Source organism: Rhinoraja longicauda, chromosome 25 (assembly GCF_053455715.1).
Source record: "Rhinoraja longicauda isolate Sanriku21f chromosome 25, sRhiLon1.1, whole genome shotgun sequence".
Classification (NCBI taxonomy): domain Eukaryota; kingdom Metazoa; phylum Chordata; class Chondrichthyes; order Rajiformes; family Arhynchobatidae; genus Rhinoraja; species Rhinoraja longicauda.
Window position 1 is genome coordinate 1,802,891 of NC_135977.1, and position 61,888 is coordinate 1,864,778.

At 51.5% G+C, this 61,888-nt stretch overlaps 1 protein-coding gene and 1 pseudogene across 3 annotated transcripts; both read right to left on the reverse strand.

Moving 5' to 3' along the window:
• Window positions 1–27,583: 27,583 nt before the first annotated feature.
• Window positions 27,584–55,361, reverse strand: LOC144606041 (polypeptide N-acetylgalactosaminyltransferase 9-like). 2 transcript variants are annotated; one of them, XM_078421827.1, is made up of 7 exons: window positions 55,167–55,361; window positions 50,314–50,431; window positions 43,294–43,479; window positions 41,922–42,059; window positions 41,058–41,153; window positions 29,118–29,285; window positions 27,587–28,027 (listed from the first exon to the last, which is right to left on the reverse strand). In XM_078421827.1, exons 1-7 carry the CDS (start codon window positions 55,223–55,225, stop codon window positions 27,881–27,883), a joined length of 912 nt encoding a protein of 303 aa, XP_078277953.1. In that variant the 5' UTR covers window positions 55,226–55,361; the 3' UTR covers window positions 27,587–27,880. The 2 variants fall into 2 exon arrangements, with proteins under 2 accessions (XP_078277954.1, XP_078277953.1); XM_078421828.1 differs by lacking the exon at window positions 41,058–41,153 and having other exon boundaries at window positions 27,584–28,027.
• A 259-nt stretch (window positions 55,362–55,620) lies between these two features.
• LOC144606046 (polypeptide N-acetylgalactosaminyltransferase 9-like) lies at window positions 55,621–59,962 on the reverse strand (annotated as a pseudogene). The gene is made up of 3 exons (XR_013548910.1): window positions 59,787–59,962; window positions 56,317–56,483; window positions 55,621–55,800 (listed from the first exon to the last, which is right to left on the reverse strand). The product of XR_013548910.1 is annotated as a polypeptide N-acetylgalactosaminyltransferase 9-like (transcript).
• Window positions 59,963–61,888: the final 1,926 nt, after the last annotated feature.

Sequence of the window (61,888 nt, forward strand, 5' to 3'; positions counted from 1 at the left end):
TTAATTCTGAGGCTGTGCCCTCTAATCCTCGACTCTAGTGGAAACATCCTCTCCACATCCACTCCATCCAGGCCGCTCACTATTCTGTACGTTTCAATGAGGTTCCCCCTCATCCATCTAAACTCCAGCGAGTACAGGCCCAGTGCAGACAAACGTTAACCCACTCATTCCTGGGATCGTTCTTGTGAACCTCCTCTGGACCCTCTCCAGAGCCAGCACATCCCTCCTCAGACCAGGAGCCCATATCTGCGGTCTCTCTAACTCCACGGTAAAAGAATGCTTTGTTCTTTCCTTTTACAGATGGTCGTTGGCCTTTTCACTCTCGGATGTAGGGAATTTAAACCATCAAAGAGACAATATACAATGGCATCAACTGCTCAGTTGGGTCGGGGACCCTGGGGACAGGACTTGATGGAATGCCATGCCTACTTTCCCAAGGCGATGGTTTACATCCGTTACACATTCCCCTGCCTCTCATTAGTGTTTTAGTTAAAGATAGACACAAAATGCTGGAGTAACTCAGCGGGACAGGCAACAACTCTGGAGAGAAGGAATGGGTGACGTTTCGGGTCGAGACCCTTCTTCAGGCACGTTTTAGTTTAGTTTAGTTTACAGCGCGGAAACAGGCCCTTCGGCCCACCGAGTCCGCACCGACCAGCGATCCCCGCACACTAACACTATCCTACACACACTAGGGACAAAGTTTTACATTTACACCAAGTTGATTAATCTACAAACCCGCACGTCTTTGGAGTGTGGGAGGAAACCGAAGGTATCGGAGAAAACCCACGCAGGTCACGGGGAGAACGTACAAACTCCGTACAGTCGGGATCAAACCCGGGTCTCGGGCGCAGTGAGGCAGCAGCTCTACCCGCTTCCCTGTGTGGCATCGACAACAAGCAAAGGCCCGAACCGTGAACTCAGAGATTTGTATTGTTCATCACAATGGTCTTGACGACTACCAGAGGTTTTAGTGTGGTTGGTCACTAAATGTAGAACTGAAGAAGGGTCTCCACCCAAAATGTCACCTATCCATGTTCTCCACAGATGCTGCCTGACCCGCTGAGTTATTCCAGCACTCTGTGAAACGTCACCTATCCATGTTCTCCACAGATGCTGCCTGACCCGCTGAGTTATTCCAGCACTCTGTGAAACGTCACCTATCCATGTTCTCCACAGACGCTGCCTGACCTGCTGAGTTACTCCAGCACTCTGTGAAACGTCACCTATCCATGTTCTCCACAGATGCTGCCTGACCTGCTGAGTTACTCCAGCGTTTTGTGTCCATCTTCGTAGAACAGTACAGACCAGGAAGTGGCCGTTCGGCCCAGCATGTCTATGCTGACCATAATGCCACTTTATACCCATCACATCTGCCCTCACGGTCCACATCCAAAGACATACAGGTATGTAGGTTAATTAACTGGGTAAATGTAAAAAAATTTATCCCTAGTGTGTGTAGGATAGTGTTAGTGTGCGGGGATCGCTGGGCGGCACGGACTCGGTGGGCCGAAGGGCCTGTTTCCGTGCTGTATCTCTAAATCTAATAAAGAAATCCCTCCATTCCCTGCTTGCCTCACCCCCGGTCCAAATGCTTCAAACATTGTTATAACTGCTTCACCGCCTCTCTCCATCCACCCAGCATCTCCCATCTCCCCTCCTCTCTTTTTTTTGCAATCTCTCTTTGTCTCTCCGCTCTGCACCTCTCGTTTTGTTCCTCCTCTTTGTCTCTCACACTCTAAGAAATGTTCTTTTTATTCTACATTCACACATCGTAGCCATTGGTTGAGCGGGAGCACATGGCCGCTGGCTGGGTGAGGTCACGTGGGGCGCGGGGCGGTGACGTCACCTTGTCCCGTATTCGGGAGTGAGGAAGTTGGCAACCCTACTAATACGGGACAAACTAATCTAGCCTGAAATACGGGATGTCCCGGCTAATACGGGACAGTTGGCAACTCTAGCTGGGACCAACAGATTCCTGTACCCAGAAAGTGATGTTGCCACCAACATGATGAAAGACTGGGCTTGTGTTCACTGGAATTTAGAAGGATGAGAGGGGATCTTATAGAAACATACAAAAGATTCTTAGAGGATCGGACAGGCTAGAAGCAGGAAAAATGTTCCCAACGTTGGGGGGAGTCCAGAACCAGGGGCCACAGTTTAAGAATAAGGGGTCGGCCATTTAGGACTGAGATGAGGAAAAACCTTTTCCACCCAGAGAGTTGTGAATCTGTGGAATTCTCTGCCACAGAGGGCAGTGGAGGCCGATTCACTGGATGTTTTCAAGAGAGAGTTAGATTTAGCTCTTAGGGCTAACGGAATCAAGGGATATGGGGGAGAAAGCAGGAACGGGGCACTGATTGTGGATGATCAGCCGTGATCATATTGAATGGCGGTGCTGGCTCGAAGGGCCGAAGGGCCGAACGGCCTCCTCCTGCACCTCTGTTTCTATGTTTCTATCACGTACGCCGGGCTGCCTGGGGCTCACGGTTCCACCGCTACAGCACGACGGACTCCTGCCCTGATTGTGAGAGACAGAGCAAGTAATTCCATCAGTGACCCGTCAGCATCAATAACATCACGTAGATCTCAGTCACACTTAGCTCCCCGCCCCACAGCCCACATCTGCTTTCACAGCTCGTGCCATGATCCATCAGCCTGTCCAAGCATCCCACACACAACATAGCTCTCTCTCTCCCCCTCTACCTCACTCTGTCTGTCTGTCTCTCTCCCTCCCTCCCTCCTCTCTCTCTCTTTTTCTGTCTCTGTCTCTCTCTTTGACTCTCTCTCTCTCTCTCTCTCTCTCTCTCTCTCTCTCTCTCTCTCTCTCTCTCTCTCTCTCTCTCTCTCTCTCTCTCTCTCTCTCTCTCTCTCTCTCTCTCTCTCTCTCTCTTTCTCCATCTGTCTCTTTCTTTCTCTCCCTCTGTCTCTCTGTCCCTCTCTCTTTGTCTCCCTGTCTCTGTCAGTCTCTCTCTCTCTCTCTCTCTCTCTCTCTCTCTCTCTCTCTCTCTCTCTCTCTCTCTCTCTCTCTCTCTCTCTCTCTCTCTCTCTCTCTCTCTCTCTCTCTCTCTCTCTCTCTCTCTCTCTCTCTCTCTCTCTCTCTCCTCTCTCTCTCTCTCTCTCTCTCTCTCTCTCTCTCTCTCTCTCTCTCTCTCTCTCTCTCTCTCTCTCTCTCTCTCTCTCTCTCTCTCTCTCTCTCTCAGTTTAGAGATACAGCGCGGAAACAGGCCCTTCGGCCCACCGGGTCCGCGCCGCCCAGCGATCCCCGCACAATAACACTATCCCACACACACTCGGGACAATTTACATTTAGGGCGGGCACGGTGGCACAGCGGTAGAGTTGCCGCCTTACAGCGAATGCAGCGCCGGAGACTCGGGTTCGATCCCCACTACGGGTGCTGTCTGTACGGAGTTTGTACGTTCTCCCCGTAACCTGCGTGGGTTTTCTCCGGGTGCTCCGGTTTCCTCCCACACTCCAGGTATGTAGGTTAATTGGCTCGGTAAGTGTAAAATTGTCCCTAGTGTGTGTAGGATAGTGTTAGCGTGCGGGGATCGCTGGGCGGCCGAAAGGGCCTGTTTCCGCACTGTGTCTCTTAAACTAAACTAATCCAAGCCAATTAACAGCGCGGAAACAGGCCCTTCGGCCCACCGAGCCCGTACCGACCAATGATCCCCGCACATTAACGCAATCCTACACACACTAGTGACAATTTTACATTTATACAGTTTTACCAAGCCAATTTTACATTTCCTGCCTTTTAGCCTGCAGATGCTGGTTTAAACCGAAGACAGACACAAAATGCCGGAGTAACTCAGCGGGACAGGCAGCATCTCTGGAGAGAAGGAATGGGTGACGTTTTGGGTCGAGACCCTTGTTCAGACTGGGAGTCAGAGGAGCAGGACTCCCCCAGCCTTGCCCCTCTCCATGCTGGTCACATTTGTCCTTGGCAAGGCCGCCAGGCAGTGGCGGGGAGCATTCTCGGGGGACTAGGGCACAGTGTGTGTGTGTGACAGCGATCCTGGCTGACTAATGAGCTGGTGACTGCTCCCCAAGCAGGCACCAGGGCTAGCACAAGCTGCCAGCAATTAGCTCCCAATTATAACCATCTTTCAACATGCAAGTGATTGAGATTTCACCTTGCTGCCTCTCTGCCTCTCTGCACGGTTTAATGTGTTCCCAGTCTTCATCTTCAACCAATAAAACTGAGCAAAACGTCTCCAAAGACCAGCCAGGGAAAGAATATTTTATCTGCCCTGCACTAACAAAGCTCTGTGCTCGGCCTGATTAGCGTTTTATTCACACTGTCTGAAGAACAGTGTTCGTGGCTTCAGGTAGATCACATCACAAACCCACACTCATAGAGACGTACAGCATGGAAACAGGCCCTTCAGCCCAACTCGTCCATGCCCAGCACAATGTCCCATCTAAGTTAGAATCAAAGAACTGCAGATGCTGGCTCATTCCAAAGATAGGTGCAGAGTGCTGGAGTAACTCAGCGGGTCAGGCAGCATCTGTGGAGAGCATGGATAGGTGACGTTTCACAGAGTGCTGGAGTAACTCAGCGGGTCAGGCAGCATCTGTGGAGAGCATGGATAGGTGACGTTTCACAGAGTGCTGGAGTAACTCAGCGGGTCAGGCAGCATCTGTGGAGAACATGGATAGGTGACGTTTCACAGAGTGCTGGAGTAACTCAGTGGGTCAGGCAGCATCTCTGGAGAACATGGAGAGGTGATGTCTCGGGATGGGGCCCATCTTCAGACTCCAGGCAACTTGAAACCTCACCCACCCATGTTCTCCAGAGATGCTGCCTGACCCGCTGAGTTACTCCAGCACTCTGTGAAACGTCACCTATCCATGTTCTCCACAGATGCTACCTGACCCGCTGAGTTACTCCAGCACTCTGTGAAACGTCACCCATCCATGTTCTCCACAGATGCTGCCTGACCCGTTGAGTTATTAATCGATCGATGGATCGATTATAATCATGTGTTGTCTTTCCGCTGACTGGTTAGCACGCAACCAAAGCTTTTCACTGTTCCTGAGGTCACGTGACAATAAACTAAATTGAACTGAACTTCTGGAAGGGTTTAGAGGGAAATGGGCCAAACGTGGGTAGGTTGGGACTAGCTTTGATGGGGCATGTTGGTCGGCATGGGCAAGTTGGGCCGAAGGGCCTGTTTCCGTGCTGTTTGACTTTATGCCTCTAAACTACCTGAGCATTTTTAACCAATTTTTCCACCCAGTTACGTTCTGCTATAATTGTCTCCACTTATTAACAAAAGAAAATCAAAACGATTATGAAATTAAACTGCTGTTGAACTCCTTGTTAGACAAATGTAACAAAGGGGTCGGACGTTAGAGAGAGCTCTAGGGGCTAGCGGAATCAAGGGATACGGGGAGAAGGCAGGCACGGGTTACTGATTGTGGATGATCAGCCGTGATCACAATGAATGGCGGTGCGTACAGGCTCGAAGGGCCAAATGCCCTATTTTCTATGTTTTTATTTTCTATGTCTATGGTTTTTTTAACTGGGAGAATTTGGCAGAGATCGGAGGTTAATAACCAGTGTTAATATAACTCTTCACAACAGTGTTGTCACTGGAGACTGAAACCTTCATTAACAACAGATAAAAATGACTGCCCTGCCACAATGAACCACGACATAATGTCCCTTAAAATAATGCTCCTGCGCTATTAAGCCTCTATCTCTACATTTTAATTTCATCTTGATGTTAATAATAAAACAAGCTCGTTTTGCAGTGAGGTGATGCTCAAATGCAAAGCTCATGAAGCTGATCCATCGTGAACGTCTGTATTAAAGACAGTTCCACAATCTCAATGGGAATCGGAATGATGGAGTCACAAGGTCATAAGTGATAGGAGCAGAATTCGGCCATTCGGCCCATCAAGTCTACTCCGCCATTCAATCATGGCTGATCTATCTCTCCCTCCTAACCCCATTCTCCTGCCTTCTAAATGCAAAATGGCGGCACTGCCCTAGCAGCTGCCGCTCACCTGCGGTCCATTTGTCTTTGTGTTTTTGTTGTTTTTTTTGTCTTAATTGTAGTTGTGATGTGGTGTTTTTGTGTTTGTGTACTATGTGTGTATGTGGGGGGGAGGGGGAAACTAACACTGTAAATATGTGTCCCTTCCGAACGGAGACCCGACCTTTGTTTTCTGGGCCGTGTCTCCGTTCCTGCTGCGGCCTACCATCGGCCCAACTCCTGGAGCTGTCAGCCTCCATCGGACTTACCATCCAAGTCCGTGGATCGGACTTACCATCACCGGAGCCGGCCGTCTTCGGAGGCTGCGGGAGCGGCTGCGACTCGCCTTAGGTTCGGGCCGCGTGGATTCCGACATCGGGAGCTCCGGCAGCGGCAGCGTGTTCGCCCACCCCGGATCGCGGGGCTTGGGGCGCGGACATTTCACCGTCCGGCGCGGCCTAAGATGGCCGCGGGATATTTCTCTGCTGGGCGGGGGTTTCAATGTCGGGAGCCACGACCGCCCCGACGTGCAGCAACAGCGGCAGCGACAGCGTGTTCGCCCGCCCCGGATCGGACTTATCATCAGCGGAGCCGGCCGTCTTCGGAGGCTGCGGGAGCGGCTGTGACGCGACGCGCCTTGGGCTCGGCCCGCTGTGGACCGTCCGGTGCGGCCTGCAACCACAACAACCTGGCTGCGGGCGAGGACAGCAGGAGAAGGGAAAGACATTGTGGCCTTCCATCACAGTGAGGAGAGAGAGGACTGGAGGAGACTCACTGTGATGGATGTTTCTTTGATGGATGTTTCTTTTTTGTGTGTTTTTGGGGTTGGGTGGTTTGAGTGCCTGTTTGATGCTTTTATTGTTGGACTGTGTTTTTGGGGGTTTTGGGGTGTGTGATTTGAATGCCTATTTAATGCTTCTATTGTTGGACTGTGTTTTGGGGGTTTTTTGGGGTTGGGTAATTTGGGTGCCTGTTTAGTGCTTTTATTGTTGGACTGTGGGTGATTGAATTAACATTTTGTTCAAGATGGCCGCGCCGTTGTGTTTGGCTGCCTGCCACTGTATGTTTCTTTTTTTCCTAGTCAGATGTGCAGCACTTTGGTCAACGTGGGTTGTTTTTAAATGTGCTATACAAATAAATTGACTTGACTTGACTTGACTTCTCCCCATAACCCCCGACACCCGTACTAATCAACTTTCTCACTCCCAAATAAGGACAAAGGGTGACGTCACCGCCCCGCGCCTCACGTGACCTCACCCAGCCAGCGGCCACGTGCTCCCGCTCCGCCAATGGCAGCCGCCCATGCCGGGAGACGGGTTGCAGCGCAACCTCCATTAGGTGGCACCCGGGCCTCCGGGCCTACACTGACCTGGCTAACAGCGGCACCCGGCCTACAGTGTCCAGGCCAACAGGTTCCGGGCCTATAGTGTCCAGGCCTACAGTGTCCAGGCCTACAGTGTCCGGGCCTGTAGTGTCCGGGTCTCCAGTGTCCGGGCCTACACTGTCCAGGCCACCAGCGGCCCCCGGGCCTACAGTGTCCAGGCCTACAGTGTCCGGGTCTATAGTGTCCGGGTCTACAGTGTCCGGGCCTATAGTGTCCGGGTCTACAGTGTCCGGGCCTATAGTGTCCGGGTCTACAGTGTCTGGGCCTACACTGTCTGGGCCTACAGTGTCTGGGCCTACAGTGTCCGGGCCTACAGTGTCCGGGCCTATAGTGTCCGGGCCTACAGTGTCCGGGTCTATAGTGTCCGGGTCTACAGTGTCCGGGCCTATAGTGTCCGGGTCTACAGTGTCCGGGCCTATAGTGTCCGGGTCTACAGTGTCTGGGCCTACACTGTCTGGGCCTACAGTGTCTGGGCCTACAGTGTCCGGGCCTACAGTGTCCGGGCCTACAGTGTCCGGGCCTACAGTGTCCGGGTCTATAGTGTCCGGGTCTACAGTGTCCGGGTCTACAGTGTCCGGGCCTATAGTGTCCGGGTCTACAGTGTCCGGGCCTATAGTGTCCGGGTCTACAGTGTCTGGGCCTACACTGTCTGGGCCTACAGTGTCTGGGCCTACAGTGTCCGGGCCTACAGTGTCCGGGCCTATAGTGTCCGGGCCTACAGTGTCCGGGCCTATAGTGTCCGGGCCTATAGTGTCCGGGTCTACAGTGTCCGGGCCTACAGTGTCCGGGTCTACAGTGTCCGGGCCTACAGTGTCCGGGTCTACAGTGTCCGGGCCTACAGTGTCCGGGTCTACAGTGTCCGGGCCTACAGTGTCCGGGCCTACAGTGTCCGGGCCTACAGTGTCCGGGCCTACAGTGTCTGGGCCTACAGTGTCCGGGCCTACAGTGTCCGGGCCTATAGTGTCCGGGCCTACAGTGTCCGGGCCTATAGTGTCCGGGACTACAGTGTCTGGGCCTATAGTGTCCGGGCCTACACTGTCTGGGCCTACACTGTCTGGGCCTAGTGTCCGGGCCTACACTGTCTGGGCCTACACTGTCTGGGCCTAGTGTCTGGGCCTACACTGTCTGGGCCTACAGCGCCCCCCCGGGCCTAATACAGGACAAGGGCGGTCTAGTACGGGACAAAACAATTTAGCCCAATATACGGGATGTCCCGGCTAATACGGGACCGTTGGCAATCCTAACCTCGGATGCTGTCTGTGTATGTGGAGTTTGCACCTTCTCCCTGTGACTGCGTGGGTTTCTCCGGGTGCTCTGGTTTCCTCCCACATCGCAAAGCCGTGCGGGTTTGTTGGTTAATCGGCCCCTCTGTAAATGGCCCTCTAGTATGCAGGGAGTGGATGAGAAAGTGGGATAACAGGGAACTAGTGTCAAAGGGTCGGCATGGACCCAGCGGGCCGAAGGGCCTGTTTCTGTTCTGTGGATTTAGCTCTTAGGGCTAAGGGAATCAAGAGATGTGGGGGAAAAGCGGGAACAGGGTACTGATTCTGGATGATCAACCATGATCATATTGAAATAGGAAAATAACTGCAGATGCTGGTTCAAATCGAAGGTATCACAAAATGCTGGAGTAACTCAGCGGATCAGGCAACATCTCAGGAGAGAAGGAATGGGTGACGTTTCGGGTCGAGCCCCTTCTTCAGATTGAAGAAATGTCACCCTTTCCTTCTCTCCTGAGATGCTGCCTGACCCGCTGAGTTACTCCAGCACTCTGTGAAACGTCACCTATCCATGTTCTCCACAGATGCTGCCTGACCCGCTGAGTTACTCCAGCACTCTGTGAAACGTCACCAATCCATGTTCTCCACAGATGCTGCCTGACCCGCTGAGTTACTCCAGCATTTTGATGATCATATTGAATGGCGTTGCTGGCTCGGAGAGCCGAATGTCCTACTCCTGCACCTATTATCTATGTTTCTATGTTTCTATGTAATTAAAAATCGCCCCGGCAACTTTGAAATAATATGTAATTGATCCTGTGAGCCAGTCCTGGGGACAATGCAGGATATTCAGCTCAATGGATTAAGCCCAAGGCTTCAAGTTAAGATGCACAACTCCTGAAATTGCCAGGCAAAAGATCGCAAGGATTTATTATTTGCAATGGGAATCAATCACCCAATTTTAATTTCAGGCAAGGATGGGGATATAAGGTTTCAAAGCACTGATAGGTTTTCTGCCTCATTAAATTGCTGGCTGGATTTATCTTTGGAAGTGATATTGTGTTTCACACCCTGGTGCGGGCGGCAATAGTTGGAAACCTTGCTGTTATCATCACCGATAGATAAGTGGCTGTGACACGCTCCCCATCACTCTCCCGTACCGATGCTAACCCACACTAATGGCACACATCCAGCATCCTGAAGCTCGCCCAGCATCTCCCTGACAACATGAGGCTCGCTGGTATTCATAATCCTCCAGTCACAGAGTCACACAGCACGGACACAGGCCCTTCGGCTTCGGCCCAACTCGCCCGTGCCGACCAACAAGCCTACAGAAGAAGTGATATGAGCAGAATCAGGCCATTCGGCCCATCAAGTCTGCTCCGCCATTCAATCATGGCTGATCTAACTCCCCCTCCTAACCCCATTCTCCTGCCTTCTCCCCATAACCCCTGACACCTAGTGCCACCTGCCCATGTTTGGGCCATATCCCTCTAAGCCTTTCCCATCTACGTACCTGTCCAAATGTCTTTTATATGTCACAGAGTGCTGGAGTAGCTCTGTACATGTCACCTATCCATGTTCTCCACAGATGCTGCCTGACCCGCTGAGTTACTCCAGCACTCTGTGAAACGTCACCTATCCATGTTCTCCACAGATGCTGCCTGACCCGCTGAGTTACTCCAGCACTCTGTGAAACGTCACCTATCCATGTTCTCCACAGATGCTGCCTGACCCGCTGAGTTACTCCAGCACTCTGTGAAACGTCACCTATCCATGTTCTCCACAGATGCTGCCTGACCCGCTGAGTTACTCCAGCACTCTGTGAAACGTCACCTATCCATGTTCTCCACAGATGCTGCCTGACCCGCTGAGTTACTCCAGCACTCTGTGAAACATCACCTATCCATGTCCCGTGGGGATTGCTGTGTTGGGTGTGAGGACTGGTGTGGTGACAGGTGAGGACCAGCAGAACTCTATGGTGGATCCAACCAATACAAGGTTTCACACTTGAGAGACTTTGGCAAGCTGTAACAAGCAATCCAGTAAAGGATATTTGAAAAGTCATCCTTTTGAATGTTTTTTAATGTGGGAGAATTTTCCACTCGTAAATGTTCTCTGTAAATTAATCCCATCGAGTTGTGCACTTAACTTTATCGTATCTTTCCACAAAGGAGTTATAAATTAGTCAACGCTGAGTGTGTTTTGTTAAATGCTTATTTTACATTTTTAATGAACCTGTGTCTCTCGGGTGAACATGAGCGGGCTGGGCTGGCCATTACAATCCGCCCAACCTACCCTCCGTTTGTTTTGAAGCAGTAATGGTTGATGACGTCTCTCTGGTATTTTCCGTTTGAAAGTGGTGTTTGTGTTTTATCTTCCTTAATGTCTGCACCGTAAAGTTGCAGTAACATAAACTTTACCACTGGCGGCTCGGTGGTGCAACGGGTAGAGCTGCTGCCTCACGGCGCCAGAGACCAAGGTTCCATCCTGACCACGGGCGCTGTCTGTACGGAGTTTGCACGCTCTCCCCGTGGGTTTTCTCCGGGTGCTCCGGTTTCCTCCCACACTCTAAAGACGTGCGGGTTTGTAGGTTAATTGGCTTCTGTAAAATTGTTATTTGTCCCTCGTGTGGGAGTGTGCGGGGAGATTACCGGTTGGCACGGACTCGGTGGGCCGAAGGGCCTGTTTCCACACTGTCGAACGTGGGGGAATCGAGGACCAGAGGACATAGGTTCGAAGTGAAAAGGGAATAGGAATCTGAGGGGTAACTTTTTCACATAAAGGGTGGTGGGTGTATGGAACAAGCTGCCAGAGGAGGTAGTTGAGGCTGGGACTATTGCATCTTTGGACAGGTACATGGATAGGACAGGTTTGGAGGGATATGGACCAAGAGCAGGCAGGTGGGGCTAGTGTAGCTGGGACATGTTGGCTGGTGTGGGCAAGTTGGGCTGAAGGGCTTGTTTCCACACTGTATCACTCTATGATCGAGGACTCTATGAGTCTTTGACTCTGTGACACTGTGGGCCGCTGCTGATCGGTCTAATGTTCTGCATCCATGTTGGGCACTGCTGCAGGCAGCCATCTGTTTAATGTTAATGAGTTAGCGCGTCAATTAAAGTAAGGGAGGTTGAGAATTTCACAGCATCATTCGAGGATTTGCACCTCATTAGATCGTCTGTACGCTGCAGGGTCCAGACGCCACAGTAGGATTTCTGCTGCACTGATCCACGACTGGAGATTTAAGAGAGAGTTTCCCCCTCAGGCTGAGTCCCACTCTGAGCACAAAACCCTCTCTGATGGAGAACAGGTGAAAGGACTAATCCCAATGCCCCCTCCCACTCCCACTCCCTGCTCCCCCTCGCCAACTTATCAGATGCTTCATATTCCGAAGAAGGGACCCGACCCGGAACGTCACCTGGTCCCTGTGAAGATAGCCACAAAATGGTGGAGTAGAAACATAGACAATAGGTGCAGGAGGAGGCCATTCGGCCCTTCGAGCCAGCACCGCCATTCATGATGATCATGGCTGATCATCCACAATCAGTACCCCAATCTCAGCGGGACAGGCAGCATCTCTGGTTTAGGTTTGCAGGTCGGCCAGCATTTTGTGTCTTGTTTCTCATGGGGGAGACTGTGGAGAAAGTGGGGTAACATCAAAGTAATGATGGCCGGCAGGGACTTGGTGGGCCGAAGGGCCTGTTTCCATGTTGTTTTACTAAACTAAACTAAACTAAAACTAAACACTACACCAAACTAATCTAAATTAAACTAAACTAACCTGGTTCTGGGGAATTTAAAAAGTGCGGCACGGTGGTGCAGCGGGTAGTGCTGCTGCCTCACAGCGCCGGAGACCCGGGTTCGATCCCGACTACGGGCGCTGTCTGTACGGAGTTTGTACGTTCTCCCCGTGACCTGCGTGGGTTTTCTCCGGGTGCTCCGGTCTCCTCCCACACTCCAAAGACATGCATTAGTTTGTAGGTTAATTGGCTTTGGTGTAAATTGTCCCTAGTGTGTGTGGGATATTGTTAGTGTGCGGGGGGATCGCTGGGCGGTGCGGACTCGGTGGGCCGAAGGGCCTGTTTCCGCGCTGTATCTCTAAACTAAACTAAATTAAAATAAACTATATTATGTGGGAATTCTGTGAGCGATCACCGATAGCCAGCTGTGATGTTCTGAATCTCAGTGTCCATGTGCTGCCTCTTACTAGAATGGGTCGACTGGGCTTGTATTCACTGGAATTTAGAAGGATGAGAGGGGATCTTATAGAAGCATTTAAAATTCATAAGAGATCGGACAGGCTCGATGCAGGGAAACATGTTCCCGATGTTGGGGGAGTCCAGAACCAGGGGCCACAGTTTCAGAATAAGGGGTCGGCCATTTAGGACTGAGATGAGGAAACACTTTTTCACCCAGAGAGTTGTGAATCTGTGGAATTCTCTGCCACAGAGGGCAGTGGAGGCCGATTCACTGGATGTTTTCAAGAGAGAGTTAGATTTAGCTCTTCGGGCTAACGGAATCAAGGTGTATGGGGAGAAAGCAGGAGCGGGATACTGATTGTGGATGATCAGCCACGATCATATTGAATGGCCGTATTTATTCACAAAATGCTGGAGTAACTCAGCAGGTCAGGCAGCATCTCGGGAGAGAAGGAATGGGTGACGTTTCGGGTCGAGGCCCTTCTTCAGACTGATGCTGGCTCGAAGGGCCGAATGGCCTCCTCCTGCACCTATTTTCTATGTTTCTAATAGGGCAATAGAACAGGAATAAAACAGTGATCCTGCACTTTGTGTCTTTTTTTTAAACCAGCATCTGCAGTTCCTTGTTTCTGGAGTGGTCCAACACTGGCACCTGCTGGTGGGAGACACGCACTGCAGTGGCTGGGACAGCCAGAGTTGGTGATGTGAATCACACTGCCCTCTCCTCCCTACACCAACAGGGACCGGCTCTTCGCACACGGACTGTCCGATAGATCAGCTGGGCAGAGGGAAGCTCAGGAAACCCGTGCTTCAGGGAGATGCTGGAACAGGCTCGATAGGCCGAACGGCCTCCTTCTACGTTGTGGGATCATAAAATCACGAGATCCTAAGTGATAGGAGCAGAATTAGGCCATTCGGCCCATCTTGTCTACTCCGCCATTCAATCATGGCTGATCTATCTCTCCCTCCTAACCCCATTCTCCTGCCTTCTCCCCATAACCCCTGACACCCGCACTGATCAAGAATCTATCTATCTCTGCCTTAAATATATTCATTGACTTGTGGTCTCCACAGCCGTGTGTGGCAAAGAATCCCACAGATTTACCACCCTCTGACTAAAGAAATTCCCTCTCATCTCCTTCCTAAAGGAACGTCCTTTAATCCTGAGGCTGTGCCCTCTGGTCCTAGACTCTCCCACTAGTGGAAACATCCTCTCCACATCCACTCTATCCAGGCCGCTCACGTTTCAATGAGGTCCCCCCTCATCCTTCTAAACTCCAGTGAGTACAGGCCCAGTGCCCACAAACGTTCATCATAGGTTAACCCACTCATTCCTGGGATCGTTCTTGTAAACCTCCTCTGGACCCTCTCCAGAGCCGGCACATCCCTCCTCAGATATGGGGCCCAAAATTGCTCACAATATTCCAAATGTGGCCTGGCCAGCACCTTATACAGCCTCAGCATCACATCCCTGTTTTTGTATTCTAGCCCTCTTGAAGTAAATGCTAGCATTGCGTTTGCTTTCTTTGCTACCGATTCGACTTGCAGATTAACGTTTTGGGAATCCTGCACCAGCTCCCAAGTCCCTTTGCACCTCCGATTTCTGGATTCTCTTCCCATTTAGCAAATAGTCTGCGCCTTTATTCCTACGACCAAAATGCATGACTCCACACTTTGCCACGCTGTATTCCACCTGCCACTTCTCTGCCCACTCTCCCAACCAGTCCAAGTCCTTCTGCAGAGTCCCTGCTGTCTCTAAACTACCTGCCCCTCCGCCTACTTTCGTATCATCTGCAAACTTGGCCACAAAGCCTTCAATCCCCTCATCCAAATCATTGATATACAACGTGATGAGCAGTGGCCCCTGCACCGAGCCCTGCGGAACTCCGCTAGTCACTGGCAGCCAGCCAGATAAAGCCCCCTTTACTGCCCCTCTTTGTCTTCTGCCATCCCGCCAGCCTGCTGTCCATGCCAGTATCTGCCCTATGATACCCTAGGCTCTCATCTTCCTTAACACGGTGGCGCAGCGGTAAAGTTGCTGCCTTACAGCGAATGCAGCGCCGGAGACTCAGGTTCGATCCTGACTACGGGCGCCGTCTGTACGGAGTTTGTACGTTCTCCCCGTGACCTGCGTGGGTTTTCTCCGAGATCTTCGGTTTCCTCCCACGCTCCAAAGACGTGCAGGTTTGTAGGTTAATTGGCTGGGCAAATGTGTAAAAAAAAATTGTCCCTAGTGGGTGTAGGATAGTGTTGATGTGCGGGGATCGCTGGTCGGCACGGACCCGGTGGGCCGAAGGGCCTGTTTCTGCGCTGTATCTCTAAAATCTAAAAAAAAATCTTAACAGCCTCACGTGTCGCACCTTATCAAAGGCTTTCTGAAAATCTCAGTAAACAACATCCACCCACTCTCCTTTGTCTGGCTTGCTCTTTATTTCTTCAAAGAATTCCAGCAAATTTGTCAAGCAAGACCTCCCCTTCACAAAGCCATGCTGACCTCCGCCTGTTTCATCGTGAAGCTCTCAGTACTCCGTAACCTCATCCTTTATAATGGACTCTAAAATCTTACCAACCACCGAAGTCAGACTAACCGGCCTAGAGTTGCCACTATCCTGCCTTGCTCTCTCCTTGTGCAGCGGGCTAATATTGGCAATGTCCCAATCATCTGGGACCACTCCTGACTCGAGTGATTCCTGAAATATCACTGTCAATGCCTCCACAATCTCTAAAGCCAGCCACCTCTATCAGACCCCTGGGGTGCAGTCCATCCGGCCCAGGTGACTTATCCACCTTCAGCACCTCCAGCTTCTCCAGCAACTTCTCCCTGGTAATAGCCACTCCACTAACTTCCAAGAATAAGGGGTCGGCCATTTAGAACGGAGATGAGGAAAATCTTTTTCAGTCAGAGAGTTGTGAATCTGTGGAATTCTCTGCCTCAGAAGGCAGTGGAGGCCAATTCTCTGAATGCATTCAAGAGAGAGCTAGATAGAGCTGTTAAGGATAGCAGAGTCAGGGGGTATGAGGAGAAGGCAGGAACGGGGTACTGATTGAGAATGATCAGCCATGATCACATTGAATGGCGGTGCTGGCTCGAAGGGCCAAATGGCCTCCTCCTGCACCTATTGTCTATTGTCTATTGATCATGGCTGATCATCTCCCCATGTAATTTGTGGAATTCTCTGCCGCTGAGGGCAGTGGAGGCCAATTCACTGAATGAATTTAAGAGAGAGTTAGATAGAGCTCTAGGGGCTAGTGGAATCAAGGGATATGGGGAGAAGGCAGGCTGATTGTGGATGATCAGCCATGAACACAATGAATGGCGGTGCTGCCTCGAAGGGCCGAATGGCCTCCTCCCGCACCTATTTTCTATGTTTCTATGTTTCTACCCCTTGATTCCATTAGCGCTAAGAGCTAAATCTAACTCTCTCTTGAGGTTTTTAGATGAGGGAGTGGAGGGATATGGATCACGTGCGGGCGGAGGGGGTTAGTGTAACTTGGCATCATGTTCAGCATGGACTTTGTGGGCCGAAGGGCCTGTTCCTGTTCTTTCCTCTCTAACAGAATGCCCCAGGTTTTTGTGTGGAGTGAAGTCGCAGTTCTCCCTCACTGCCACAAGACGGCGAAGTTGCTTCACTTTGCAAAGTCTGCAGATTAATTTTAATTAAAGATATAAAATATGACAAACCTGACAAACAATATGACAGACAATAGGGCTCCAACCAAGCAGCGTGGAGACATTGTTCACCAGCAAACACTCTCTGTATTTTACATGTAGTTATGCTGACACAAACAGCCGGAGTAAAATTCAGAGTGATACAGTGTGGAAACAGGCCCTTCGGCCCAACCTGCCCACACTGGCCCACATGTCCCAGCTACACTAGAGCGTGTGAGCTACAGGGAGAGGTTGAGCAGGCTGGGTCCCCATTCCCTGGAGCACAGGAGGATGAGGGGTGATCTTTTAGAGGTGTACAACATCATGAGAGGAATAGATCGGGCAGATGCATAGTCTCTTGCCCAGAGTAGGGGAATTGAGGACCAGAGGACATAGGTTTAAGGTGAAAGGGAAAAAAATTAATAGGAATCTGAAGGGTAACTTTTTCATACAAAGAGTGGTGGGTGTATGGAGCAAGCTGCCAGAGGAGGTAGTTGAGGCTGGGATTATTCCAACATTCAATAAACACTAGGACAGGTACATGGATAGGACAGGTTTAGAGGGATATGGACCAAACGCAGGCAGGTGGGACTAGTGTAGATGGGACATGTTGGCCAGTGTGGGCAAGTTGGGCCGAAGGGCCTGTTTCCACACTGTATCACTCTATGACTGTGGCCTATTCTGTGTGTTAGATAGCGGCTGTGAAAATGTGCTGTTGTCAGGCCAGGGGGAGAAAGCGAGGGGGAACAATAGTAAACGACACTAAACCAGGATTCTGTGCAGGCAGATAAGAGTGGGTCTTGGCCTCATGTTCGGCACAGGCACTGTGGGCCGAAGGGCCTGCTCTTGTACTATACTGTTAGTTTAGTTTAGAGATACAGCGCGGAAACAGGCCCTTCGGCCCACTGAGTCCGCACCGACCAGCGATCCCCGCACATTAACACTATCCTACACACACTAGGGACAAATCTTTACATTTACACCAAGCCAATTAACCTACAAACCCGCACGTCTTTGGAGTGAGGGAGGAAACCGAAGATCTGTGAATCTGTGGAATTCTCTGCCTCAGAAGGCAGTGGAGGCCAATTCTCTGAATGCATTCAAGAGAGAGCTAGATAGAGCTCTTAAGGATAGCGGAGTCAGGGGGTATGGGGAGAAGGCAGGAACGGGGTACTGATTGAGAATGATCAGCCATGATCACATTGAATGGCGGTGCGTACAGGCTCGAAGGGCCGAATGGCCTCCTCCTGCACCTATTGTCTATTGTCTCTCTTTCTCTCTTTTCTGTTTTCCCCCTTTTTCTCTCTCTCTCTCTCTCTCTCTCTCTCTCTCTCTCGCTCTCTCTCTCTCTCTCTCTTCTGCTTGTGAAGATTAATTGCCTTGTTTTGAAATGGGGCAATCAGCAGTTTTGATAATGATATAAGTGGCTTGTGATTGCAGTTTGCAAGTCAAGGTCACATCGTGCAGGAGAGGGCAGCACTGAAACATCACTCACTCGGGAAAAGCCTTCACCAATCTGATGTCAGCGTTATGTACAAACCCATCACTACCAATCCCCCCTCTCACTGTGTTAGTACGGTTGCCAACTTCCTCACTCCCAAATACGGGACAAGGCGACGTCACCCTTTGTCCCGTATCTGGGAGTGAGGAAGTTGGCAACCCTACTAACACGGGACAAGGGCGGTCCCGTACGGGACAGACTGATTCAGCCCAAAATACGGGATGTCCCGTCTAACACGGGACAGTTGGCGACCCTATCCTCTGCCAACCTAGAGGTTAATGGCAGGACTGTCATACGATGAAAGAATGGGTCAACTGGGCTTGCATTCACTGGAATTTGGGATGAGAGGGGATCTTGTAGAAACATATAACATTCTTAAGGGGTTGGACAGGGTAGTTGCAGGAAAAATGGAATCAAGGGATTTGGGGAGAAAGCAGGAACGGGGAACTGATTCTGGATGATCAGCCATGATCACATTGAATGGCGGTGCTGGCTCGAAGGGCAGAATGGCCTACCCCTGCACCTGTTTTCTATATTTCTAAAGGGCGGCACGGTGGTGCAGTGGGTAGAGCTGCTGCCTCACAGCGCCAGAGACCCGGGTTCGATCCTGACTACGGGTGCTGTCTGTACGGAGTTTGTACGTTCTCCCCGTGACCTGCGTGGGTTTTCTCCAAGATCTTCGGTTTCCTCCCACACTCCAATGATGGGCGGCACGGTGGCGCAGCGGTAGAGTTGCTGCTTTACAGCGAATGCAGCGCCGGAGACTCGGGTTCAATCCTGACTACGGGTGCTGCACTGTAAGGAGTTTGTACGTTCTCCCCGTGACCTGCGTGGGTTTACTCCGAGATCTTCGGTTTCCTCCCACACTCCAAAGACGTACAGGTATGTAGGTTAATTGGCTGGGTAAATGTAAAAATTGTCCCTAGTGGGTATGGGATAGTGTTAATGTACGGGGACCACTGGGCGGCACGGACTTGGAGGGCCGAAAAGGCCTGTTTCCGGCTGTATGTATATGATATGATATGATATGTGCAGGTTTGTAGGTTAATTGGCTTGGTGTAAATGTAAAAAATCGTCCCTAGTGTGTGTAGGATAGCGTTAGCGTGCGGGGATCACTGGTCGGCGATGGACTCGGTGGGCCGAAGGACCTGTTTCCACGCTGTATCTCTAAACGAAACTAAACTAAAGTAGTTCAGGAAACCTGAAGAAGGGTCTCGACCCGAAACGTCACCCATTCCTTCTCTCCAGAGATGCTGCCTGACCTGCTGAGTTACTCCAGCACTTTCTGTCTGTCTTCGATGCAGTTCTTTCCTACATATTGGAAGGATTTCAGTTCAGTTTAGTCTAGTTTATTGTCATGTGTACCGAGGTAGATTTTTTTTTAGATTTAGATTTTTAGATTTAGAGATACAACGCGGAAACAGGCCCTTCGGCCCACCGGGTCCGTGCCGCCCAGCGATCCCCGCACACTAACACTATCCTACACACACTAGGGACAATTTTTAAAAACATTTGCCCAGCCAATTAACCTACATATCTGTACGTCTTTGAAGTGTGGGAGGAAACCAAAGATCTCGGAGAAAACCCACACAGGTCACGGGGAGAACGTACAAACTCCGTACAGACGGCGCCCGTAGTCAGGATCGAACCTGAGTCTCCGGCGCTGCATTCGCTGTAAGGCAGCAACTCTACCGCTGCGCCACCGTGCCGCCCAGTGAGGTACAGTGAAAAGCTTTTGTTGCGTGCTAGCCAGTCAGCAGAAAGTCAATACATGATTACAATCGAGCCGTCCACAGTGGACAGATACAGGATAAAGGGCAGGAGAACTGCAGATGCTGGTTGAAATCGAAGGTATTTATTTCACAAAATGCTGGAGTAACTCAGCGGGTCAGGCAGCATCTCAGGAGAGAGGGAATGGGTGACGTTTCGGGTCGAGACCCTTCTTCAGCGGATCAGGCAGCATCTCGGGAAGTCTGAAGAAGGGTCTTGACCCGAAACGTCACCCATTCCTTCTCTGCCGAGATGCTGCCTGACCCGCTGAGTTACTCCAGCATTTTGTGATGAACAGGATAAAGGGAACAGATGTCAGAGTGTGGAGCGATGGTAATATGTGTCTGTGGATTTGCTGGTGTGGCTGGCACGCACATGGCCTCCAGGGCTGGCTGGCGTCTTGGAATCCAAAATATCATTGAACTGGAAATGGTGCAGGGAACATTTACGAGGATGTTGCCAGAACTCGAGGGCCTGAGCTACAGGGGGAGGTTGGACAGGCTGGGTCTCTATTCCTTGGAGCGCAGGAGGATGAGGGGTGATCTTATAGAGGTGTACAAGATCATGAGGAGATTAAGTGGGGCGCTGACACCAACATGTCTCACGTTTGGGGCGGCACGCTGGTGCAGCGGGTAGAGCTGCTGCCTCACAGAGCCGGAGACCCGGGTTCCATCCTGACTACGGGCGCTGTCTGTACGGAGTTTGCACGTTCTGCCCGTGACCCGCATGGGTTTTCTCCGGGTGCTCCGGTTTCCTCCCACACTCCAGACACGTGCAGGTTTGTGGCATTAATCGGCTCTCTGTAAGTTGCTCCGGTCGGTGTGTGTGTATCGCTGGTCGGCGCGGACTCAGACTGATGAAGGCGTGAGTTCAGGTTGGTGCCTCTGTGAGGCCATGTTGTGAGTGAGGTATCGACCATCGCTGAGTAATGTGTGATTGGAAGCACTTCCCATTGACCAAGGTTAGCTCGATCACTCTGCTTAGCCACATTAGCACATTGACTGCGTTAATTATGGGTATTGACATCTGCTTTCAATCAAGCACTTCACAGCTCCTGAGATGGAATGAGCAGAGAGACCTGATAGAAGGTTATAAAATGAAGAGGGAATTGGCCACCAGGAGCCCTTCAACAAACTTGGATTATTTTCTCAGAAACAATCATAGAAACATAGAAAACAGGTGCAGGAGGAGGCCATTCGGCCCTTCGAGCCAGCACCACCATTCATTGCGATCACGGCTGATCACCCACAATCAGTAACCCGTTCCTGCCTTCCCCCCATACCCCTTGATTAATAATAATAATAATAATACTATATTCCTTTATTCGTTCCACACCGGGGAAATTTACAGTGTTACAGCAGCAAAGTGGACCGCAAGAGATCATTCATTATAAATAAAAGATACATAAATTGTCCTCAGTTTTCCGTGTGTTAACTGTTACTGTTGACTGGTCTGCTGGGAGCAGTGCTGGTTGTGCAGTCTCACAGCAGCGGGAAGGAAGGGCCTCCTATATCTCTCCTTCACGCATTTGGGGTGACGGAGTCTGTCACTGAAGGAGCTACTCAGTGCAGTGAGTGTCCTGCATGGGGTGGGAGTCGTTGTCCAGCAGCGATGTTAACTTTGCCATCATCCTCCTCTCTCCCACCACCTGCACTGTGTCGAGGGGGCAACCCAGGACAGAGCTGGCCTTCCTGACCAGCTTATCGAGTCTCTTCCCCTTCTGCCGCAGAGATGCTGCTGCTCCAGCAGACCACTCCATAGAAAATGGCCGATGCAACCACCGTGTTGTAGAAGGTCCTTAGCAGTGCCCCCTGCACTCCAAAGGACCTGAGTCTCCTCAGCAGATAAAGTCTGCTCTGGCCCTTTCTGTATAGCGCATCGGTGTTTTCAGTCCGGTCCAGTTTATTGTTGAGGTAGACACCCAGGTACTTATAAGAGTCCACCCTCTCGATGTCCATTCCCTGGATGTTCACCGGTGTCGGGGGGACCTGGCTGTGTCTGCGGAAATCTACCACCATCTCCCTGGTTTTCCCCGCTAGCCCCTAGAGCTCTATCTAACTCTCTTTTAAATTCATCCGGTGATTTGGCCTCCACTGCCCTCTGTGGTAGAGAATTCCACAGATTCACAACTGTCTGGGTGAAAAAGTTTTTTCTCACCTCAGTTTTAAATGGCCTCCCCTTTATTCTTAGACTGTGTGTGTGGCCCCTGGTTCTGGACTCGCCCAACATTGGGAACATTTTTCCTGCATCTAGCTTGTCCAGTCAATAGAGGTTGAGTCTGGTCTGATAGATGTACATAAAATCATGAAGGGCGGCACGGTGGCACGGCACGGTGACACGGCGGTAGAGTTGCTGCCTCACAGCGCCGGAGACCCATGTTTGATCCCAACTACGGGTGCTTTTATACAGAGTTTGTACGTTCTCCCCGTGACCTGCGTGGGTTTTCTCCGAGATCTTCGGTTTCCTCCCACACTCCAAAGCCGTGCAGGTTTGTAGGTTAATTGGCTTGGTAGAAGTGTAAATTGTCCCTAGTGTGTGTGTGGGATAGTGTGAGTGTGCAGGGATCACTGGTTGGTGCGGACTCGTTGGGCCGAAGGGCCTTGCTTTTCCCCTCTCCCTGCGTCCCTGCCCCCATCCTAGTTTCACCGTCCTCCTGATTAAGTTATACTGATTGTTCACCTCCTTCCCCATAGCCACCAATGAACCGTCCTCCATTCCCTAGATCAGCGCCTGCTTTGATCCCTCGTTTTCACACCTCACCCTTCACGATTGCTAGCCTAAAAATGGACCTGTTTCCGCACTGTATCTCTAAACTAAACTAAAGGTCTGAAGAAGGGTCTCGACCTCAAATGTCACCCATTCCTTCTCTCCCGAGATGCTGCCTGTCCCGCTGAGTTACTCCAGCGTTTTGTGTCTGCCTTCGATGTTAACCAGCATCTGCACATATAAATATCAACCCTTCCTTTCACCCTTGACTGAGGAGAGAGGGCCGTCCACTCTGACACGCGCCCCAGTAGTTTTCAGTCATTAGATGTCAGCCATGCCATAAATACACCACGCACTGTGGTGAGCACACACACATCCTGGTGTGGAGATGAATGATCATCCCCCAGGGAACACCTTCATCGTGAAGATGCTTGTATCTTCAAAAAACACCGGGGATTGAGAGAGGGAGGTTGCAGCCAGATTTTCATATACTTGAACATTCCTTTCATCCCGATGCCTTAGTCATTGAGTGATACAGTGTGGAAACAGGCCCTTCGGCCCAACCTGTCCACACCGGCCAACATGTCCCAGCTACACTAGTCCCACCTGCCTGCTCTTGGTCCATATCCCTCCAAACCTGTCCTATCCAAGGTAGACACAAAACGATGGAGTAATTCGGCAGAACAGGCAGTATCTCTGGCGAGAAGGAATGGGTGACGTTTCGGGTCGAGACCCTTCTTCAGACCTATCTATGTACCTGGCTAACTGTTTCTTAAACGTTGGGATATGTTGAAAGACTGGAGCGACTAGGCTTGTATAAACTGGAATTTAGAAGGATGAGAGGAGATCTTATCATATCATATCATATCATCATATCATATATCTACAGCCGGAAACAGGCCTTTTCGGCCCTCCAAGTCCGTGCCGCCCAGCGATCCCCGCACATTAACACTATCCTACACCCACTAGGGACAATTTTTACATTTACCCAGCCAATTAACCTACATACCTGTACGTCTTTGGAGTGTGGGAGGAAACCGAAGATCTCGGAGAAAACCCACGCAGGTCACGGGGAGAACGTACAAACTCCTTACAGTGCAGCACCCGTAGTCAGGATCGAACCTGTGTCTCCGGCGCTGCATTCGCTGTAAAGCAGCAACTCTACCGCTGCGCTACCGTATAAGATTATTAAGGGGTTGGACACGTTAGAGGCAGGAAACATGTTCCCAATGTTGGGGGAGTCCAGAACAAGGGGCCACAGTTTAAGAATAAGGGGTAGGCCATTTAGAACTGAGATGAGGAAAAACTTTTTCAGTCAGAGAGTTGTGAATCTGTGGAATTCTCTGCCTCAGAAGGCAGTGGAGGCCAATTCTCTGAATGCATTCAAGAGAGAGCTAGATAGTGCTCTTAAGGATAGCGGAGTCAGGGGGTATGGGGAGAAGGCAGGAACGGGGTACTGATTGAGAATGATCAGCCATGATCACATTGAATGGCGGTGCTTGCTCGAAGGGCTGAATGGCCTCCTCCTGCACCTATTGTCTATTGATAGTCCCAGCCTCAGCTACCTCCTCTGGCAGCTGGTTCCGTGCACCCACCACCCTCTGTGTGAAAACGTTGCCCCTCCTGGTGCTAATGTTGTGTGGCCGAGCTGCCGTGGCGAGCTGGCGTTGGTGAGATGTGGGTGTCTTTGGGCCTAGTCAGCCACTCACACCCACTCTGTCTCCACACAAAGTGCCGTTCAATCCGTCCCTTTCATCACGACCTTGTCTTTTGAGCGTCACTTCTATCGAGCTCATCCCCAGATCTGAATTAGCTACTCAAAGACATCAAAGCCTTGGTTGCAGCAACGTTTTCTCAGCAAAACAACACTGGGAAATGTGTAGGAAGGAACTGCAGGTGCTGGTTTAAACCGAAGATAGAGATAAAATGCTGGAGTAACTCAACGGGGTCAGGCAGCATCTCTGGAGTAAAGGAATAGGTGACGTTTCGGGTCGAGACCCAAAATGTTTCTTGCTTCTGGTGAAATGCACAAGTACTCTGTGTTGTCAACATAGATCATGGCACTGTACAACCCAGGAACAGGCCCTTCGGCCCACAATGTCCGTACTGAACACGACGCCAAGTTAAAATAATCCCCCCTGCCCGCACGTGATCCATATCCCTCCACTCCCTGCATATCCGCGCGCCTGTCTAAAAGCCTCTTCAACACCACTATGGTATCTGCCTTCATCCCCACCCGCCTCTGTGTAAAACACCTGCCCCACACATCTGCTTTAAACTTTGCCCCTCTCACCTTAAAGCTGTGCCCTCTAGTCTGTGACATCTCCACCCTGGGGTGAAGGTTCTGACTGTCTACCCTGTCTACGCTGCTCAGAATTTTATAAACCTCTATCAGGTCTCCCCTCGACCTGTAGCTCATAGCCTTGGAGTGCAGGAGGATGAGGGGCGATCTTATAGAGGTGTAAAAGATCATGAGAGGAATAGATCGGGTAGATGCCCAGTCTTTTACCCAGAGTTGGGGAAATCAAGAACCAGAGGGCATAGGTTTAAGTCCAGAGGGAAAAATGTAATAAGGGAGGTGGGGATGGGGGGGATTTAATAAGAACACAAGGGGCAACTTTGTTCACGCAGAGGGTGGTGGGTGTATGGAACGAGCTGCCGGAGGAGATAGTTGAGGCAGGGACTATCGCAACACATGAAACATTTGGACAGGTACATGGATAGGACAGGTTTAGAGGGATATGGGCCAAATGCGGGCAGGTGGGACTAGTGTAGATGGGGCATGTGGTGGCAGATTATGATATTGCTGTTTTGGAGTTGTTTAGGATGGACACATGGATATGCAGGGAACGGAAGGACAGGGATCATGGTTGCTGATTGACATGCAGGCAGAGGAGATCAGTTGAACTTGGCATCATATTCGGTATGGATATTGTGGGCCGAAGGGCCTGTTCCTGTGCTGTCTATGTTCTATAGGGAGATACCAGGGTCAGCACGGGCATTGTGGGCCGAAGGGCCTGTTCCTGTCCTGTGCTGTCTGTTCTATAGGGAGATACCAGGGTCAGCACGGACATTGTGGGCCGAAGGGCCTGTTCCTGTGCTGTGCTGTCTGTTCTATAGGGAGATACCAGGGTCAGCAAGACATTGTGGGCCGAAGGGCCTGTTCCTGTATTCTAAGATCCAAAGAGTCACGTCTCTCGGAAGTGACCGCGTTTTCGTTAGATGGCCGAAACTCTCGCGGGGCGGGTGCACACGGATAGAGAACCTCACATCTCTCGTAGGGGAGGGATTAGCTGTCTGACGAAGGGTCTGGACCCAAAACGTCATCCATTCCTTCTCTCCAGAGATGCTGCCTGTCCCGCTGAGTTACTCCAGCGTTTTGTGTCAACCTTCCAATTTCTATATCCAGTATTCTGACTGTTGAAGGTCAACGTGCCGAAAGCCTTCTTTGACCACACTGTCTACCTGTGACACCACTTTGAAGGAACCTCTCTCTGTACCAGCTCTCCAACTTCCATGACTTCAACTGGTTGCGGCACTCTTAGCAATTACTTATTTAATTAACTCAGCGATGTTAGCAATACGATTTTGCCTTCATGTCCCTCGATAACCAACTGTGAAGTTTACCCACGTAAGCACCAAAATGCAACTTCCTCCCACACTGCTGATTCCAGCGTTAAGTCTTAATTATTCCCCAAGTCTCTTGACAAAACAGACCAAGGAAAGCATGTTGTTCCAAAGCATAATTAAGGTCCAGTCTAACTCCCTCTCCTCCCCTCTCCCATCAGGCAAGAGGTACAGAAGTGTGAAAACGCACACCTCCAGATTCAGGGGCAGTTTCTTCCCGGGCAACTGAACCGTCCTCTCACCAACTAGAGAGCAGTCCTGACCTCCCATCTACCTCATTGGAGACTCTCATCGGACTTTACCTTGCACTAAACGTTATTCCCTTTATCCTGTCCACTGTGGACGGCTCGATTGTAATCATGTGTTGTCTTTCCACTGACTGGTTAGCACGCAACATAAAAGCTTTTCACTGTACCTCGGTACACGGGACAATAAACAAATGAGACTCCAACCATCCAATCCAATGTCACTTTGGGATGGGGAACCATTGTCACCAACACTTTGCTGTGAAAAGATTGCAAAAGGAAATTAAAAGAACATTATTTTTTGTCGTTATGGTTCATTGTTCAGATCCTTTTGACATCGCACACTTTCCACAAGATATTATCTAAATTATGTAGGAACACAAATGGAGTAATGCTGATGGCAGGCCGTTTCACACAGCCCGTTTCATGTGCTCCACTTACTAACAGAACACTCAGAGCTCGGCGCATAACATAATCACATTACATTTGTTCCAATGAGATTGTTAATAATTTAATATCATACCGGGGGGGGGGGGGGGGGGGGGGGGAATCAAGGAATATTTTCAAGGCTGGAGTTTAAACCTACGATCAATTCTCAGTCATATAACCGTAGGGAGATGCAGCGTGGAAACAGGCCCTTCAACCCACTCAGTCCGTGCCAGCCAACATGCCCCATCTACACCAGTCCCACCTGCCCGCGTTTGGCCCATACCCCTCCAAACCTATCCTATCCATGTACTTGTCAAAATGCTTCTTACATGTTTCTTAGAGCGGCACGGTGGCGCAACGGTAGAGTTGATGCCTTACAAGGAATGCAACGCCAGAGACCCGGGTTCCATCCCGACCACGGGCGCTGTCTGTACGGAGTTTGTACGTTCTCCCCGTTTTCTCCGAGATCTTCGGTTTCCTCCCACACTCCAAAGACGTGCAGGTTTGTAGATTATTTGGCTTGTTAAATCTAAACAATTGTCCCTAATGTGTGTAGGATAGTGTTAATGTGCGGGGATCGCTGGTCGGCGCGGACCCGGTGGGCCGAAAGGGCCTGTTTCCTCGCTGTATCTCTAAACTAAAAGTTGGGATAGTCCCAGCCTCATCTACCTCCTCTGGCAGCTCGTTCCATACACCCACCACCCTGCGTGTGAAAAGGTTGCCCCTCAGGTTCCTATTAAACCTTTCCCCACTCACCTTAAACCCATGTCCTCTGGTTCTTGATTCCCCCACCCGTGTTGAATCCTCTTCAAAGGCGTTCGGACACTACTCTTGAAAGTCCTGGCCTGCACCTCTTCCAAAATCATTACATCAAAATCGAACCTGTTAAATGTTTTTCTGACTTTATTACTTACAATGTTCTGTCCGGATACAACAGGTCATGCTAACGAGACAGGTTTACAGGCAGCAAGTTCAGATGTGTGTGTGGAAAAGGCTCATCACTACTGTCCCAGTAAACTCCTTGCAGATCTGGTTAACGCTACTTTGGCCAGAGTTCCCCAAGGCGGAGGGTGGAGTAAGCTCTCCCAGAACCAGGGTCTCCTCTGGGCTGTTGGTGGGCTGCAGGACAAAGGTGGGCAAGGCAAGGTCGTCCGTCCGCCAGCCTTCAGTGCCTGCCCTGTTTGAACCAGTTCCTTATCAGCCACTTCTGTCCAGAGCACGTCTGCAAGGACAGTCTCAGGTCGAAGTTGGCATCCTTCACCATCTCCACCTCCAGGCAGCGGCCCGTGTCCCGGTTAATGATCGGCCCGTTCTGCGAGAGAGAGACGTCCACCTTAGTTGAGAGACAGCGCGGGAAACAGGCCCTTCGGCCCATCTCCCTGGAGTTTAGAAGGATGAGGGGGGGGGGGGAACCTAACTGAAACTTACCGACTAATGAAAGGCCTGGATAGAGTGGGTGTGGAGAGGATGTTTCCACTAGTGGGAGAGTCTAGGACCAGAGGGCACAGCCTCAGAATTAAAGGACGTCCCTTTAGGAAGGAGATGAGGAGGAACTTCTTTAGTCAGAGGGTGGTGAATCTGTGGGATTCTGTGCCACAGACGGCTGTGGAGGCCACAAGTCAATGGAGATATTTAAGGCAGAGATAGATAGATTGTTGATCAGTGCGGGTGTCAGGGGTTATGGGGAGAAGGCAGGAGAATGGGGTTAGGACGGAGAGATAGATCAGCCATGATTGGATGATGGAATGGACTCCATGGGCCGAATGGCGCCATTGTCAGGTTCGGGAGCCTTATTGAGGATGGGGAGGTAGTTGTTTGAAATTGGAGAATATTTGTTTTACCTGTATTAGGGTGGTGGGTTTTGTCTTTAATTATTTCGTAGTGTAAGTAGTATCGTAAAAACTTCAATAAATCTATTTTTGGTTATTAAATAAAAAGAAAAGGAAAGGAAAGGTTGCTAGGTGACGAAGCCGGTAACGGTTGCCATGTCGGTTGCCAGGGAACGGTTGCAGGGGAACGGTTGCCATGCCGGTTGCCAGGGAATGGTTGCCGGGGAACGGTTGCCATGCCGGTTGCCGGGTAATGGTTGCCAGGGAACGGATGCCGGGTAACGGTTCCCATGCCGGTTAGCGGTTGCCATGCTAGTTGCCAGGGAACGGTTCCCGGGGAATGGTTGCCAGGGAACGGTTGCCGGGTAACGGTTGCCGGGTAACGGATGCCATGCCGGTTGCCGGGTAACGGTTGCTGGGTAATGGTTGCCGGGTAACGGTTGCCATGCCGGTTGCCGGGTAACGGTTGCTGGGTAATGGTTGCTGGATAATGGTTGCCGGGTAACGGTTGCCGGGTAACGGTTGCCATGCCGGTTGCCACGCGGGTCCCGGTGGTGGGAGGCCTGGGCCTACCTGTGTGAAGTCCCAGAGCCTCTGTCCGGGCCTGTCCACGTCCTCGCACTTCCTCAGCCTGGGGCTCCGGCCCTTGCCGTCGTCCACCACGCACTTGGTGTCGGGCAGGAAGCGCGTCGACCCCAGGGGGCCCAGTTGCAGCAGCCCCTCGGTTGTGTAGCGGACCAACTAGGGGGCACAAGACAGCCCTGGCGTTAACCCCCACAGCTCCCCGCTCCAGGAGACGGACTCCCACCCCCCCAGACATGGCCGACAACGTGTCTGACCTACACCTAACCAGAGCCCAACAGAGCTAAAGGATACACCGCTGAAACAGGCCCTTCGGCCCATCTCACTGGAGGGGGACCTCACTGAAACCTGCCGGCTAATGTGCTTTTAGACAGGCACGTGGATATGTGGGGAATGGAGGGGTATGGATCACATGCGGGAAGAGGGGAGCAGTTCATCTTGGCATCACGTTTGCTGCAGACTTTGTGGGGTTTTTTCTGTTTATTTAGCAGTCTGATAAATCAGCAATCTGTGGAAATATTTTAAAGGTCAGCGGCTGTTTTGTTATTAGATTCTCGCTGCGCCCATCTAAAGTTTAGCAGCAACCTTCCTCTTTATAATTGCAGGCAGCAGTTGGTCTTTAGTTAATTAAAACTGGATCCATTTCCGCTCTCGATGCTGCGGTTTAAATAGAGCGCTGAGGGGCAGCGTGTCTGAACTCTTCTCTCTGGCGTATACTACAAGTTCTAGCCTCTCAGCTCTGACCAATAATCAATCCCATGGGAAGAATTTCAAAAGTTTCAAAACTTTGCTTCATAATCTCCCCGATCAAAACGTTGGCGGATTTAGCCCTTCAGGTTTAGTTTAGTTTAGTTTAGAGATACAGTGTGTGAACAGGCCCTTTGACCCACCGAGTCCACGCCGACCGGCGATCGCCCTGTACACTAGCACTACCCTACACACGAGGGACAGCTTACAGAAGCCAATTAATCTACAAAACTGGAGAAAACTCCACACAGATCAAACCCAGGTCTCTGGCACGGTTCTGTGCTATCTGACTTTCTCATCCACTCCCTACACACTAAGCCAATTAACCGACAAACCTGCACGTCATTGGGGTGTGGGGGGAAACCGGAGCACCCGGAGAAAACCCACTCGGGTCACGAGGAGAACGTGTAAACACCACACACAGACAGCGCCCTTGGTCAGGGTCTCTGCCGCAGTGAGGCAGAGGATCAACCCTGAGGGAAGCATATTGTTAGTTGATTTGTTTATTTTTTTGTGTGTACGTATGTGCGTGTGTGTGTATGTATATGATCTATATATATGTGCATTTGTCAGTATGTGTATATATTTACACACACACTGAACATTTTTTTCCCCATATCCCACACATTCCCCAATCCTCTCGTTTATCAGAAACATAGAAAATAGGTGCAAGGGGAGGCCGTTTGGCCCTTCGAGCCAGCACCGCCATTCAATATGATCATGGCTGATCATCCACAATCAGTACCCCGTTCCTGCTTTCTCCCCATATCTCTTGATTCCCTTCGCCCTAAGAGCTAAATCTAACTCTCTCTTGAAAATATCCAGTGAATTGGCCTCCACTGCGGCAGAGAATTCCACAGATTCATAACTCTCTGGATGAAAAAGTTTTCATCCAGAGAGTCTCACCTCAGTTTTAAATGGCCTTTATTTTTAGATTATGCAGTCCCTGGTTCTGGACTCCCCCAACATTGGGAGCATTTTTCCTGCATCTAGCTTGTCCAGTTCTTTTATAATTTTATACATTTCTATAAGATCCCCTCTCATCCTTCTAAACTCCAGTGAATACAAGACCAGTCTTTCCAATTTTTCCACAAATGACAGTCCCGCCATCCCGGGGATTAACCTGGTGAACCTACACTGCACTGCCTCAATAGCAAGGACGCCCTTCCTCAAATTAGGAGACAAAAACTGCACACAATACTCCAGATGCGGTCTCACCAGGGCCCTGTACAACTGCACACAATACTCCAGGTGTGGTCTCACCAGGGCCCTGTACAACTGCACACAGTACTCCAGGTGTGGTCTCACCAGGGCCCTGTACAACTGCACACAATACTCCAGATGTGGTCTCACCAGGGCCCTGTGCAACTGCACGCAATACTCCAGATGTGGTCTCACCAGGGCCCTGTACAACTGCACACAATACTCCAGGTGTGGTCTCACCAGGGCCCTGTACAACTGCACACAATACTCCAGATGCGGTCTCACCAGGGCCCTGTGTAACTGCAGAAGGACCTCTTCACTCCTATATGCAAATCTTCAATATTATATTGATTACAGTGCACTATGTTTCCATATTGTGTTGTGTTGCTGCAAGTACGAATGTCGTCGTTCTGTCTGGGACACGTGACAATGAAACACTGTTGCCTCTCCAGTGGGCATTTCGTTGTGGTGCAGTGCGTGGGGAGTGGGGCACAGTTCATTCCGGTCAACAATAGCTTCATAAATTAAAGACTTAAACCCCCACATCAGAGCAGCAAGGCCTCGCCGATCAAATATTCATGAGGCAGAGAGTGTTGTGTGCCGGTGACGAGCTGCCGTGGCCTTGGTTTAACAGGTCAATGCCTGCAACAAGGTCACAGTCCATCAGCTTGTCAGCAGACAGGCAGGTCGTGCTGCAACCCGCAGAGCTGGCAGCTGAATTATTCCCCACACAGCCAATTTGGTATTCCAGTTTCACGTCATTAAACCTTTTACGGGCACAATAACAAGCTTTAGTTTTAGTTTTTAGCCGGAACTCGGCCCTTCGGCCTACCGAGCCCGTGCCGACCAGCGATCACCCTATACACTAGAACTATCACTAGAACTAACACTAGAACTAACACTAGAACTAACACTAGAACTATCACTAGAACTAACACTAGAACTAACACTAACACTAGAATTAACACTGACACTAGAACTAACACTAGAACTAACACTGACACTAGAACTAACACTGACACTAGAACTAACACTAGAACTAACACTAGAACTAACATTAGAACTAACACTAGAACTAACACTAGAATTAACACTAACACTAACACTAGAACTAACACTAACACTAGAACTAACACTAGAACTATCACTCGAACTAACACTAGAACTAACACTAGAACTAACACTAGAACTAACACTAACACTAGAATTAACACTGACACTAGAACTAACACTAGAACTAACACTGACACTAGAACTAACATTAGAACTAACACTAGAACACTAGAACTAACACTAGAACACTAGAATTAACACTAACACTAGAACTAACACTGACACTAGAACTAACACTAACACTAGAACTAACACTAACACTAGAACTAACACTGACACTAGAACTAACACTAGAACAAACACTAACACTAACACTAGAACTAACACACACTAGAACTAACACTAACACTAGAACTAACACTAACACTAGAACTAACACTAACACTAACACTAGAACTAACACTAACACTAGAACTAACACTAACACTAACATTAGAACTAACACTAACACTAACACTAGAACTATCACTAGAACTAACATTAACACTAGAACTAACACTGACACTAGAACTAACACTAGAACTAACACTAACACTAGAACTAACACTAACCCTAGAACTAACACTAACACTAGAACTAACACTAACACTAGAACTAACACTAGAACTAACACTAACACTAGAACTAACACTAACACTAACACTAGAACTAACACTAACACTAGAACTAACACTAACACTAACACTAGAACTAACACTAACACTAACACTAGAACTAACACTAACACTAACGCTAGAACTAACACTAACACTAACACTAGAACTAACACTAACACTAGAACTAACACTAACACTAACACACACACTCACACACACATGAGGGGCAATTTTGCAGAGGGCCAATTAACCTACAAACCTGGATAGACACAAAATGCTGGAGTAACTCAGCGGGTCAGGCAGCATCTCGGGAGAGAAGGAACAGGTGACGTTTCGGGTCGAGACCCTTCTTCAGACAGAAGAATGGAAGGGAGGTTGGTTTGTGTGTGCGATGGTCTGGGCTGCGTCCACAACTCTCTGCAATTTCTTGCGGCCTTGGACGGAGCTGTTCCCAAACCAAGCTGTGATGCATCGCGATAGAATGCTTTCTGCGGCGCGTCTGTAGAAGTTGGTGAGAGTTGTTGGGGAGAGTTGCCAAACTTCCTAAGCCTTCTGATGAAGTAGAGGCGCTGGTGTGCTGTCAGCATGGGTGGTCCAGGAGAAGTTGTTGGTGATGTTGACTCCGAGGAATATGAGGTTTTCAACCATCTCTACTTTGTGCGGTCAATGTAACTGGGTAGGTGCACGGCTTCACACCCTGATGTCCATCGCCATCTCCTTTGTCTTGCGGACATTGAGGGAAAGGTTGTTGTCTCGACACCAGGACACGAGGTTCTCCATCTCCATCCTGTACTCCGTCTCATCGTTACGTGATATCCGGCCCACAGCGGGCGGTGTCTTGTAATCATGTGCTGTCTTCTCGCTGACTGGATTGCGCACAACCAAGTCTTTCCACTGTACCTCGGTACACGTGATAATAAACTAAACCACTCTGCGGCACGGTGGCGCAGCGATAGAGTTGCTGCCCTACAGCGAATGCAGCGCCGGAGACCTGGGTTCGATCCCGACTATGGGCGCTGTCTGTACGGAGTTTGTACGTTCTCCCCGTGACCTGCGTGGGTTTTCTCCAAGATCTTCGGTCTCCTCCCACACTCCAAAGACGTGCGGGTTTGTAGGTTAATTGGCTCGGTAAATGTAAAAATTGTCCCTCGTGGTGTAGGATAGTGTTAGCGTGCGGGGATCGCTGGTCGGTGCAGACCCGGTGGGCCGTAAGGGCCTGTTTCCACGCTGTATCTCTAAACTAAAGGACACCGTGCCGCTGTGACGCTACTTTGACAGGGGGACATTTTACGGTAGAGTTTGAAATGCCATCAGTAATGGCCTCAATCATATGAATGAACTGCCATGAATTATTCCATAACTGGGGAAACTCGTAACAGCCGAGGATGAATAATTTAAAGTTTCAATTTTTTTCCCTTCATATTACGATGAATCAATTATCCATTAAGTAATTTAAGAAGAAGATCCCGAACAATCTTCCAATCTCAGCACCCAAACATCAACCCTGCAGTGACGGTCAGACCATAAATTCAATTTGCCGATGGAGATTTCAAGTACCTTAATCATCGTTTTCATTGCAATCTCATGTATTAAATATTAAATACTAAATAAAACCTTCATGACTGTTTAATAAACACTGTGGCAAGTTCTGGGCATTTTTGTTGGGAATCATTTGCACTGAAGACTTAATGAAGTTTGATTGGTTGTTTACGGCCTCCTACAGTGGTATAAAACGTTGGATAACCTACAATAAAACAGCACCAGCCTCTAATGCTGGTAATCCCTAAAGTAAAAACATAGCCAGAAATCCCCCTTCTTCAGGGAAGAGAAGGTCACATTTTGAGTGCTCCGGTTTCCTCCCACACTTCAAAGACATGCAGGTTTGGAGGTTGTGTAGGAAAGAAAAACTGCAGATGCTAGTTTATATCGAAGGTAGAAACAAAAATGCTGGAGTAACTCAGTGGATCAGGCAGCATCTCTGGAGAGAAGGAATGGGTGACGTTTCAGGTCAAGACCCTTCTTCAGACTAATCTCTAAACTAAACTAAAAGGAATTTCACTGCATGGTACACCTGGCAATGAGGTAGCATTTTATATTTAGAACGGTTGAAAGCAGGAGATAAAGAAAGGCGGTTTACTTTAGTTTAGAGATACAGCGCGGAAACAGGCCCTTTCGGCCCACTGGGTCCGCGCCGACCAGCGATCCCCGCACACTAACACTATCCTAAACACACTAGGGACAATTTTTACATTTTACCAAGCCAATTAACCTACAAACCTGAGATCTGGGAGAACGTACAAACTCCGTACAGACGGCGCCCGTAGTCGGGATCGAACCGGGTCTCTGGCGCTGGAAGGCAGCAGCTGTACCCGCTGTGCCACAGTGCCACCCATGAGGGTCAAGTTGTTTTTACACAGAGGGGGGTGGGGGTGGAGGTAGATACCATAGTGGTGTTTGAGGCCTTTGGACAGGCGCGTGGATATGCAGGGAGTCGATGATGTGCGGGCTGATAGGAGTTTGTCTTGGCATCATGTTCAGCACAGACATCGTGGGCCGAAGGGCCTGTTCCTGCATTGTACTGTTCCGTGTTCTGTGTTCTGGGTGGTGTGCGACCAGGAGGGGAATCTGTGGGTGGTGGTGCCCCTGTTGGGGGGAGAGGCGGTGGGTTTGGGGGGGGGGGGGTGCTGTCAGAGTAGCCTGGTCCACCAACCACACCACAGCCACCGCTCACGTTCATAAGGCATAGAGATGCAACGTGTAAACAGGCCCTTCGGCCCACCGAGCCCAAGCCAACCAATGTGCCCTGCCACCATCCTACACACGAGGGACAATTTTGTACCAAAGTTAATTAACCTACAAACCTGCACGTCTTTGGAGTGTGGGAGGAAACCGAAGGTCTCGGAGAAAACCCACGCAGGTCACGGGGAGAACGTACAAACTCCGTACAGACAGCGCCCGTAGTCGGGATGGAACCCGGGTCTCTGGCGCTGTGAGGCAGCAGCTCTACCCGCTGTGCCACCGCAACGCCCTCAGATCTCAGCATTGTAGAGCATCAGTTCCACAGACAAAGTCCAATGTCCGCAATGGGGTAGAGGTGAATCGGACAGTACCCTAGCTTATGGAAGGGCCGTTCAGAAGCTTGATCACAGAGGGGAAGAAGCTGTTGCTGAGCCTGGTGGTGCGCTGTGAGGCAGCAACTTCATCGCTGCTCCACCGTGCCGCCCGTAATTGTAACCTTTACCATGGAGACTGTGAGTTAAGGCTGTGTGATTCAGTCCTGGGCTGGACTCAAACCCTTCACTTGGAACTGGGCGGCACGGTGGCGCAGCGGTAGAGTTGCTGCCTTGCAGCGAATGCAGCGCCAGAGACCCGGGTTCCATCCCGACTACGGGCGCCGTATGTACGGAGTTTGCACGTTCTCCCCGTGACCTGCGTGGGTATTCTCCGGGCGCTCCGGTTTCCTCCCACACGCCAAAGACGTGCAGGTTTGTAGGTTAATTTGCTCGGTAAAATGTAAAAATTGTCCCTAGTGTGTGTAGGATAATGTTAGTGTGCGGGGATCGCTGGGCGGCACGGACCCGGTGGGCCGAAGGGCCTGTTTCCGTGCTGTATCTCTAAAGTAAACTCTACTGACTTAGGATGGAGAGGTGGGAGAGGCAGAGACTTGAACACAGACTGCCAGTTCAGTAATCCGGCAAACACTGTAATGTTATCCCTGGGTTATTAGAGATATGCGGTGGAGCATATGTTGAAAGTATTTTAATCTTTATTCATAAAGCAATTTATTTTTCTTCAAAAAGATGATGATTTAAATCTGGCTTTGCTTCACGTGATCGCTCCTCAGCAACTCGCGGCTGAGAGTGGATTTCTTCCAGGATTATGTCTGCCTGCTCACAGTCAGAGAGAGACTCTCTTGAATCTGTGCCTCAAAAGTGAATCCCATCCCCTCTGATTTCAAATTCCACTCCGATGGCGCAGTGGTAGAGTTGCCGCCTTACAGCGAATGCAGCGCCGGAGACCCGGGTTCCATCCCGACTACGGGCGCTGTCTGTACGGAGTTTGTACGTTCTCCCCGTGATCTGCGTGGGTTTTCTCCGGGTGCTCCGGTTTCCTCCCACACTCCAAAGACGTGCAGGTTTGTAGGTTAATTGGCTTGGTGTAAATGTAAAAAAATTGTCCCAAGTATGTGTGTGTGTGTGTGTGTGTGTGTGTGTGTGTGTGTGTGTGTGTGTACGTGTGTGTGTGCGCGCGTGTGGGATAGTGTTAATGAGCGGGGATCGCTGGTCGGTGCGGACCTGAATGGCCGAAGGGCCAGTTTTCGCGCTGTATCTCTAAACTAAACATCTCCTTTAATCTTGCCCCTCTCACCTTAAAGGTATGCCCTCAAGACTTTGACATCTCCATCATAGAAACATAGAAACTAGGTGCAGGAGGAGGCCCCTTGGAACCAGCACCACCATTCATTGTGATCATGGCTGATCATCCACAATCAGTAACCTGTGCCTGCCTTCTCCCCACATCCCCTGATTCTGCTAGCCCCTAGAGCTCTCTCTGGGGGAAAGGATCGACTGCCTTCTCACTTATGTAATGAAACATTCAAGTGCTGTCCTTCGATTAGTTTTGCTGCTGGAGGTAAAGCCTGCTGTGAAAGACCAATGCACAGATTACATTGTGCGAAGCACTTTAATATAATCTCACCATCAGTACCAACAGGCTTTGTCACCGACTTTAACCCCCACAGGCACAGTGCGCATCCAAGGTAATGACTTTAATGGATTACATCAGGAACATGCTTATCATATATTAATATCTGAACCTGACATCACAGCTGTGAAGTGCTCTCTCTCTCTCTCTCTCTCTCTCTCTCTCTCTCTCCTTGCAGGTTGACTTGACTTCCATTATCCAATGTTCCCCTTGCCCCTTGTATTGCCAGGTGCTGCCAATCCAATGTTTTAATATTTCAGACTTTTTGGAAAATATTCTGTGTCCTTACTTACATTAGGTTAGATTAGAGATACAGTGTGTAAACAGGCCATGACGCCAAGTTACAATGATTCCCTCTGCTCGCACGTGATCCATATCCCTCCACTCCATGCATCTCCACGCGCCTGTCTAAAAGCCTCTTCACCACCACTATGGTATCTGCCTCCACCCCCACCCCTGGCAGCGCGTTCCAGGCCCCCACCCCCCCTCTGTGTAAAACACCTGCCCCCCACATCTGCTTTAAACTTTGCCCCTCTCACCTTAAAGATGTGCCCTCTAGTCTGTGACATCTCCACCCTGGGGTGAAGGTTCTGACTGTCTACCCTATCTCTACCTCTCATCATTTTTTTTTTTTTTAACTTTTACACTGGGATTCAGTACAAAGTACTCCAGAGATTTGTTGGCACTGTTCTGATCTGACTACCTTTTACTTTCCAGATTTTCTTAGTCACAGGAGTACAGCACCGAAACAGGCTCTTCGGCCCACAAAGTCCATGCCAACCTTTCTGCCCATCTATCCTAATACCACTTGCCCACATTGGAGCCTATATCCTTCTATGCCTTGCGTACTCAAGGGCCTGTCTAAAGGCTTCTTAAATATAGTGATCACATCTGATTCTGTCATCTTCTTTGACAGTCAGCTGAGTTGAGTTTAGAGATACAGTGCGGAAACAGGCCCTTCGGCCCACCGAGTCCGTGCCGACCAGCGATCCCCGCACACTAACGCTATCCTACACACACTAGGGACAATTTACATTTATACCAAGTCAATTAACCGGCAAACCTGCACGTCTTTGGAGTGTGGGAGGAAACCAAAGATATCGGAGAAAACCCACGCAGGTCACGGGGAGAACGTACAAACTCCGTACAGACAGCACCCGTAGTCGGGATGGAACCCGGGTCTCTGGCGCTGTAAGCGCTGTAAAGCAGCAACTCTACCGCTGCGCCACCGTGCCACCCTGTAAATTCATACTAATACCTGGATAGGACAGGTTTGGAGGGATATGGACCAAATGCAGGCAGGTGGGACATGTTGGCCGGTGTGGGCAAGTTGGGCCAAAGGGCCTGTTTCCACACTGTATCACTCTATGATTCCATAACATTGGTACATAGTTTAGATTTAGATTTAGAGATACAGCACAGAAATAGGCCCTTCAGCCCACCGGGTCCATGCCGCCCAGCGATCCCAGCACATTAACACTATCCTACACACACTAGGAACAATTTTTACATTTGCCCAGCCAATTAACCTACATACCTGTACGTCTTTGGAGTGTGGGAGGAAACCGAAGATCTCGGAGAAAACCCACGCAGGTCACGGGGAGAACGTACAAACTCCGCACAGATGGCGCCCGTAGTCAGGATCAAACCTGAGTCTCCGGCGCTGCATTCGCTGTAAGGCAGCAACTCTACCGCTGCACCACCGTACCCTAGTAGTACCGACACGGTGGGCCGAAGGGCCTGTTCCCCTGCTGTTCTAGTCCTTACTGAATTGTAGAGGAGGCAAACTATTGTTCTCTCCTTACGCTTAATAAATAAAAGGACGCTTGAATTGTGAAGACACTTGTTCAATATTGGAAGTCGATGTAATATTCTGCAGCAAATCACCGAGATGGCTACTTGAGATTCCCCTCACAGCGGCTAATCAGGCCCTGGAATAATGAGCGACGTGCTTGCCAGGATGTCTCTGCACCAAGGGTGATTCTTCACATGGCTCGATGAAATTGATTTAACAAATCAAGGATAAAGCTCAAAATATGTTTGAAAGCAGACAAGGCTTTTGGAAATTGATTTTGGCAAAGTGTCTTTATTTTAATTCCGGATTGGTTAAATGTTTTTGGTGTGCAGACAGACATGGGTGCTGGATATTATTCCCAAGTGTCGGAGTTATCTCCAGAGAGAAGCCACAGTGTATACAGCAGGGGAACAGGCCCTTCGGCCCAACTCATCCATGCCAACCCACATGCCCCATCTACACTAGCCCCACCTGCCCACGTCTAAACCTTTCCTATCCATGTACCTGTCCAAATGTCTTTTAAACACTGTGATAATACCTTCCTCCACTACCCTCTGCATCGTTCCACACACCCACTACCCTCTGTGTGAAAAGGTTGCCCCTCAGGTTCCTATTAAATCTTTCGCCTCTCACTTTAAACCTGTGTCCTCTGGTTCTTGATTCCACCACTCTGGGCAAAAGACTGTGTGCATTCACTTTATCTTTTCCCCCTCATGACCTTATACACGGTGGCGCAGCGGGTAGAGCTGCTGCCTCACAGCGCCGGAGACCCGGGTTCAATCCTGACTACGGGTGCCGTGTGTATGGAGTTTGTACGTTCTCCCCGTGACCCGCGTGGGTTTTCTCCGAGATCTCTGGTTTCCTCCCACACTCCAACGACGTGCAGGTTTGTAGGTTAATTGGCTTGGCATAAGTGTAAATTGTTCCTAGCGGGTGTAGGATAGTGTCAGTGTGCGGGGATCGCTGGTCGGCGCGGACTCGGTGGGCTGAAGGGCCCGTTTCCGCGCTGTATCACTAAATTAATCCTCATCCTCCTGCGCTCCAGGGAGTAAAGTCCCAGCCTGCCCGACCTCTCCCTGTAGCTCAGGCCCTCGAGTCCCGGCAACATCCTCGTAAAGATGAAGCACGACAGGGCCTGGAATCTTCCGAGCACATCAATATTTAATGCCCAATCTACTCGTTTCATTCCTGGCATGCATTTAAATATTTTAGAAGGATTTTACTGACAGTGATCGCTTTATTCATCCAGTGTTAGTGTTAGATGCAAAGTAGGCTTGTATACACTGGAATTTAGAAGGATGAGAGGAGATCTTATTGAAACATATAAGATTATTAAGGGGTTGGACACGTTAGAGGCAGGAAACATGTTCCCAATGTTGGGGGAGTCCAGAACCAGGGGCCACAGTTTAAGAATAAGGGGTAGGCCATTTAGAACTGAGATGAGGAAAAACGTTTTCAGTCAGAGAGTTGTGAATCTGTGGAATTCTCTGCCTCAGAAGGCAGTGGGGGCCAATTCTCTGAATGCATTCAAGAGAGAGCTAGATAGAGCTGTTAAGGATAGCGGAGTCAGGGGGTATGGGGGGAAGGCAGGAACGGGGTACTGATTGAGAATGATCAGCCGTGAGCATTTTGAATGGCGGTGCTGGCTCGAAGGGCCGAATGGCCTCCTCCTGCACCTATTTTCTATGTTTCAAAGACCACATGGAAACTGAGCTGGTATCTCAGTGTTTGCTTCTAACAAGGGGGGAGGGGGCAGAAGCACGGTGGTCCTACCTGAGAGGTCATCCCGTGACAGGGGTAGAGGATGGCCAGGTCATCTTCCTCCTGACCCTGGTCCAGGCAGTATCCGCTCACCTTGCTGTTCCGCACCTGTGGCATTGAACAGTGGGCAACTTACTGAAGGCCCAGTGAGACAGTGAAAGGCCCGGGACAGGGTGGATGTGGAGAGGATGTGTCCACTGGCCAGAGAGTCCAGGACCAGAGGGCACAGCCTCAGAGTTAACCGATGCTCCTCAAGTCTACTCCGCCACTCAATCATGGCCGATCTATCTCTCCCTCCTAACCCCATTCTCCTGCCTTCTCCCCATAACCCCTGACACCCGCACTGATCAACAATCTATCTATCTCTGCCTTAAACATATCCACTGACTTGTGGCCTCCACAGCCGTCTGTGGCAAAGAATCCCACAGATTCACCACCCTCTGACTAAAGAAATCCACCCACATCTCCTTCCTAAAGGAACGTCCTTTAATTCTGAGGCTGTGCCCTCTGGTCCTAGACTCTCCCACTAGTGGAAACATCCTCTCCACATCCACTCTATCCAGGCCGCTCACTATTCATTAAAGTTCCAATGAGGTCCCCCCCTCATTCCTGTAGACTCCAGTGAGTACAGGCCCGGTGCGGTCGGGCGCGGTGCGGTCGGTTGCTGGTCGGGCCCGGTGCGGTTGGGTGCGGTCGGGCCCAGTGCGGTCGGGCCCGGTGCGGTCGGGCGCGGTGCGGTCGGGCGCTGGTCGGGCCCGGTGCGGTCAGGCGCGGTGCGGTCGGGCGCTGGTCGGGCGCGGTGCGGTCGGGCGCGGTGCGGTCGGGCGCGGTGCAGTCGGGTGCGGTCGGGCGCTGGCCGCGTGGTAACCGGCTCACCTCCCCATAGGTGATGGTGTTGTTGTAGACCCTCATCTCAGGGTAGACGTTGTCTCGGTACCACTTGAAACTCCGGCAGTTCAGTCTCTTACGCAGGGCCACGCGCTCCGACACGTTCCCAAAGTCAACGCCCGGGTTCTGGAGAGGGCCAACGCCAAGGGTTAACGGAGCCCGGAGCACCCCCGAGGCCATTCCCTCTGCTCCCCCCACCACCCGGTCTAGCCCATCCCCACACCACCCGGTCTAGCCCATCCCCCAACCCGGTCTAGCCCATCCCCCCCCCTCACCATCCAGTCTAGCCCATCCCCCCACCACCCGGTCTAGCCCATCCCCCCACCACCCAGTCTAGCCCATCCCCCCACCACCCGGTCTAGCCCATCCCCCCAACCCGGTCTAGCCCATCCCCCCATCCCCTCGCCGATGGTCTAAAGCGTGAAAGCTCCTGCCACCAGATTCAGGGGCAGTTTCCTCCCCGCTGCTATTGGACCACTGAACGCCCCTCCCATACGCTGGGGTGTAGTCCCGATCTTCCAACCAACCTCATTGTGGATCTTGCACTTTTTTTTATAAAGTCTGCACTTTCTCTGTCTAATGCTGTAACTATATTCTGCACTCTGGTGTTTTCTCTTTGCACTCAGTAATGCTCGTGTGTCAGGCGTGATTGCTCTCATTCTGAATTTAATCAGAGATCGTACTTATGGATGACAATAATCTTACTGATCTGTACGCAAAATTAGAATTCCTTTGTGCACATTGGTCAAGAAGCTAATCTGGGCAAGAGACTCTGTGCGTCTACCCGATCTATTCCCCTCATGATCTTGTACACCTCTATAAGATCACCCCTCATCCTCCTGCGCTCCAAGGAATAGAGTCCCAGCCTGCTCAACCTCTCCCTGTAGCTCACACCCTCTAGTCCTGGCAACATCCTCGTCAATCTCCTCTGTACCCTTCCCAACTTTACAACATCTTTGTTTTAACATGGTGCCTAGAACTGAACACAATACTCTAAATGTAACTGCAACATGACCGCCCAACTTCTATACTCAAGACGTTTTAGTTTAGTTTAATGATACAGCGCGGAAACAGGCCCTTCGGCCCACTGAGTCTGCACCGACCAGCGATCCCCGCACACTAACACTATCCTACACACACACACTAGGGACAGTTTCACATTTGCACCAAGCCAATTAACCTACAAACCTGCACGTCTTTGGAGTGTGGGAGGAATCCGAAGATCTCGGAGAAAACCCACGCAGGTCACGGGGAGAACGTGCAAACTCCGTGTGTACAGCACCCGTAATCGGGATGGAACCCGGGTCTCCGGCGCTGTGAGGAAGCAGCTCTACCCGCTGCGCCGCGCTTCTAGACTCACGTTCATGGGAATATTCCAAGCCATGTAGACGTGGGACTTGAAGTCATCCATCCACACCTCGGCCGCCCGCAGTGCGTTACGCTTGGCGTAGTAATCGATGTCGTTGTTGTACGGCTTCTTGGTGCGCTCGATGTGGGCGACCCGTGAGCAGGGCAGCACCTCCATACTCCCTCCGCACTGCCACACCTGCGGGGAGAAACATGGAGAGTAGTTGCAGGAGGAGGCCATTCAGCCCTTCCAGCCAGCATCGCCATCCAACATGATCACGGCTGATCATCCACAATCAGTACCCCGTTCCTGCTTTCTCCCCATACATCCTTCCTCAGATATTAGGCTGAGAATCGCTCACAGTACTCCAAACACGGCAGGCAGGCATGGCGGGTTATAGTCTAGCTTTAGTTTTAGAGATACAGGTTCTCCAGCCCACCGAGTCCACGCCGACAGACGACCACTCGTACACTAGTTCCATCCCGCACATTAGCGGCAACTTACAGACGGCCAATTAACCTACAAACACGCACGTCTCTGGGATGTGGGAGGAAACCGGAGCACCCAGAGAAAACCCACGTGATCATAGGGAGAACGTGCAAACTCCACACAGGCAGCACCCATAGTCAGGATCAAATCTGGGTCTCTGGCGCCGTGAGGCAGCAACTCTACCGCTGCACCACCGTGCTGCCCTTGATGAAGAAGGGTTATGGCACACTGGCCTTCATTAGGCAGAGAATTGAGTACAATAGCTGGACACAAGGAATTGCAGATGCTGGTTACCAAAAAAGCACACAAAGTGCTGGAGTAACTCAGCGGGTCAGGTAACATCTGTGGAGAACATGGACAGGTGGCGTTTCGGGTCAGGGCCCTGCTCCTCAGATGCTGGTTTACAAAAAATAACACAAAGTTCTTAAGTAACTTTGTTATTTTGGAGGTGTTTTGAGTTCGTTGGATGCTTTCAAGAGAGAGCTGGATAGAGCTCTTAAGGATAGCGGAGTGAGGGGGTATGGGGAGAAGGCAGGAACGGGGTACTGATTGAGAGTGATCAGCCATGATCGCATTGAATGGCGGTGCCGGCTCGAAGGGCTGAATGGCCTCCTCCTGCACCTATTGTCTATTGTCTATTGTCTATTGTCTGAAGAAGAGTCCCGACCCAAAATGTCAGCTATGAATGACCTCCACAGATGCTGCCTGACCCGCTGAGTTACCCCAGCACTCTGTGAAACGTCACCTATCCATGTTCTCCACAGATGCTGCCTGACCCGCTGGGTTACTCCAGTACCCTGTGACCTTTTTGTGCATTAACCAGCATCTGCAGTTCCTTGTGTGTAGGGTTTGGGTGGAGAGCAGACAGACAGCGGGTTAGAGTTTGGCGGTAAACTGCTCGTGAGCTGAAGAGGAGAGGTAGCTGTCAGCTCCAGTGTGAAACAACAAGGACAGATGACAGGCTGAACGAGATGAGACATTCATTGAATAGCAAACCTGTCCACCTGTGAATGCAGCACTGTGCTGAACTATCCACAGTAATTAAGAGTCAAGAATGTTTAAACATAATTAGCACTGAGCCCAGAACAAGGCGATTCTTACAAACTGCAGCCTGGCAGACACAATAGTTTTAGTTTTTAGACGGAAAAAGGGCTTGTTTCCACCCTCTATCTCTAAAACCAAACTAAACTAAACTATTGAGGGCGTGCAGCGTAGGTTTACTAGGTTAATTCCCGGAATGGCTGGACTGTCGTATGTTGAAAGACTGGAGCGACTGGGCTTGTATACTCTGGAAGTTAGAAGGATGAGAGGGGGATCTTACTGAAACATACAAGATTATTAAAGGGTTGGACACGCTAGAGGCAGGAAACATGTTCCCGATGTTGGGGGAGTCCCAAACCAGGGGCCACAGTTTAAGAATAAGGGGTAGGCCATTTAGAACGAAGATGAGGAAAAACTTTTTCAGTCAGAGAGTTGTGAATCTGTGGGATTCTCTGCCTCAGAAGGCAGTGGAGGCCAATTCTCTGGATGCTTTCAAGAGAGAGTTAGATAGAGCTCTTAATGATAGCGGAGTCAGGGGGTATGGGGAGAAGGCAGGAACGGGGTACTGATTGTACATGTCCAGCCATGATCACGGTGAATGGCGGTGCTGGCTCAAAGGGCCGAATGGCCTCCTCCTGCACCTATTGCCTATTGTCTATAAACCTGGCACATCTCCTCAATGTGAAGCTTTCTTATTGATCATTTAGTGATAGAAGGTACTTTACTATTGACCTATGTCCTCTGGTCCTTGATTCCCCTACTCTGGGCAAGAGACTCTGTGCATCTACCCGATCTTTTCCTCTCATGATGTTGTCCACCTCTATAAGATCGGCCCTCATCCTCCTGCGCTCCATGGAATAGAGACCCAGCCTGCCCCAACCTCTCCCTGTAGCTCACACCCTCTAGACCTGACAACATCCTCGTCAATCTTCTCTGAACCCTTTTCCAGCTTGACAACATCTTTCCCATAACGTGGTGCACAGAACTCAACACAATACTCTAAATGCAGTTTCACCAATGCCTTGTACAACTGCAACGTGACCTCCCGACATCTATACTCAATACTCTGGCTGATGAAGGCCAATGTGCCAAAGGCCTTTTTGACCGCCCGGTCTACCTGCAACTCCACCATCAGGGAACCATGCACCTGCACATCTTTCAACCAGGTCAATTTATTTTGCTCCTCACAGCTCCTGTCACGACTATTCCATTGCTCAGTGATGATTACTTCTCACACTTAGCTTTGGGCAGGATCCTGGTGATTTAAACTTCTCAGGCTTCCAATTGCCAGCATTTATTTCCACTTCATTATTTCAACTGTCAATTTATTTTCCAAGCTAACACTTTGCACACTGGTTTATTAAAATTCCTTCTCTGAAATTTTGGATGGTGAATTCCTAAAGAGTCTCTCACCCTCCCTGTCGTTATCTGGTGCAGCAACTTTGTGACACAGAGGTGCCGCTGAAAGTACAAGTAAAGAGAAATAAATTTGTAGGAACAAGGAACTGCAGATGCCGGTTTAAACCCAAGACTGACACAAAAAGCTGGAGTAACTCAGCGTGTCAGGCAGCATCTCTGAAGAGAAGGAATGGGTGACGTTTCAGGTCAAGACCCATCTTCAGACTGAGAGTCAGGGTTGAGGGAAATGAGAGATACAGACGGTGAAATAGAGAGATTAAAGAACAAATGAATGAAAGATGTGCAAAAATGGTAACGATGATAAAGGAAACGGGCCGTTGTTAACTGTGGGCTAGGTGAAAACGAGTTACAGGCAACGAGACTCAACAAGACGACTTTGAAGCTGGTAAGACTTGGGTGGGGGAGGGACGGAGAGAGAGGGGATGAAAGGGTTACTTGAAGTTAGAGGTTGGTAAATCTCATATTAAGAAAAACGTTTAGGAAAATAACTGCAGATTCTGGTTCAAATTGAAGGTGTCACAAAATGCTGGAGTAACTCAGCGGGTCAGGCAGCATCTCAGGAGATAAGGAATGGGTGACGTTTAGGGGTTGAGACCCTTCTTCAGTCTGAAGAAACGTCACCCATTCGTTCTCTCCTGAGATGCTGCCTGACCCGCTGAGTTACTCCAGCACTCTGTGAAACGTCACCTATCCATGTTCTCCACAGATGCTGCCTGACCCGCTGAGTTACTCCAGCACTCTGTGAAACGTCACCTATCCATGTTCTCCACAGATGCTGCCTGACCCTCTGAGTTACTCCAGCACTCTGTGAAACGTCACCTATCCATGTTCTCCACAGATGCTGCCTGACCCGCTGAGTTACTCCAGCATTTTGTGTCTAACTTCCATATTAAGAAAAAAGATTGGCCAATCTGATTGAGCAAGGGCCTTATTAAAGCAATTTCCACAACCGAATAACTAATTTAATAAAAAAGGAAATGTAATCGCAGCAGCAGCAGCTGTGCCAAGCAGGTCTGCCTGACTAAAGAGATTATATCAGAACACCAATTAACTCTTCATGTTTCTCTATCAATCAGTAAAACAGATGCAAATATTTAATTAGCACAAACCAAATTACATTTTGGTCATTTAAAAAAAAAAAAATAGATTTGCCCTGGAATGTTTAGAGCAGCTCTCCAATAACCTAGCACTGAAACAGGCCCTTCGGCCCAACTCATCCATGCTGACCAAGATGGCCGATCTAAGCCATTTTTGGCCCACATCCCTCCAAACCTGTCCTATCCATGTACCTGTACGAATGTCTTTTAAAGGTTGTAATTGAACCTGCCTCAGTTTAGTTTAGTCTGAAGAAGGGTCTCGACCCGAAACATCACCCATTCCTTCTCTCCCGAGATGCTGCCTGACCCGCTGAGTTACTCCAGACTGAAGAAGGGTCTCGACCCGAAACGTCACCCATTCCTTCTCTCCCGAGATGCTGCCTGAACTGCTGAGTTACTCCAGCATTTTGTGAATAAATACCTTCGATTTGTACCAGCATCTGCCGTTATTTTCTTATACCACTATGTTCCTTCCTACACATGGCGTCATGCTTCGCTGAGCTTGTGTCAAGACATCTCGGCTCTTTTTCTAAGCCTTAAGAGGATTCTGATTCGGCAAATAGTCGCCCATCGCCAACCTTCCTGTAAAGGGGCGATCAATGTAAAGCATGCGGAACCAGGACCAGAGGAGGTAGTTGACAAGAACAACAGATCTAGAAGACATCTAGATAGGCACATGTGTGGAAGGTACTGCAGAAAATGATAGACACATGCCAGCGATCCCCGCGCACTAACACTATCCTACACACAGCAGGGACAATTTACATTGATACCACGCCAATTAACCTACAAACCCGCACGTCTTTGGAGTGTGGGAGGAAACCGAAGATCTCGGAGAAAACATTCGCGGGTCACGGGGAGAACGTACAAACTCCGTACAGACAGCACCCGTAGTCGGGATCGAACCCGGGTCTCCGGCGCTGTGAGGCAGCAGCTCTACCCGCTGCACCGCCGTGCCGCAACAAAGGATGCATTTCTTTGTGTTGGAAAATAACTGCAGATGCTGATATAAATGAAAGACTGGAGCGACTAGGCTTGTATACACTGGAATTTAGAAGGATGAGAGGAGATCTTATAGAAACGTATAAGATTATTAAGGGGTTGGACACGTTAGAGGCAGCAAACATGTTCCCAATGTTGGGGGAGTCCAGAACCAGGGGCCACAGTTTAAGAATAAGGGGTAGGCCATTTAGAACGGAGATGAGGAAAAACATTTTCAGTCAGAGAGTTGTGAATCTGTGGAATTCTCTGCCTCAGAAGGCAGTGGAGGCCAATTCTCTGAATGCATTCAAGAGAGAGCTAGATAGAGCTCTTAAGGATAGCGGAGTCAGGGGGTATGGGGAGAAGGCAGGAACGGGGTACTGATTGAGAATGATCAGCCATGATCACATTGAATGGTGGTGCTGGCTCGAAGGGCCGAATGGCCTCCTCCTGCACCTATTGTCTATTGGGTCAGGCAGCATCTCTGGAGAGAAGGAATGGGTGACGTTTCGGGTCGAGACCCTTCTTCAGACGGAGGGTCTGTATTTCTTTGTATTGACCTTCTGAAGCACGAGACCACGAGCCCAGGCAACACAGGCACTAGTCCCCGCATGGCGACACGCTGGAAGAGCTCAGGGCTGCCGCGAGAGACGCCCACATGCTTATTTGATCTCTGCCGCTGTGCCTGCTTCTGAAAGGAATTTAATGACAGCGCGGTATCTGCCCTGAACACCAGCCACTGCCGACAGGGATCAATGCTCTCTCAAAGATGAAAGTATTTAAATCTATACTTTCCATTAATGTTTTTTTCGAGGACGGTTGCTGCACTGAATCTTAAAGTCTGTGGAATCCTGACTGGGGGAGGGGAACAACCGGGAGAGTTTGGATCGAATCCCACCCCAGGCCAGAGAGGGTCTCGGTGTCGTACAGGGTGGAAACAGGACCCTCAGCCCAACTTGCCCATGCCAGCCCCACCTACACTAGTCCCACCCGCCCGCGTTTAGCTCACAAGATAGACACAAGATGCTGGTGTAACTCAGCGGGTCAGCCAGCAACTCTGCAGAAAAGGAACAGGTGACGTTTTGGGTCGAGACCCTCTTCAGACCTACAATGTCACCCATTCCTTTTCTCCAGAGATGCCGCCTGACCCGCTGAGTTACTCCAGCTTTTTGTCTATCATTGGCTTAAACCAGCATCTGTAGTTCCGTCCTACACATTTTGAGTTTGGTCTATTGTCACTCGTGGCAAGATACAGTGAAGGGCGTTTGGCCCATGTCCCTCCAAACCTGTCCTATCCATGCACCTGTCCAAATGTCTTTTAAATATTGTTATAGTCCCTGCCTCCACTACCTCCTCCAGCAGCTCGTTCCATACACCCACCACCCTCTGTGTGTAAACGTTGCCCCTCAGGTTCCTATTAAATCTTTCCCCCCCCTAACCTTAAACCCGTGTCCCCCACTTAAACCCAGGCTGACACACCAGGAATGAGCAAGTGCTGTTTGCTGAAGTGAGATGTCTTTCTGTTGAAAGGCTTCCCATGTTTTTAGAAGATCCCCTCTCATCCCTCTTATATTCACTGGAATTTAGAAGGATGAGAGGAGATCTTATAGAAGCAATTACATTTCTTACAGGATTGGACAGGCTGGATGCAGGAAAAAAATGGTCCCAATGTTGGGGGAGTACAGAACCAGGGGTCACGGTGGATAGGTGACGTTTCACAGAGTGCTGGAGTAACTCAGCGGGTCAGGCAGCATCTGTGGAGAACATGGATAGGTGACGTTTCAGGTCGAGACCCTTCTTCAGACTTGATCTTTAGTAGTGTCTAGGTTTGCAAGGAAGCGTTTGTTGATGGCGTGTAACTGGTGTAGTTGGGGTCCACTGTGAAAAAGGGTCTCGACCCGACACATCACCTATCCATGTTCTCCACAGATGCTGCCTGACCCGCTGAGTTACTCCAGCACTACGTGTACCTGTGGTGAAGGGATCACGTGAACACAGTACTCACCCTCATGCCCAGCTCAATGTTCTCGCCGCCATAGATCTCCATCCCCGGGTCAAGGAGGCCAATCTCACCAAAATACTCCCGGTCCACCACGAACGAGCAGCCAATCATCGCCGGCGTCCTGTCATGCACAGAGAGAGGGTAGAAAACAGCACACAGGCTCAGTCCCCGGCCCACTGGACAGAACTAGGGCCCACTGGGCAGAACTGGGGCCCACTGGGCGGAACTGGGGCCCACTGGGCAGAACTGGGGCCCACTGGGCAGAACTGGGGCCCACTGGGGAGAACAGGGGCCCACTGGGCAGAACTGGGGCCCACTGGGGAGAACTGGGGCCCACTGGGCAGAGCTGGGGCCCACATGGGAGAACAGGGGCCCACTGGGCAGAACTGGGGCTCACTGGGGAGAACAGGGGCCCACTGGGCAGAACTGGGGCCCACTGGGGAGAACTGGGGCCTACTGGGGAGAACAGGGGCCCACTGGGCAGAACTGGGGCCCACGGAGCAGAACTGGGGCCCACTGGGGAGAACAGGGGCCCACTGGGCAGAACTGGGGCCCACTGGGGAGAACAGGGGCCCACTGGGGAGAACAGGGGCCCACTGGGGAGAACAGGGGCCCACTGGGCTGAACTAGGGCCCACTGGGGAGAACAGGGGCCCACTGGGGAGAACAGGGGCCCACTGGGCTGAACTAGGGCCCACTCGGGACAACTAGGGGCCCACTGGGTAGAACAAGGGTTACCACTGGTTAGTGCAATGGTGACCACTGGTTAGTACAAGGGTGACCACTGGTTAGTGCGAGGTCTTACCCCAAAGTAAACCTCAGACACAAGTTGTGTGCAAGCTGTAAGCTGTGAACACGGAGTGTGGGACTTGCACATGCGTGTGCCTGTCTGAAGGCCTCGTAAACACCACTATCATATCTGCCTCCACCACCACGCCCGGCACAATTTAACCAAAGCCAATTAACCCACAAACCCCGCACGTCCTTGGAGTGTGGGGGGAAACCGGAGCACCCGGAGAAAACCCACGCGGGTCACGGGGAGAACGTACAAACTCCGTACAGACAGCGCCCGTGATGGAACCCGGGTCTCCGGCGCTGTGAGGCAGCAGCTCTACCCGCTGCTCACCCCCAACCTGTGTTAGATTTGTGTTTGAGCCCACAGTGTTCGGAAGCCCAGTCTGTCCAGTCTTTCCTCATATGAAAGTCCTGCCATCCCAGAGATCAATCTGGTGAACCTTCTCTGTACTCCCTCTAAGGCTAGAATGTCTTTCCTCAGATTAGGAGACCAAAACTGTACGCAATACTCCAGGTGTGGTCTCACCAATGCCCTGTACAACTGCAGCAGAACCTCCCTGCTCCTATACTCAAATCCTCTTGCTATGAATGCTAACATACCATTCGCTTTCTTGCCACAGAAGGTAGTTGAGGCCAGTTCATTGGCTATATTTAAGAGGGAGTTAGATGTGGCCCTTGTGGCTAAAGGGATCAGGGGGTATGGAGAGAAGGCAGGTACGGGATACTGAGTTGGATGATCAGCCATGATCATATTGAATGGCGGTGCGTACAGGGTCGAAGGGCCGAATGGCCTACTCCTGCACCTATTTTCTATGTTTCTATGAAGTATAAAGGATAACTATTATCTGCAAGGAGCTGAGTTAATGATTCAGCACAGCACGTTAGGCAGCGGCGTGGAGAAGGAGTGGGAATGTTGTTCAGTTTTGTGTTGTGTGTGTTGTCGAGAGACAATCTACACGGGGCATTTTTAATCTGCTTTGATCTTTAAATGAAGCGTTGAGTTGGGGGGGTTGGGGGGGGGGGGGGGGGGGAGGGGGGAATGGCACGACAAGGCTCCCCTTCTCAGCGTTCGCTGTGGTAATCCCCAGACTTTGCACATCGCCACCCCTTTCATTTCTCTGTCTGCGCTTTGTGGAGAATATCATACGCCAATGCTTCTGATGTGATTTAAATTTCATTCATGGGGAAAGATGTGTGGAGGAGATTAATGAAGATGCCCCCAGCCATGGGGTGGCGGGACTGACGTACGAGGAGAGAACGGGTCGACTGGGCTTGTACTCGCTGGAATCTAGAAGGACGAGAGGGGATCTTATAGAAACACGTCCAATTCTGAAGGGATTGGACAGGCTAGATGCAGGGAAAATGTTCCTGATGTTGGGGGAGTCCAGAACCAGGGGCCACACACAGCTTTAAGAATAACGGGTGGGCCATTTAGGACTGAGACGAGGAAAAACTTTCTCGCCCAGAGGTTTCCGGGCACACACATTTCAGAGGATCTCACGTGGTCCAGTAACACCACTACAGACAATAGACAATAGGTGCAGGAGTAGGCCATTCGGCCCTTCGAACCACTGCTCTGGTCGAGAAAGCACAGCAACGGCTGTTGTTCCTGAGGATGCTGCAAACTGGTGACCATTCTACCGCTGCACCACAGAGAGCATCCTAACACCCACAGAGTGCTGGAGAAACTCAGCGGGTCAGGCAGCATCTCTGGAGAACATGGATAGGTGATGTTTCACAGAGTGCTGGAGTAACTCAGCGGGTCAGGCAGCATCTCTGGAGAACATGGATAGGTGACGTTTCACAGAGTGTTGGAGTAACTCAGCGGGTCAGGCAGCATCTGTGGAGAACACGGATAGGTGACGTTTCACAGAGTGTTGGAGTAACTCAGCGGGTCAGGCAGCATCTGTGGAGAACACGGATAGGTGACGTTTCACAGAGTGCTGGAGTAACTCAGCGGGCCCTAACATACTGCATCTATGTGCGGTATCTCAGCTGCACAGCGGCGGATCGGAGAGCCCTTCAGTGGGTCATCTCCAGAGCGCAGAGGATCGCTGGGATACAGCTCTCCATGGAGGACGTCTACAACGCACGCCAGCGTCTGCAAGGACTCCACACAACCACGCCACCATCTGTTAGATCCCCTTCCATCCGGCAGGCGTTACAAGGCCTTCGTCCCCTGCACCTCCAGACTGAGAGACTGCCTTATCCCTAGAGCTGTAACTGCCAAGCGCCCCCCATAATCTGTTTCTGCGCCCGTAATCATCTAGTACAACCGACTTCATCACAACACAGCGACAGATGCTGTCATTTGTAACCTCAGTGTACAAGGACAATAGACAATAGGTGCAGGAGGAGGCCATTCGGCCCTTTGAGCCTGTACGCACCGCCATTCAATGTGATCATGGCTGATCATTCTCAATCAGTACCCCGTTCCTGCCTTCTCCCCATACCCCCTGACTCCTCTATCCTTAAGAGCTCTATCCAGCTCTCTCTTGAATGCATTCAGAGAATTGGCCTCCACTGCCTTCTGAGGCAGAGAATTCCACCTATTAGGTGGAACTATTTGTACTTTCACCTTTTTTATTACCTTATTTATTTATTTCTACGCCCTCGATACGGAGGTTGCAATCTTCATCTCGTTGATCTTGTACAATGACTATAAAGATATATTATTATTATTGTTATTATTGTGGATCTGTGGGATTCTCTGCCACAGAAGGCAGTGGAGGCCAATTCACTGGATGTTTTCAAGAGAGAGTTGGATTTAGCTCTTAGGGCTAACGGAATCAAGGGGTACGGGGAGAAAGCAGGAACGGGGAACTGATTGTGGACGATCAACAACGATCATACTGAATGGCGGTGCTGGCTCGAAGGGCCGAATGGCCTCTTCCTGCACCTATTTTCTATGTTTCGATGTAACGATCAGGAAAGGTTGGGGAATCAAAGAACCGCAGACGCTGGTTAGTACTCGAGAGGACATGAGATGAATAAAATGGGTAGAGTCTCTTGCCCAGAGTAGGGGAATCGAGGACCAGAGGGCATGGGTTTAAGGTGAAGGGGAAAAGATTTAACAGGAAAGTGAAGGGTAACTTTTTCACCCTGGGCGCTGTCTGTATGGAGATTGCACGTTCTCCCCGTGACCGGCGTGGGTTTTCTCCGGGTGCTCCGGTTTCCTCCCACACTCCAAAGACGTGTAGATTTGCAGGTTAATTGGCTTGGTATAATTGTAAATTGTCCCTGGTGTGTGTAGGATAGTGTTAGTGTGCGGGGATCGCTGGTCGGCGCGGACACGGTGGGCCGAAGGGCCTGTTTCCATGCTGTATCTCTAAACCATAATCATGAGGCCATTCAACCCAATGAGTGGCTTTCCAATTAATCCCACTTCCTGGTCGACACAAGGAACTGCAGGTGCTGGTTTAAAATAAAATAGACACAGAGTGCTGGAGTAACTCAGCAGGTCGGGCAGCATCTGTGGAGAACATGGATAGGTGACGTTTTGGGTTGGGATCTGTCTTCAGACCGAGGGAGGGTCTATTTGGTGCTTTATCTTTTTATTTATTGTATCTTCCCTGTGCTTTTGCCCAGTTACACCCACTCCAGGATGCATTAATACCCCCAAAGACCCTGCTCCCACACAGACACACACACACACACACACACGTGCACACACGCGCACACACACTCGTGCACACACGCGCACACACACTCACACTCGTGCACACACACACACACAGAGACACGACACGTACACGCACACAGACACGCACACAGGCAGACACACACGCAGACACAAGCATACACGCACAGACAAAAACTCTCACACACACATGCACACAGACACACACACACATGCACACAGACACACACACACGCAGACACACACAGACACATACGGACACACACGCAGACACACACACACATGCACACAGACACACACACACATGCACGCAGACACACACAGACACATACGGACACACGCACAGACACACCATGCACACAGACACACACACCCCCCTCGCCAGTTGCCCCCTCCCTCGCCCCCTGCCCCCCAGTGCTGACCGTATGGGTGCGGCCTGGTCATCCTGCTGTAGCCAGGCGTGGGGGGGCAGGATGTACATGCACCACAGTCCCCCAGGTTGTATCCGTGAGCAGCGCTGGCGTATTGCTGCACCTCAAACGTGTTGTACTTGATGTTGTCGATGGCCGGCAGCACGACACGGCTGCGGTCCTCACTGATCCTGGTCAGGACAGGCTGCACCCCTGCAACACAGCGCAGAGCGGTCAGTGCAGAGCGGTCAGTGCAGAGTGGTCAGTGCAGCAGTCAACACAGTGCAGTGGTCAGGGCAGAGCGGTCAGTGCAGAGCGGTCAGTGCAGTGCAGCAGGGGGAGGGGGAGGGGAGGTGGAGGGGGGAGGGGAGTTGGAGGAGGGAAGGTGGAGGGGGAGGGGGAGGGGAGGTGGAGGGAAGGTGGAGGGGGGAGGGGAGGTGGAGGGGGGAGGGGTGAGGCCGGCCACTCACCAGCCGACGTTGAACTCCACGTGAGCATCGAAGAAGCCGATGACGGGGGCGCTGGCTGCCCGCCACCCCTGCAGCCTGCGCACGGATCAGCCCCTCCCGCCTAGCGTTACGCACGATCTTCACCAGCCCGGGGTAGCGGCTGCCCAGGTACCGCTCCATCCCCACGCCCAGCGCCACTGGGGCACAGGAGGGTGGCATCACCACACGGGACAACACTAGCCCCCCGCACACACCCCCCCTCACTCCCCACCCCCCCCCCCCCCACACCCCTCACCCCGACACTCACCCCTCACCCACACACTCACCCCTCACTCCCCACCCCCCCACCCCTCACCCCCCCACCCACACCCCTCACTCCCCACCCCCCCACACCCACACCCCTCACCCCGACACTCACCCCCTCACCCCCCCACACTCACCCCCCGTTCCGTGCCCACCCCCAAACCCACCATGGGCACAGCTCCCACCGTCACCCCATGGTACAACACTCACCCCATCCCCACCCCCTCACACGCCAGCTCACCCACACCCGCTGCTCCACCACCACCCCACCCCTCCCCCTCACCCCCACCCCCCTCCCTCCTCCACACATGCCAGCCAGGGGGTGGAGGGGTTGTGGAGGGGTGGGGAGGGGGTGGAGGGGTGGGGAGGGGGTGGAGGGGGGAGAGTGGGGTGGGGGTGGGGTGTCTCACCACTGTCGCTGTTGTCATCCACCAGTATGATCTCCTTGAGCAGGTGTGGGGGGGTGTTGTTGACCACACTGTGGACGGAGCGAAGGATCACAGACAGAGCCTCGTTAACGAAGATGAAAACCACAGCGATCTGCGGCAACCGGCCGGCGAACGTCACGTGTCTGCACCTTCACACACGGGCACCAGGGGGCAGTGTCACACAGCGCACAGTACGTCATACCCCCACCCCAACACCCCCACCTTCACCCCCACCCCCACCCCCACCCCCACCCCAACCCCCACCCCCCACCCCCACCCCTCACCCTCACCCCCGCCCTCACCCTCACCCCCGCCCTCACCCTCACCCCCGCCCCTCACCCTCACCCCCGCCCTCACCCTCACCGCCACCCCCACCCTCACCCCCACCCCCACCCCCCACCCCAACACCCTCACCCTCACCCCCACCCCCGCCCTCACCCCCACCCTCACCCCAACACCCTCACCCTCACCCCCGCCCTCACCCTCACCCCTCACCCCCACCCCCGCCCTCACCCACCCCCCACCCCCACCCTCACCCTCACCCCGCTCACCCCCGCCCTCACCCCGCCCTCACCCTCACCCCCCGCCCTCACCCTCACCCCCGCCCTCACCCTCACCGCCACCCCCACCCTCACCCCCACCCCCAACCCCCACCCCAACAGCCTCACCCCCACCCCCGCCCTCACCCCCACCCTCACCCCAACACCCTCACCCTCACCCCCGCCCTCACCCTCACCCCAACCCCCACCCCAACACCCTCACCCCCACCCCCGCCCTCACCCCCACCCTCACCCTCACCCCCGCCCTCACCCCCGCCCTCACCCCCACCCCAACACCCCCGCCCTCACCCTCACCCCAACCCCCACCCCAACACCCTCACCCCCACCCCAACACCCTCACCCCCACCCCAACCCCCACCCCAACCACCCTCACCCCCACCCTCACCCCAAAACCCTCACCCTCACCCCAACCCCCACCCCAACACCCTCACCCCTACACCCCCCGCCCTCACCCCCACCCCCACCCCAGCACCCTCACCCCAACCCCCACCCCCACCCCAACACCCTCACCCCAACCCTCACCCCAACACCCCCGCCCTCACCCTCACCCCCACCCCACCCTCACCCCCACCCTCACCCCAACACCCCCGCCCTCACCCTCACCCCCACCCTCACCCCCACGCCAACACCCCCGCCCTCACCCCCACCCCACCCTCACCCCCACCCTCACCCTCACCCCCACCCCACCTCACCCCCACCCCAACCTCACCCCCACCCTCACCCCCACCCTCACCCCAACCCCACCCTCACCCCAACACCCACCCTCACCCCCACCCCACCCTCACCCCCCACCCCACCCTCACCCCCACCCCAACCCCACCCTCACCCCCACCCTCACCCCACCCTCACCCCCACCCCACCCCTCACCCCCACCCCCACCCCAACCCCACCCCCACCCTCACCCCCACCCTCACCGTCACCCCCACCCCCACCTCACCCCCACCCCACCCTCACCCCCACCTCACCCCAACACCCACCCTCACCCCAACACCCACCCTCACCCTCACCCCAACACCCAGCCTCACCCTCACCCCCACCCTCACCGCAACACCCACCCCCACCCTCACCCCAACACCCCCACCCCACCCTCACCCCAACACCCACCCGCACCCTGACCCCAACACCCTGACCCCAACCGCCACGTGAACACAAGCAACTGCAGACGCTGCTTTACAGAAGCACGCACAACCCTCGAAACCTTTCATATCCCTGCACCCGTCCAACTCAGCGAGTCAGGCAGCATCTGTGGAGAACATGGATAGGTGACGTTTCAGGCCGAGACCCTTTTTCAGGCTGTTTGTGGTGGGAGGGGAGAAAGCTGGAGGAGAGGAGGGGCAGGACAGAGGTTAATACAGGTGAGGGCGGTGGGGGGGGGGGGGGAGGGAGGGGGGGGGGTGTTTTGACTGTCAGATGGTTGGACAAAGGCCTGAAATGAAAAGACAGGGTGCGAGACAAAAGGATTGAAGAGTTGTGAATTGTGAAGCTGGAGGATATTGTGAATTGTGAAGCTGGAGGTTATTGTGAATTGTGAAGCTGGAGGATATTGTGAATTGTGAAGCTGGAGGATATTGTGAATTGTGAAGCTGGAGGATATTGTGAATTGTGAAGCTGGAGGATATTGTGAATTGTGAAGCTGGAGGTTTTGTGAATTGTGAAGCTGGAAGATATTGTGAATTGTGAAGCTGGAGGATATTGTGAATTGTGAAGCTGGAGGATATTGTGAATTGTGAAGCTGGAGGACTGAAGAGTTGTGAATTGTGAAGCTAGAGGATTGAAGATTTGTGAATTGTGAAGCTGGAGGATAAGGAGGATTTTAATCAGCAAGCTGTCTGCTGTTCGCTGATGGTCATGGCATCGTTACTTGTGTTGAACCCATGGGGCCATGGTGAGGAACATCGGGTCTGCTGTTGAGCGATGTTTTGATGTCAGCTGGCCCAGGGGTTGGCAGAGTGCGGACTGCCGACCGAGTGGGTCCACATGGCCACACACTGCGCAAGGCAGCCTCCCACGCCAGGCCGAAACGTGTAGAAACGGCTCTCCCACGGTAATTACCAGTGGCTTCTCACACCTTGTCTCGCACCTTTTAAGGATAAGGGGGAAGGAAGTCTTTTAGGACCGAGATGAGAACGTTTTTTTTCACACAGAGAGTGGTGAATCTGTGGAATTCTCTGCCGCAGAAGGTAGTTGAGGCCAGTTCATTGGCTATATTTAAGAGAGAGTTAGATGTGGCCCTTGTGGCTAAAGGGACCAGGGGATATGGAGAGAAGGCAGGTACGGGTTACTGAGTTGGATGATCAGCCATGATCATATTGAATGGCGGTGCAGGCTCGAAGGGCCGAAATGGCCTACTCCTGCACCTATTTTCTATGTTTCTATGTTCTCGTGTGGAAATTGTGGAGGCGGGCAGTGGGTTCATTGATGGATGGCATGGTGGGCAGAGAGGAGCAGACCCTGGCCTGAGGTGTAGGGGGCAGTGGGATAAGAACGGGCTGATCGTGGTCGGGGAGAGAAAGCTGGAGGAGAGGTAAAGCCTGGCGAGTGATAGGTGGATAGACACAAAGCGCTGGAGTAACTCGGCCGCTGATTCTGAAACGTCACCTATCCGTGTTCTCCACAGATGCTGCCTGACCCGCTGAGTTACTCCAGCACTCTGTGACCTTTTTTTGTATTAACCAGCATCTGCAGTTCCTTGTGTGTACGGTTTAGGTGGAGAGCAGACAGACAGCGAGTTAGGGTTTGAGGTAGGCTGGGGAGGAGGGGGGATGGGGGATGGGGGGAGGAGGGGGGAGGAGGGGGGGATGGGGAGGGGGGTGGGGGAGGGGGGATGGGAGAGGGGGGGTGGGGAGAGGGGTGGGGATGGGAGAGGGCGGAGGAGGGGGGGGTGGGCATTACTGTGTGGGCCTGTAGTCGGGGATGCTCCGGTCCAGGAGATGCGGTCACTCAGACGGGCGTTGTAGCCGTAGTCCTCGTACGTGCTCTCCGTCTCCTGGCTGTCATCTCTCAGCGTGGCCGCCACTCCCCCCTCACCCATCCCCCCCGGCCCCCTCCCTCAGACCCATCGGCTTGGCCAGGCCTGCAGCGGGGGGGGAGGGGGGAAAGGGGGGGAGAGGGGGAGGGGGGAGAGAGATGGAGGGGGAGAGAGGGGGAGAGAGAGTTCATCAGTTGCAGGAGCAGAATTAGGGCCATTCGGCCCCATCAAGTCCACTCCACCATTCAATCACGTGCTCCAGAGAAAACAGTTCCAGTCTGTCCCCACCCTCTCTTTATGCTGCAGAGAGACATCGCGGAAACAGGCCCTTCGGCCCACCGGGCCCATGCCGACCAGCGATCACCCCCGCAACACACTAGCACTACCCTACACACACTAGGGACAATTTACACAAAGCCAATTAACCCACAAACCCGCATGACATTGGAGTGTGGGAGGAAACCGGATAACCCGGAAAAAAACTCACGCAGGTCACGGGGAGAACGTGCAAACCTCCGTACAGACAGCGCCCGTGGTCGGGATGGAACCGGGGATCTCTGGCGCCGTGAGGCAGCAGCTCTACCCGCTGCACCACCGTGTAGTTAATAGCCTCTAATCAAGGCAGCATCTTGGTAAACCCCCCTCTCCCAAGCCTCCACATCCCTCCTGTGATGGAGCGACTAGAACTGCACACAATGCTCCAAACATCCAAATCACAAACCAGATTGAGTTGTAGCGCCCGTGACCAAGGTGCGAGACAGAGGGCAGGGCACTACCATGAGCGTTTGTCGGCACTGGGCCTGTACTCACTGGAGTTTAGAAGGATGAGGGGGGACCTCATTGAAACGTAGGGAATAGTGAGCGGCCTGGATAGAGTGGATGTGGAGAGGATGTTTCCACTAGTGGGAGAGTCTAGGACCAGAGGGCACAGCCTCAGAATTAAAGGACGTTCCTTTAGGAAGGAGATGAGGAGGAATTTCTTTAGTCAGAGGGTGGTGAATCTGTGGGATTCTTTGCCACAGATGGCTGTGGAGCCACAAGTCAGTGGGTATATTTAAGGCAGAGATAGATAGATTGTTGATCAGTGCGGGTGTCAGGGGTTATGGGGAGAAGGCAGGAGAATGGGGTTAGGAGGGAGAGATAGATCAGCCATGATTGGATGGCGGAGTAGACTTGATGGGCCGAATGGCCTAACTCTGCTCCGATGACTTATGACCTTTTGACCAAGGACCTTCAGAAGGAGGCCTTGCCTGAAAAGGTCGGCTAATTCAACACACGATCACCATAGCATCCAAATGCAGAGAAGAATAAAGCCCGATAAAAGATTAATATCTGAATAACCACACATAATCTGTATTAATTAGTCTTTTCAAGATAATAATGCTGTTGCTTGTTCTGATTAATATTAAATCTCTTAAAATTAATGTTGTTAACTGCTCCAGTTTCAGAAAATCTGCTCCAAGTCTCCCATGTGAATTGTGTAGGATGGAACTGCAGACGCTGGTTTATACCGAAGACAAACGCAGAGTGCTGGAGTAACTCAGCGGGTCAGGCAGCATCTGTGGAGAACATGGATAGGTGACGTTTCACAGAGTGCTGGAGTAACTCAGTGGGTCAGGCAGCATCTGTGGAGAACATGGATAGGTGACGTTTCACAGAGTACTGGAGTAACTCAGCGGGTCAGGCAGCAACTCTGGAGTGAAGGAATGGGTGACGTTTCGGGTCGAGACCCTTCTTCCCAGATCAATTGTCTTGTTGTGTCTACAGCTGATCAATTGATGAATTTTAACTGGGCTCCCAGTGTGGTGGGAAGTAACGTTAAAATGTGCAACTTTTGCAAACTTCACTGAAAACTACCGAAAGACCCCAATCCCATTCCTTCTCTCCAGGGCGGCACGGTGGCGCAGCGGGTGGAGCTGCTGCCTTGCAGCGCCGGAGACACGGGTTCCATCCCGACTATGGGTGCTGTCTATACGGAGTTTGTACGTTCTCCCCCATGACCTGCGTGGGTTTTCTCCGAGATCTT

What these genes read in the sequence shown, in the direction of transcription:
- LOC144606041 (XM_078421827.1), bottom strand. Translation starts at nt 55,225, where the DNA reads ATGTACATCCTGCCCCCCCACGCCTGGCTACAGCAGGATGACCAGGCC. An exon ending in GACCAGGCCGCACCCATACG is followed by an intron (nt 50,432 to 55,166) that starts GTCAGCACTGGG and finishes TGTGCATGACAG; the next exon opens with GACGCCGGCGATGATTGGCT. An exon ending in ACATTGAGCTGGGCATGAGG is followed by an intron (nt 43,480 to 50,313) that starts GTGAGTACTGTG and finishes TTCTCCCCGCAG; the next exon opens with GTGTGGCAGTGCGGAGGGAG.